This window comes from Brachionichthys hirsutus, unplaced genomic scaffold (genome assembly GCF_040956055.1).
Source record: "Brachionichthys hirsutus isolate HB-005 unplaced genomic scaffold, CSIRO-AGI_Bhir_v1 contig_1378, whole genome shotgun sequence".
NCBI classification, from domain to species: domain Eukaryota; kingdom Metazoa; phylum Chordata; class Actinopteri; order Lophiiformes; family Brachionichthyidae; genus Brachionichthys; species Brachionichthys hirsutus.
Window position 1 is genome coordinate 26479 of NW_027180474.1, and position 69579 is coordinate 96057.

General features: G+C 44.7%; 7 protein-coding genes across 7 annotated transcripts; 4 read left to right on the plus strand and 3 right to left on the minus strand.

The window, feature by feature from the left end:
• Positions 1-607: 607 nt before the first annotated feature.
• LOC137915194 (glycogen synthase kinase-3 beta) lies at positions 608-15590 on the plus strand. Its single transcript, XM_068758635.1, has 11 exons — positions 608-715; positions 5274-5467; positions 8745-8828; positions 11980-12090; positions 12489-12619; positions 12920-13026; positions 13144-13241; positions 13368-13463; positions 14687-14873; positions 15078-15176; positions 15520-15590. Exons 1-11 carry the CDS (start codon positions 628-630, stop codon positions 15588-15590), a joined length of 1266 nt encoding a protein of 421 aa, XP_068614736.1. The 5' UTR covers positions 608-627.
• A 4023-nt stretch (positions 15591-19613) lies between these two features.
• LOC137915199 (cilia- and flagella-associated protein 91-like) lies at positions 19614-23944 on the minus strand. Its single transcript, XM_068758640.1, has 16 exons — positions 23930-23944; positions 23528-23643; positions 23325-23405; positions 23121-23177; positions 22874-23052; positions 22402-22579; positions 21870-22027; positions 21616-21783; positions 21393-21526; positions 21217-21315; positions 21066-21137; positions 20747-20893; positions 20446-20667; positions 20172-20320; positions 19992-20083; positions 19614-19822 (listed from the first exon to the last, which is right to left on the minus strand). Exons 1-16 carry the CDS (start codon positions 23942-23944, stop codon positions 19614-19616), a joined length of 2076 nt encoding a protein of 691 aa, XP_068614741.1.
• A 1830-nt stretch (positions 23945-25774) lies between these two features.
• LOC137915200 (cell surface glycoprotein CD200 receptor 1-A-like) lies at positions 25775-28693 on the plus strand. Its single transcript, XM_068758641.1, has 6 exons — positions 25775-25859; positions 26718-27023; positions 27825-28097; positions 28213-28315; positions 28419-28464; positions 28559-28693. Exons 1-6 carry the CDS (start codon positions 25775-25777, stop codon positions 28691-28693), a joined length of 948 nt encoding a protein of 315 aa, XP_068614742.1.
• Positions 28694-30233: 1540 nt separating this feature from the next.
• Positions 30234-40924, minus strand: LOC137915201 (OX-2 membrane glycoprotein-like). The gene is made up of 5 exons (XM_068758642.1): positions 40906-40924; positions 34050-34370; positions 33012-33338; positions 30915-31199; positions 30234-30373 (listed from the first exon to the last, which is right to left on the minus strand). Exons 1-5 carry the CDS (start codon positions 40922-40924, stop codon positions 30234-30236), a joined length of 1092 nt encoding a protein of 363 aa, XP_068614743.1.
• On the plus strand, positions 35966-40154 carry LOC137915197 (Golgi pH regulator). The gene is made up of 14 exons (XM_068758637.1): positions 35966-36007; positions 36081-36140; positions 36248-36351; positions 36421-36527; positions 36617-36718; positions 36802-36922; positions 37770-37850; positions 37930-38039; positions 38131-38219; positions 38401-38493; positions 38985-39080; positions 39230-39319; positions 39384-39449; positions 39523-40154. Exons 1-14 carry the CDS (start codon positions 35966-35968, stop codon positions 39727-39729), a joined length of 1368 nt encoding a protein of 455 aa, XP_068614738.1. The 3' UTR covers positions 39730-40154.
• A 365-nt stretch (positions 40925-41289) lies between the features above and the next one.
• LOC137915202 (Na(+)/H(+) exchange regulatory cofactor NHE-RF3-like) lies at positions 41290-44016 on the minus strand. The gene is made up of 7 exons (XM_068758644.1): positions 43810-44016; positions 43370-43583; positions 42711-43043; positions 42432-42628; positions 42135-42359; positions 41752-42063; positions 41290-41334 (listed from the first exon to the last, which is right to left on the minus strand). Exons 1-7 carry the CDS (start codon positions 44014-44016, stop codon positions 41290-41292), a joined length of 1533 nt encoding a protein of 510 aa, XP_068614745.1.
• A 4996-nt stretch (positions 44017-49012) lies between these two features.
• LOC137915198 (cholecystokinin receptor-like) lies at positions 49013-60697 on the plus strand. The gene is made up of 5 exons (XM_068758638.1): positions 49013-49163; positions 54280-54531; positions 57264-57525; positions 58394-58521; positions 60156-60697. The coding sequence occupies exons 1-5, from the start codon at positions 49013-49015 to the stop codon at positions 60695-60697; spliced, it is 1335 nt and encodes a 444-aa protein (XP_068614739.1).
• The last annotated feature ends 8882 nt before the right edge of the window (positions 60698-69579 follow it).

Consider the following 69579-nt stretch of genomic DNA (forward strand, 5'->3'; position numbering starts at 1 on the left):
CAGTCCCGTCGCACGCCGTACGCAAGAGTCCGCCGCCCCGGGCCTTCGGTAACGACGCCGACGTTCCACGGCGAAGAGCGTGGATTCAGTCACCCCGTAACCGCTGAGTTCGCCGAAGAAGACTGCTTGCTTTCGGGTCTGAAGGTTAGGGTATAGCGAGGGAGCCGCCATGGCAGCCGGATCGTTGAGCCTCCACATCGGGATATGAAGAGGAGCCGCCCCGTTTATTCTTCGCCCCGTTCTGGTTCGACGCTCTGAACGTCCGAGCTTTTACCTTCTTCATCTGCGTGAAAATAAATCGCAATTGATTTTAATCAGGGGAGGGGGGGCCCACGGGGAGAGGCCAGATTCATGAGCGTTTTAGCCAAAGACGCGTCTTCAAAGGCCCGCTGAAGAGAACCTGGACTATAATGAATTAACGAGGCTGCGAGCGACTATTGTTGGGGAAAGAGGGGCTCACAAGACTGTACGAAGTCAGGGGGGGGTGAAGGATCGCTTTTCGCTTGGCTTCCCAACAATATCGTATCCGGCCATCCCTTTTTGGATGAGAAGGTCCGGCTGATCGATCAGCCCAGCCGTTCAGCGAGTCAGTCCCGCTCATCGAGAGAGCCTCGCCGGGATCGGATCATGTCCGGTCGGCCCAGGACCACCTCCTTCGCGGAGAGCTGCAAGCCGGTGCCGCAGCCCTCTGCGTTCGGCAGCCTGAAAGTCAGCCGTAAGTACTAGACTGCCCCCCCCCCTCATCACCGGTACACAGCGTGATGTTAGCTCCCGCTAGCCTAGCCTAGCCCTGTCATATAAACGTGTCGGGTGGTACGTGTGGAGCACGGGAGGCCGCGCCAGGCAGGGCCGGTGCAAGGGGGGGGGGGGAACTGGGGCCCCGGTTTACAGGCTGTCAGAATCGGACGACGAGACGGCCCCCGTCTCCGAAGCGTCCCTCTCCCTTCTCCTGAGGGTCCCGTCTCCTGAGCGTCCCGTCTCTTGAGGGTCCCGTCTCCTGAGGGTCCCGTCTCTTGAGGGTCCCGTCTCTTGAGGGTCCCTCTCCCTTCTCCTGAGCGTCCCGTCTCCTGAGCGTCCCTCTCCCTTCTCTTGAGGGTCCCGTCTCTTGAGGGTCCCATCTCCTGAGGGTCCCTCTCCCTTCTCCTGAGGGTCCCGTCTCCTGAGCGTCCCTTCTCCTGAGGGTCCCGTCTCCTGAGCGTCCCGTCTCCTGAGGGTCCCGTCTCTTGAGGGTCCCGTCTCTTGAGGGTCCCGTCTCCTGAGGGTCCCCCTCCCTTCTCCTGAGGGTCCCGTCTCCTGAGCGTCCCGTCTCCTGAGGGTCCCCCTCCCTTCTCCTGAGGGTCCCGTCTCCTGAGCGTCCCGTCTCCTGAGCGTCCTCCTCCCGAAGGGGCCCGCTGGCAGCCGGACCCGAGCACACTAGCCGGGTCTCGAGTTCCCTTCAGACGGGAGTCTGCCGTAGATCGGTGCTACTTCCCGTCGCGTCGCCCCCTGCAGCCGGTTACCGCTCGTAATCGTCATGTGATCGATTTCAGACCACCTGCTCAGGTATTCAAGTCTTCCTGTACAGATCGTTATTGCCTCCTGCCCAGGAGACTTCCAGCTACGTCCACTTTTCTCTTTCGGTTGTGCATAATTGGGGGTGTGAGGGGACCCCCCCCCCCCACCCCAGTCTGGTGATGTGGGCATGATGTGTGTTGGTGGCGTGAGGCCTGATGCTGAACCGCTCTGGGCCGTGGAGCTGGAGGCATGCAATTTATGATGCCTTGCAATGGCAAGAAACGTGGCAAAATATCCGCGCCAGATGTAATACTTCCCCTTTAATATTCTTTAGGTATCGGTTTGCTACTAAATTGGCACCAGATATGAGGATGACCATAAAAACGTCTCTGTAGTCGAGTTTTACGATGGCGTTCTGGCTGGGACTTCTCCGCCTGAAACTACTGCTTTTACCAAAAGACTCATCTCTAAAGTCAATATATTATTATTATTATTATTATTATATATCATGATGGCCTGGAACTTCTGCCACCCAGTTAAATGATTTTTTTCAGCCCATTGAGGAACACGCTAGTCCAGATTGTAATAATCAGGTAGTGCACAAACACAACGATATCTGCAGTGTATTTTTAACATGGTTGGGTTGAACGTGCTACAGGTATCGGCCTCTGCTCAGCTGTTTAATTTGTGTCTGTGAGGGTTGCAAGTTCTAAACTGGTTTATATCAAGCGTTTTAATTAGATAATCATGAACGAGAAAATCGGGTCAAATCTTGTCTGCAGAGCGAATCTTCATCATTTTGAATGATCGCAGCCCAAATCGTTTTTACTAGAGGTCTCAAAGCAAACCTGTAAAGTAAACCGGACGGGGTATCCCCTTGATGTAATAATATCTGATCAAATAGGACGTGGGCGGTTTGTTGGATTCTTGACGCGGTGGATTCGATGTCAAATTGGGTCAACGATGACTTTGCTTTCTTGTAATGTCGATGGGAATTCAGACTTTGAGTCATACGGCTTAAAGTGAAAGCAATAATCAGAAAACTCAAATTATTAAATCAATCCCTTTCTGGTGTTAAATGTTGAGTAACATTTGTGCAGACCAAGCAGAAAACGGAGCTGCGGTGGGTTTTGTTCTGAAGCATAGGAAGCCACGTAGCCGCATCGCGCCGGTAAACCTCGCCTGGACGGGGAAATGGTCGCGTTAAAGTTTGCTGCCGTGAGTTTGGGATGAATCACCTTTCCTGTGGTGAACTTCGCGTAAGCTTTATCAATAGTGTGATAGACATTGTCAATAAAGATTGACGATGTTCCGTGTTTCTTGCCCCACCTCGTCCGCTGCAGTGATGACGCACACTCCCGAGCTACGTCCTGGTTCGGTTTGTCAGCCTGCCGGTTATCCAGCTGGATAAAAGCTGCCGCCTGGCTTCGGTTCTCGATGCCGTCGCTCGGATCTTGACTTCTTGTCTCGGTCCATAGCTATTCTTGATCGAGCCGTCGTTTCTGCTGGATTCATAGAAATGGAAGCTGCGTAGCGATCGCTGTCATTTAATTTCATTTTTTTTTAAATTTCATATCGCAATAGGAAGACCAAGTTTAAATATAAATCTGAGGACATGGTTTTGTGAACGAGGTTCCGGTTCTGAGTGACATCGCACTGATTGTCTTCTACCCTGTTGGCGTTCGAAGGCTGTGCTGCAGGAGGTTTTTGTGGAGATACTATCACCCACTGTTGGTGTTGTCCAAATGCACACGGAAGCACGGGAAGTCACAATCCTGCAAATGTTGTCTTGAAATTTAATTTCAAATATTGTGAGACCTCCTGGTTTTCTGTAAAGGAAGTTTGTACGTAACGTTTTCAGTTAATCTGAATATAGATTTTGTCAGTAAATTAATAATTGCTTGGCATCTAAAATGTAAAAAAAAAACTGATTAATGTTACAAACTTGAACGATAAACTCGTCAAAGATGTCGGAACATATTTTTGGAAATGTTTTTTATCCAATGGACTTGTCAATGAACCAATTAATTGTGCTTCAGACCAAATTAGACACACACACGTATTCACACGTGTGTGTGTGTGTGTGTGAGAATACATTGGCTGATTATCCCCAGCAGCTGTAGCCACTATGGATGATCCTGAGGAGGCACTAACCCCTCCTATACAGGCGAACAGGGACACACACACATTGACACACCCACATGGGCGCTCTTTGGTTGTATTTTTTTTGGGTGAGGCAGCTGGCCAAGAACAACGAGAGGCCTGCTTAGCATTTCAAAGGTGCAGCTCTTTCTCCCCCCCCCCCTCCTCTCTGTCTTCCTCGCTCATTTAACAAGTGACGATGAGAACAAAGTGAAATATTCCAACCTTGATTCCGAACGAAAAGGACGCGACTGGGAGAAAACTCCAGCCATCAGAGTCACTCTGGGTTTCTGACGGCGATCCATGATGTTGGACGAGACGGTTGATCTCTGGACAGTCCTTTGGGGGGGGGGTTGGCGTTCTTTGATGGAGCTTGACATGACGTTTTAGGCGGCACGCCTTTGTGATATCTAAAACCATTTGATATAAGCATATGGCCGTGTTTGCCCAGTTTCAGAAAGCGAGCACGAGGACCGTTTGTGACTTTCAGTCATGGTGATTCATGAATGATCAGGCGAGGATTTCTCGTCTGGCAGTGAATACGTGTTTTCACTTCAACTGGATATTTTCTCATTGACTAGCCTGAGAGAATGTTGAAAGCAGCCGGCTGTTGTCACGGTAATGTGGGGAAAGTCTTTGATGGATAAAGGGAGAGCGCTTCACTGCGATAAATGGTTCTCTTCTGCAGAACCTTCTAATGCAAGTATGACATGGAGGCAAAAGTATTAATAATGATGGCTTATTTGGCCTCTTTGTGCACATGCTAGCCACATCCAGCCGTGGCCTGGACTCGCCTGGTGACCTGAATTGACTATCGATGCTTCTGGATAAAAAATGGCAGCGTCCCTCTCTTCTGTTGTAGCTGAGTATTTTGGCTTTACTAGATTAGATAAGTATGTGAAGGCCATGCTGGGCACACGTGTCCAAAAGTTCACTCAAAAAAAAAAAAAAAATTCAATTCCAGGTGCAATCTGCTTGAATGGCCTCTTGATGCTTACGGAAGACGAGGCAGTAGGACGAGGACACCTGTTCACTGACCTGAGAGAGGCATGCTAGCAGACCCAGGCCGGTCCTGCAGCATCACACATAGTCTTATCATTGTCTGACTCTTCAGTGACGGGTATTTTATTGGTCAGCTGATCACAGATCTGTCCCGAGAGCTCGCTGTTGCATCACCTCTTATTGCCCATGTCTGGACCGAAAGGTTGCCCTTGAACACACGGAGGAAGACCTTGGACTGCTGATATGCGAGCTGTTGGCATGATAAGCGGAGCTCGCCTACCAGTTATACATGACTCGTGTTCACCACGTAGGCCGTTCTGGTTGGTCTTTAGTTGCTCGTTTCCTGATGTCACTGTAAAACCGCTTTTGCATTCTAATGATGGGCTTCCTTGCATTCAATTGTTAGCTTGCTGTCCTCGCTTCCATTTCTGTTCATTCAGCTGTACAACTATTTGCCTGCAGGCTTTGCAGAGACGACGTGCGTAATTGGCCAAAAACTTGCTGACAACAGTCGATGAACGATGCGGAGAAAAAAAGAGCTGGTTGCCCTGCCGACGGTCGACCACCTTGCCTTACATGACTGTTGTTGTTTGTTCTTAGTGTCCTCTTTCGTACTTCTCTTTGTCTTGCTTTAGGGGATAAAGATGGCAGCAAGGTTACAACAGTTGTGGCCACTCCAGGCCAAGGTCCCGATCGGCCACAGGAAGTAAGCTACATGGACACCAGGGTCATCGGCAACGGCTCGTTCGGCGTCGTCTACCAGGCAAAGCTCTGCGACTCGGGAGAGCTGGTTGCCATCAAGAAAGTCCTGCAAGACAAACGGTTTAAGGTAAAATGCACACGCAAGTACCTTTTTAGATCAGTTCACAAAGTACAAGAAACAAAAAGAGGAGTCGCGGGAGTTGGAGGATAATACGCCGGCACGCTGATCAACTGGATGAAGTGATCTTTCACAAGAACGTTGAGATCAGTGAAGCTGCGAAGCAAGAGAAGACGAAGGCAGAGATCCTTCCTGCTCCTGGCGGGAGGTTTGTGTGGCCTTAGCGAGATCCTTTCCACCACAAACGGACTCACTGATACTCGGTTAAGTTTAGTTCAGTCGCGTCCTTAGGAAAGCCATTTCCTTCCAAGCAAAGTTCTGCTGGTATCCTCCCTTTGTGTTTTGAATAGATTTGACTTGTGGTTTGTTTGGGGGGGGGGGGGGTTGGCGGCTCACGGATGAAAGACTTCAGGCCTCCAGGCTGGCAGGACGGCTGTTAGGATTCTCATGAAGGCTTTAGGCTTGATGGTAATGGCTGCACATTGTTATAGTGTTTGTACATTGTTATAGTATTTGTACTGGGTAATACAATTTAACAATCAGCTTGATATTTTGGCGATGTCGACTGTTAGGGTTGAAGTTGAGCCTGCCGCGTTTCCCTTCAGGGACCATCGGATGGTTTTACCGATCCAACTGGTCCGGCTGAATAGTTGAGCAGCTTTGCGGCTCTGGTTTAACCTTTTGGAGGTTCAGCCCAAATCTTCAGTAGGTGTAATCATGCTACTGTACAAAACCAGATGAGCTCTATGATGGCCAGCTGCCAGAAATCACATCTGCAAGTGTTCGGTCCTTCTGCTTGATTGTGATGAAGTCCTGCTCTTTCCTGCTATCCTGCGGTTAGCTTGCGGCTAGCGCAGCATGCCAGCAGGTGCTGCGTTTTAAACAGCGGTCAGCTAACGATCACAGATGCAACGATGTCGGTGATCTGAGACTCTTCACCAACTTCTCAGCCTTTTTTTTTTTGTCCCACCGTTTTTCACTTGGCCTGGCCGGTCCTTCCTCGTGAACGGCTCCTTCTGAAAAGTGCAGCACATTAGTGCTAATACGCTGCACATGACCCCCCAAGCGGACCCAGAAAGCGTTTCCACTGCCACGGGCAAACGCGTCGGAACACCTGCGTTCCGTTTTCTCGTTTTTCATTCTCCTCTGTGCCTTTTCTCCACACTTCTGTTCTTCTTCTGTCTGACTGGGCCTTTGTCTGGGAAGTGATTCTCCATCGGCAGAACCCTTCTGGTCCAACGTGTGAAGGCTTTGTCACCGTCTCAGACACGCGCAAGTCAAAAAGGTTACCATGTGAATAGTGTTAGATTTGTAGCTGACAAGTGCATGATGTAAACTTGATGAACTTACAATCTACCCCTGGTGCATTATGGGATAAATCCTACCCCACTCCCATCAGAGGGATCGTATATCTCCTCATTGGAAAATGGATCCTTGCATTAAAACCAATGAGCAGGCCCGGAGTGAGAGCATGAAACCGGCTTAATAATTTATCTGCTAATCAAATCTCTTTAGTTCAAATTGTGGCTTTCTTTGTTATAGTTTGGCCCTAAAGCTATTAAAAGCTTCAATGAGTACGATCATTTTAGTGGACACTATAGGGCTGCAGAGATAAACTGACATCTTGTCTTCTCAATGTCTATGATATGAGTGAAGTCAGGAATTTAAGGAAAGGACTTTGTTGCTGTGGGTTGGACAGTTCTGCATGCAGAGCAACGCCTGTCGACGAACGCTAACAAAAAGGAATAAAAAGGCTCCATTAATCCATTCAAAACTTGAAAGCAAATATTAAGTTGTATGATCCCGTGGATGCGTTTGTGAATGTGTCTGTTTAAGAGGCCTCCTCCCACAGCGCCAGATTTCACTTTAGCCAGTTTTGTTGTCCCCACGAACCCAAAGTAGTTCCGTTTCTATCCGGTCCACAACCGCAAAAAGACAACTCAAAAGCCAGATGTGGCGTTTGTCGCTGGTCCCGACCGAGCAGCGAGTCGGGAGACATTCCGATGGCGAAGTAAATACATGTGTCCACCGGATTATTCCTCCTCCTGACAAAAGAGGTCTGAGACCAGGCTTGGGTCTCGCGACTGGCACGCCAGAAGGCCTCGGGTTGAGCACCATGAACAGAACCCAGTCACGGCTCCAGCACAAAAACACGCTTGACAGACTTTGGTGGACGAGTTGGGCAAAGACTTCTTATGACGAGAGACACGGCAGATTTAAGACTTCTTGCAGGCTCTCTCTCTCTCTCTCTCGCTCGCTCGCTCCATCCCTCCGTCTCTGCTGGTCTGGCTATCGACACACTCGCAGATGACAGGTCAGCAGGAAGGACTGCAGCATAACCGGGGCAGGGCATGTATTGAACAGCCCGTCTGCTCCTCCTCCACATGGCCCATCTTCCACACACACACACACACACACAAACGCACAAAGAGACACGCCCTCAGACACTCCCACTGAGCCCCTGCAAGAGAGCGAGGGCGTTGCCTGCGGCGCATGATGGTTCGATGGCCGATCCGTGACCCGCACGCCATGACGTGTGCGCTTGCAGTTGCAGGAAGGGTGGGGGGGGGGGGGGGACCGTTTAGCATTAGCTTGTCAGTGAATTACCGGTAGCTGTGGAGCTACTATCTGCTGCAGGGAGGATGGGCTCTTGTTTCGTTGATGTACGCCTCGCTCTGTTGCGTTAAAAATGATTGCGAGGGGATTATTTATCCTCCGTAATGTGGCCATCGGCTTTAGTCGGACTGACCCACATAGCAGCAGGTCTCATTTGTCGCCTCGGCAGCTCGATACGAATGGTGACGTGTCCTCAGACCTTTTATGTCTTTCTTTGTCTTACGATCGATCCTCTTCTTCTGGATTCTCCGCTAACTTCCTGTGTGAACTTTATACGAGCGTTTCAGATGAAGTCAACAAACACGCAGCGCTGCGATAAAGAAGGGCAGAGAGTATCAGCCCTAGCGGTTGCTCCATGAATTGCTGCTCAGTATTGCATAGCTAATGGCGAACCAGTTTCTGCGTTGACGCGCCGTGACGCCGGTTCTGTTCACACCGCAGACGAATCCTGCTTTACCACATTTAGTGTTTTGGCTGAAGGTTTGTTCTGTGAACTCTTTTAGTTTCCCAGATGTCTTTTATCCCTACTTTAATCCGTGCATGGTAACGGACGGCGTGCCATCTATCGGCGCCGGCGTTCTGTGAAATAATACATTTCTGATTGTTTAATTAATTAACGCGAGCCGCAACGCAGGACTGGTGTTCTATCTTTTGCCTCTTTGTGTTTCAGAACCGGGAGCTGCAGATCATGAGGAAGTTGGATCACTGCAACATCGTCCGCCTGCGCTACTTCTTCTACTCCAGCGGAGACAAGGTCAGCGGCTCGGCCCGACGCCGGCCTGTCTGCACTTTGTCACGTTGAATTGAGTTTTTAATTTCTTCATAAAAACATTTAACAACAACAGTAATTGATTCTTCTGACGCTTTAATTGACACTTTTAGCTGAATGAGAAATGGGCAGACTTTAAGATGATGACTAAAACTAGAATTAGCATGTTGTCATGTCTTAGCTGTTAGCTGACTGACTGCATTGTGTGGATTTCTAATAGGTTGGAGACTCTGACAGGATGCCTTTACATCCAAAGGGCCGGACGCTTGCTCTTTATAGTGAGGGCCGGTGCTGTTCTGTATACCAGGTGCTGACCTGCTGGTCATCTCGGGTTCATTGCCCTGGAAATGTCCATGTGTGGGCAGGAGGAGCGATTCAAAATGTCTCCTCTGTTTGTAAAGATTAGCGTGAATCTCTTCCTTAATTCATTAGTACGTACAGAACATGTGACGGGGAGGTTCTTCTCTGAGCGCGTAGCCTGGGTGTCTGGAGACTACAGCGAGGGGGGGGGGCAGGGCAGTGACTCAGGTTAATAATAGACTAGCCCCGCCCCCCCCCTCGCTGTAAACTCCACCCTGTCGCCGCCTCGTGTCATGTGCTTGCTGGCCTCTGAGAATCGCGGCTGATTCTTGGTACTCTGGCACAGCGATGACAAAGACGAGCCCACGTTGTTCACTCGTTTATTTATTTGTTGTGTTTCTGTCCCCGCTCTTACCTTCACACCTCCTAAATCCCCCTTCATGTGTTGCCTTTCATGTATTAATGGCCTCCTTCCTCCTCGCCGGTCACATTCTCTCACCCAAGGCTAATTATGGCGGCTGGCTGAACGTAGACGGGGTGGGGGGGGGCAGCAGAGAGCTGCAGACAGGTTGATGGCTAGATAGAGGCGAGAGGTCAGGTCGGGCGTTTGGGGGCGTTTCCTGTGGGGAGGAGCCATCGACGTGTCGACAGGTATTCTTATGCAACTGCTGTCGTGTGGCGTTCTGTCTCGACACACACTGCTTTTGCTCGTACCCTTTGGCCGCTTGTATAATACTGTTCAAACAGACGGCCGCGGGTTCAGGCGGCGCAGGCAGGAAGGCAAAGAGCAGCTTGACTGCTACCTTTTCAAAATAAGATCTCGGGGAAAACGCACCATTGGTGTAAATTAAACATTCTGTCTCACCGCGACATAAACCAGTAAGTTGAGACACAAAGTTCCTCGACTCTCACCCTATCGGAGGGCCTCCGAGGGCCTGTTTGCGTTGGCTGCTTGATTATCTCCTGACTGACTTGGAGTGGTGATTTGTGCAAATACAACTTCATTTGATAATTTGCAACGATTAATATTCTGTATATTGAATGATAAATTAAATTCTGCTGTAACTGAAGCCGAAGCACTAAATCCAGAACACAAACGGAGTCTCTAAAAACCTCAAACCTGGTCTGAATCATCGACTCTGCTTAAATGGTGCGTTTCTAAATAAATGCACGTTACCAAAGTACCTCCATTAATTCCGTGCTGGTTGGTTTGTAGGTGAAAGTACTGCGGTTTCCATGTATAGTCTGCTTGTTGGACTTTGTGTAACGGTCACTTGAACATTTCTGGATACATTCGGGCCGCAGAGAGCGAGAGAAAGAGCAGTGGGCCGGCCAACAGCTCATTTTTATCAGGGACCCAGTAGCAGTTTTACCTGCCCCTCTCCGCACCAGTGCCGCCCTGCAGTGGCCGGTATCTCAGCATAAACACAGAGACACTCTTGTATACACAGACGTTCCAGTAAGAAGGTCTGGTGGTGGCGCTGCAGAATCTGTGATGAACCAAAGACATCGGGCGGCGCCCCCTGTCCCCTCGCTCTGCAGTTATTACAAACATCCACTGCTGCGCATGTCTCGGGTCATATGGATGCGTTACGTCGAGTCCCGACTCGTGCAATATGCCAAGTATGATTAAATGAGCTTCACAAAGTCGCCGTACCAGGAAGCGCCAAATGCAAGTTCTATTATAAGCCACACTCGTGGAAAGTGGCGTGCATGCCGTCTTTTACGCGCGGCGCAGATCCCATCAAGCCCCTCCTCGTGCACGGCGTAGCCCGGGGATTGGTCGAGAGCTCGGCCAGTTGTTCAGGTGCAAGCCCAGCAAATCAGAGGCCGAACGATTTGGCTGTGTGGAGCCAAGGAAGTGGCTTTATAGTGAGGCAGGAAGTGAGTCATCACTGTTGCTAGGCTAAATATAGCTTAAGTGGCGGCAACAGGAGGGGGGGGGGGCTGTAGTCGTCACGAATGTTATCAGTGGGAGGAAGGAAGGGGGTGCACAGGCACAGAACGAGTTTGGGCGATGCTAATGATGGAATGCTGTCGCCACGCTACCGGCGTCTGAAAGCTGTTCATTGTGGCCGACGGCTGCACCAGTTCATGGGAGCCGGCCTCCCAGTACTCCCGCCCAGTATGTAGGCGCCCTGATGGAGTGGGAGGGAGCGGTCGCACAAAGCAGGCCTTTGAGCTGCCGGAGGCCGACGGCGCAATCTGTTGGAGGAGACTGCAGTGCATCAGGAGTAGCGGGGATAAAGTTATAACACCCGACGGGCCACCGACGGACCACCGACGGGCCGCCGACGGGCCGCCGACGGGCACACAGGCGAGCAGCGAGCGCAGACATGAGCTCCGGCGTGCCCCAGAGCGGAACGTGCGCACGCCCGCCGCTCGCCAAAGGCCTTGTCCAGCCAGGGAAGAAGCCGATGATATCGCTGTCTGCGGCTGCTGCTGAGTATCGGCCATTATGATGCGTGGCGATGCGTTTCCTGCTGTCGGGGGTGGGGGGGGTTCTAAACGATGGATTCCGAGTTGGACTCGGGAGAAAAACTTAAGTTACATCCGCCTGCCGCACCTCGGGAAGGGGCGGCGACTGGCCGCCGCTCGGGAGCTGGGAATGTTTGCCTTGTAATAGGCCTGCGCGTTGCCGTCCCGCTGGTAGCTTTGCCCCGGTGCCGGCTCGACCCCATGCGGGTCGAGAATGACCAACGATGACAAAACGTAATCATGAGCAAACAGCTGCCGTGATTTTCACACCTCCCAAACGACCGTCATTGTTTATTACGGGGACTTCCAGGTCATGCGAGGGTTAAATGTTGTCTTCGTTGTCGCTTCGCTCCGACAGAAGGATGAAGTGTATCTGAATTTGGTTCTGGATTACGTTCCTGAGACGGTCTACAGAGTGGCCCGACACTACAGCCGAGCCAAACAGACGCTGTCCATGGTGTACGTCAAGGTAGGAAGTGTGTGTGTGCGTGTGTGTGCGTGCGTGTGTGTGTGTGCGCGCGCACAAACACAGTTGCTGAGGGTAGCTTTATTAACGAACCCTATGAAAGGCCGTTTTTACTCAAACTCCCGTACAGTGTGCTTTATGTTTACGTCTTTGTCAGGAGAGCGTCTGAAAGATTTCAGGACATTTCTGTTCCGTTACTTTAAATATAAATCTGAAATCTTTCCAATAATTAAAAACATTTTGATTGTACATGTGGAATGTTTGTTCACACAAATGTAACTCGTGTCAGGAGATATTTTATTTACTGGAGCCTTACAAAGAGAAGAATGTCTATGAAATTCTGTTTTAAATGTTATTGTTGTCTATTTATGCCCTGTGTGTGTGTGCGCGTGCGCGTGCAGCTGTACATGTACCAGCTGTTCAGGAGTCTGGCCTACATCCACTCCTTCGGGATCTGTCACCGGGACATCAAGCCCCAGAATCTGCTGCTGGACCCAGAGATGGCCGTTCTCAAGCTCTGCGACTTCGGCAGGTGAGTGAGTTTGTCGGTGCGAGTTGTGACGGCACTGATCTGTGTGCTCTGGAATAGTTTTACATTTTCGGAGATGGTGTCGGATGAACAGATCAATACCACTCTGGTGTCTGCATGGTGCATCTAAATATGCCTTTAAAGCGTTGGCTGAAAATGTTTGCTCAGTTCCGTTTAAGTCTTTGACTGCGGGCTCGGCGTGCTGCCGCAGCTAGCTGGAGATGATGATGAGCCTGTGTGTGTGTGTGTGTGTGTGTGTGTGTGTGTGTGTGTGTGTGTGCGTGTGTGTGTGTGTGTGTGCAGCGCTAAACAGCTGGTCCGCGGGGAGCCCAACGTGTCCTACATCTGCTCTCGCTACTATCGAGCCCCCGAGCTCATCTTCGGCGCGACCGACTACACCTCCAGCATCGGTGAGCTGATCGCAGCTGCAGTCACGTTTAACCCTTAAGCCGCTGCACGATTGCGAGGGCGTCTCTCTCTCTGTTGGTTTTATCGGACCCCCTTTGTGGTTCACCTTCCGTTTTCAGACGTGTGGTCAGCCGGCTGCGTGCTGGCAGAGCTTCTGCTAGGACAGCCAATCTTCCCAGGAGACAGTGGAGTGGATCAGTTGGTGGAAATCATCAAGGTAATGGCTGGAGTGACCTGCCAGGGGTAAAAGTCTTCATGTGTGATGCAGCGGTGTCCCGTGTCCCCCCGGAGATGAGTCAAGATGGCGTTTTGCGTCCTGTGCTTTTCATCTTGCGCTGTCCAGGTTCTCGGCACCCCGACCCGAGAGCAGATCCGCGAGATGAACCCCAACTACTCTGAGTTCAAGTTTCCCCAGATCAAGGCACACCCTTGGACTAAGGTGAGTCAACAGGTACAAGAGTCTTTTTACTTTTCTACGATCCACCCTGCATTATCTCTTGTCTCCATGCTTGTGTTGTTAAAGTGTTGCTCCCACCTCCTCACATCACGTCACAGCAGCATGAGACTTTCCATGCTTTGAGCTAAGAATGACCGATAAGGGAGAAGAAAATGCAACGTATCAATACTTATTGATTTGGTCCCAAATATTAAGACATTAATACACAGTACAAACCATCAGATGTGCAAAAATGAATTACCCCCAAGCCTTCGAACCTCCTGTCGCCGTCCAGTTTGGCTATCCGAGACGGACGTTGGCTTGATAAGTCCCGTAAATATCCGAGGACATTAAGCTAAGTGCAGCAGAGACTTTCATATAGTCGTCAAACGCTTTCAGATTAACGGATGACCGTTTCGTTTTCAAAGTCTTTTGAAATCTTCTTTGTCTGTAACGTGACCGTCCGTATTTGTTTACTATCAGATAATCTGAAAAATGTTGATTTATCTAATCTGGCTGCTTCGTATTCCTCTCAAGCATGTTCTCCTTTGAGCAGCCTTGATAATGTCGCCATAGCGACGGTATTCCCAAAATGCTTAGCTCGCTAGAGCATAAATAAGATGCTCTGAAATCATCTTCTACTTTTCTCAGTTGGGTAACCCCTTGGTTAACCTTACATACTCTGATGCACAACATTTCTTAACCGTTAAGAAAAGTCAAAGTGAAGTAAGTAAATGATATATGTCCAATAAAAGCACCGTAAAACGATACTTTTGTTTGGGCCGTTGACTGTGTAGAATTTAATCTCGGTTACAAGCCGGTGCCAAACGGCTTCGTGTCAGTCTGGCTTTAATTGACTGTCACATTGTCTCATCTTAAAGTTATAGTGAACCTAAAATGGGTTGGAAACAGAAAAGGAACGTTCTGTCCTGCTGGCCCGAGCCAAGCTCTTCCACTGAATAACAGATTCATCCAATCAGCAGGCAGCAACAGGTCATCCTGTTGGCCCTTAAACGCCCTGCTGTGCTCGCTCTCTTTGAGCAAAGCCATTCATTCATTCATTCATTCATTCATTCATCATATTGCAGTGAATTTAGACGTCTCAGGTTCTGTTTATGTCTGCGTGCAGAAATTAACGCCGTTTCTTCTCTCTTCCAGCGGCAGCGGCGACGAGGCTGCACGCTACCCCCACTTACCATCTGTCTCTGTGTCTGACTGGCGCTCAGGTGTTCCGGCCGCGCACCCCTCCCGAGGCCATCGCCCTGTGCTCTCGCCTGCTGGAGTACACGCCCACGGCCCGTTTCACCCCGCTGGAGGCCTGCGCGCACTCCTTTTTTGACGAGCTGCGCGACCCCAACGTCAAGTTGCCCAACGGGAGGGAGAAGCCGTCGCTCTTCAATTTCACCACCCAGGGTATCTGTCACCCAGAACACAAAGCAGGGTTCCAGAGGGCAGATCCAACAGTGCCCCCTTTCAAACGATCACCAGTGTAGCGTCATTGCACTTACACATCAGTATTATAGTAAAGTATTATTACCTCATTATGTACTTCAGGCAGTATTGCTGTCGCTGGTGCCTGCCATGCAGTCTGATCTTTGGCTCCCATCTATCTTTCAGAGTTATCCAGTAACCCCGCCCTGGCTTCCATACTCATCCCCGCCCACGCCCGCAGCCAGGCTGCCGCCTCCACCCCGGCCAACACCTCTGCCACCACAGGTCAGAGCCACGCTTCCTCCAAACACTTGTGTCGAGGCGTGCGGGGCGTGGGTTGTGTAACTGGCGACTGGAAAAAGAGTGTGAATCTCTAATAGCCAATAAAGCGATGAAGTGGTTTCAGAGGCAGCGACGTGTTTATTGGCTTTCGCTTTATCAACATGTTAACTTTCGGCTAAATGTCCTGATTGAATCAATAAAATCAATAAAATAAATGGCACCAACTGGAGCACACATTTATACTGAAAAATAATTAGTGCATCTCCATCAGAATAGATTTTTAGTAGTAATACATTCGTAAAAGTCATGTGTGACCAAACTGTTAATTAGCGCCTTGCTTCCACAGATGGGAGCAGCACAGAGCGAGGTCCCTGCACCACCACCGCCTCCGCCTCCACCTCCAACTCCGCCTCCTGAGCCCCCAGAACACCCGCCCCGCCCCGCCCCGCCCCGGTCTCAGCCCCAGCTCACCGCCTCGCCACTGCCCCGGCCCGGGGGGGGGGGGGGGTGAGCGCCGCTTAGCTCTGCTCCGTCCTGCTCTCTTCCTCGACAGCAGCAGAGCGATGCTGACGCAGCCCGGGTTCAGCAGCCCAACGCCACGATCCCCTCTCTGACCCCCCCGACTGACCCGTCATCCAGCTGTTTGAACTGTCCGCCATCCTTCATCAAAGACATCTGTCTGTGCCCTTTCAACAGGGGACGTGAACAGAGCTGTTACTCTTGAAGTACACGGTCCGTGTAGACACAACGCTAGCCTGCTATTGTTTGTAAGAGAAGCTGCTCCTCGTGCCCCCCCCCGGTTCCTCCTGTAGTGCATGGCCTGAGTATGGTTAGGATCACCCGGGGTACCCCTCCTCACGTTTCATCTCCAAGGCATGACGCTCATGCACGGGTAAACGCACATGCACACTCATACTCACACACACACACGGATGCATGATGTACCTGATGTATGCGGAAAGAAGCAGTCCTCTCGTGGGGGGGGTAATATTTGGATGGGCTGTTTTTTCCTTGCCTGGGGTTGTTTTTAAATGGTTAGCAAGTTTTTTTTTAAAGGTCCCATATTGTACCCTTTTCCACAAGTTAACGCACACCTTGTGCACGTGCCCCCGCTTGACGTCAAGCTGGGGGGAGATTTCTTCCAGACGCGTTTCAGGAGGTGATTACAGACCTACCCAAACTACGAAGGATCGACTGGATGGTTTATTTCTCTGTTTTTGGGGCTGATAAGGACCCGAATGCACCATATTAGTGTAGAAACATGGGGAAAGTGAGTTTTTAATAATATGGGAACTTTAATCAACCTTGTTTTTAATTTTTGGTTCTGTTCTCCCGGGCTTTTTGAATTGCCTTGTGCGATGGATGCGACGCGTATCTGATCCTGTGTGCTTGTATAATATATACATAGAGTACAAAACGAACACGCATACATACACAGTTTATATATTACTTTTCCTTATGTATAAAACGTATATATAGATGTATATTAACTAAAATGGTTCAGACATCGTTTATGGCGAGCCCATATCTGGCGGCGCAGCGGCAATATTTGCTGCTGCCTAAAGACGATGGATGTAGATCAGGTGGCGTTCGGGTTTCTGTTCTTCTCCGCTGGAGTGTTGTCCCATTCCGGCGGCCACTTCCCGGTTCTCTCGGGCCGTCTGCATTGAGACTGTAGATGGGTCCGGGGCGCCGCTCTCTTCTCTGTGGTTGTACCCGTCTGTGACTGTTTCTGTGGCAGTGCAGTGTCTAGACGAGCGCCTTTCGTTGTCCAGCTCTGTGAAGAATTTGAGATGTTTCTTGACACCTTTCCTCTCCTCGACTCCCCGAAAAGTCGCGGCGGCGGCGGCCTGCGTTTCGGCGCCGTGTCTTGTGTCTGTGACCACTGACTGAAGTGTTGGCCTCGTGCCCCCCCGCCCCCCACCCGCCACGCATAGAGCCACCGGTACAGTCTTATTTACAGAGAATACTCATTACATAATAAAAGAAAAGAAAAAGGCGGATTTGTATATACAGTATAAATGCTCCTCACCAAAATTCTGACATGTATGTTGTTGTTTTTATGTTGATCATTTTTTTCCATGTTGTGTTCAAGGTATGTTTGTATATATGCAGACCCGTGTACTGTTTATGAACAAGAACAACGAAGACAAAGGGTAGGGAAAGAAATATGATTAAAAAAAAAAGAAATCGAATCGGGGGCAAATCTGATGTTAATGGATGATGAGGATGATCAGCTTTATCAGCCATATGTTCAATCTCACCTGTACAGTACAGTAGATGACAGCTGTATTATTGTAACAAGAACTAGTCATGTATAGTGTAACTATAGTTTGGAGTGCCTTTGCTTTCATACACCTTTGCCTTGTTCCCCCTTATCAACAGGCCCTCACCATTTAGCGCACACACACACACACATCTGATATTGTGACTCTCCCTTTGGTGCTGTTGAATGTTCTGCAACACTCTCACAGATACAGTGCGTACTTGATTTTACCGCCCCCGTCACGCACAAGGCTTTCCCCTCTTCGTTGCACCCTCAGCCTGTTCTGCAGGCGTGAATTATGAGGACAAGCTTCCTCGTCTAAAGATGCAGCAGACACATGCAGGCACAAGCATGTACACTACCGTCCTGGCACAGACTCCGGGGCATGAAGTCGGGGGGGGGGGTAGTTGTGGATGCAGCAGGGGCTGCAAAGGCCTCATCTACTGTATATATACAGTACAGTACAGTTTCTGTATTACTCAGTGTTGGTTCTGTTACCAAAGCCAGACGATGTAGTTGTGATGAGCCATCCTCAGACGCAGTCGTGTGTTCTCTAACTCTCATGCTGAATAATTCGTCTCCTTGTCCTCCTGCCTGTTCTCTCCCTTCTTGCATATCCGGGGGGGGGGGGGGAATTCAGTAGCACCTAAGGGTTCGAGTCATGTAGCGTCTCCCCCATCTCTCGCTTGCTGTAATTTTGCGTTCACAGATATGATGCTACCACACAATAATTTGATCTCCTCACCGTACCCATAACTCCAGTTCAATAAAAACACCAAAGGACCCGAGCAGGTGTTTCTGCTAGCGTATAAACGAGTAACTGGGGTTAAAGAAAAGAAGAATCATAGAAAATGCTACAAACACCTTGTATAACAGTACTACTACTTGAATGCCTCTGTTTGTGACTGATGTTTCTTTCTTTTTTTTGTCTTGTGAAGGTATGCTAAATGTGCACCTCTGTAAATATTCCCTCTGCGTGCTCTGAGGAATAGTTCCCTGGTACTGTAATTTGCATTAAATAAAGAGTAGGATAGCCTGGAAATGATCAATCAACTGTGTCTGCTCCATCTTTTAATTCTTCATACGAAGCCAAATGATGCACTTAAAGGCACCGTGATGACACAATAACCCACATACTTGCAATGCTAACATGCTAATGTAGCGCAGGCATAATGTGTAGCATGTTTACTGTTGCATTTTGGCATGTTGGCATGCTAATGTTTGATAAATGGAAGTACTGTACACTCTTTCTAACAAGATCTGTGCATCATTACGAATGCCCTCTGAGTTCTCTGTGATGAACACGGCACGGATTCCACAGCCACTCAAAATGTGGAACATACTCCACTCCAAGTTTCATTAAAATCTAAAAATCCATGTTTCAAAATCACACTGAAAAGTCTGATTTCAACAATCTGTAAATATTCATGTTTTACTCCAGAATTGTTTCTTCTGCGGTACATGGCCGAAACCTTCCACATACTTTCATGAGAAAAACATCTTGCAACGTTATAAGAACGCACGTCTTCACTCCAACTTTTATGAGATGGTTCTTTCTACATGTGTAGCCGATCAAGTTTAATAAGTCAATTTTGCATTGTCTTGAAAAGAAAACAAATCAACAAACAGTCTTTTTGTTTTGAGTAATTAGCATAACTGAAACAACAAAGCGCATCACATTGGAATGTCATGAGCTCAGGGATCGCTGAAGTTATTCCGACACGGCCGGTTACAAAGCGTGAGATCTGGTGTCAATCGAGCGTTAGAAAGTCATCAAAGATTGAGCTTCACAAACTGGGCTGTGAACGGCTTGTGAATTTCATTGTGGAGAATAGAACGCCCTCCGACATCCATCCCATTACTCGTGCGTGTCCACAGGTATTTATTTCTCACCTTTTATATTTTACTAATGTAAAGTCCATATCTGAGGTTTTACCCAAAACGCTCTTTTGCAGCACAGCCCAGACCCGTCTGTCCATTCGTGCTGTATCTTTGTCTCGCCACAGGGGAGCAGTGTTTGTCTTTTTTTCTGAAGTCATTTCCTCCCCAAACATGGAGGCGCTTGTTCTTGAGCCCTGCCAAAAACAGTGTCATAATAATTTAAATACTTATTATGACGCTTTAATGCTGTAAATATATATACTTGATCAGGTGAGAGGACACATTTACACACATTAATCCTCTTCTTGGGTTGAGTGCAGCTCTGCTCTGCTCCTTTCCTTTTCTCCACTGGATTCCACCTCCTCGAGTATTTGCTTGGCAGCACCGTCATCAGGACAGGTTGACACGGAGACCCCCACGATAGGAGCGGCCCCCGGATGCTCTGCAGCCCCCTGAAGAATACTCTGAGCTGCCTCCAAGTGTCTCTGCTGCCTCTGGTGAACTGGAAGAGCAAAATAAAAAGGTTTGGCTGGTGAGCTCAGTGCCCTCCATTAATGTCATTATTATTAAGCTTGTATTATCATCATGTCTTACTTTTCTTTTTTCTTTTAGAAAGCTCACGGATCTTTTACCTTTTTAAACTTTATTCTATGATAATACATTTTTTGGACCTTTTTGTCGGGCGCTGATCTTCTGAATCTCCGGGATGAGGAAACTGTAAACCAACTCTGACACGATCTCCTCTGACTGAAGGTTGTTCCGGCTGCTCGGACACACGAAAAGAACTCGTTCATTTTCTTAGGCTTTGAATTGCTAAATAAAAGCATCAGACACGACGAGGAATCCGATACCTTTCCTCCATTGCTTCAGCGACGCTGTTGACCTCTTTTGCCCTCCGGTGGATCTCCTCTCTGGCTTGCTGGTCAGCTGTCTGCTCCAAGGTCTCGAGGATGATGTCCTCTAAATACAAATCCACCGTTTCTTGTTGTACCTGCACCACCTGTGAGACAAGGATAAGGGCATAGAAATATGTCAAGACTGAAAACACGTCCACCACACAGACACATTTTAATGTTCTTGTAACTCTTTGCACACTAATGAATATAAATGCATACAAATACACACTTGTCTGAAGATTTCATCTTCTTCTCTGCGCCTGCGCTCCTCCACCTGTCTCCTCCCGCTCTCCTCAGCCTCTCGGAGGCGACGATCTCTCTCAGCCAATAGTGTAAAAGCATGGATCCTTCGCTCTTCCTGGAGACGAATCAGGTCCTTGGACAAGGTGTCGAAAAGGTTTTCGAGCTCTGCGCCGACCAGTCCGGCCCGAGACGCCTCCCGTAGAGACATCTGGGTGAGAAGAGAAAAGCAGTGTTGAGAACATCTGAAGTCTGTGCATGTTGCAGGTGAACGTGGTTGTGGGTCTAACCTTGTGTCTGAATTTGTCTCTCTGTTGTTTCAGGCTCAGGACGAACTCTTCGTCAGCTTTCTGAAGGATCTGCTCCTCCCCCTGCAGGGCGTGGACAGTCCTCAGTTCCTGAATGAGCTCCATGTGGTTATTCTTGCCCACGAACATCTGCAGGAGACGTCAGAGCACAAACATTTCTGGAAGCATAACAGAATCCAACATTCAGGTAAACACACAATCAAAAGTACTCTTTCTGTCTTTCTCCTTTAAAGCCAAAACTTCTATCCAGAACACACACACACGCACACGCACACACACACACACGTAGACGTGCTCAGACCTCGTATTGGACACGTCTTCCCCTCAGTAGTTTTTGTAAGTGGATGACTGCCAGCTCTTTGTCCTCTTCCCCCTAGTGAGTGACGGACACCGTTTGTAACAAACAACACGTCTACGCGGGGTGTCCATTAGAGCGAGCGACATCAGCTGACCTCCGGCGGCGCCTCCACTCTGGGAGAGACGGGACGAGGGACAGGCTTCTCTTTCTTGACAAGACAACGGATTGGCTTCTCTCTCACTTTCTCACTGACCTGTGGAGCCACGATTGGTGATCAATTTAGGCCTGGAATCTAAAAGATACGGAACGGAGGGTTTCCTTCTGCTTTACCTCGTATTTGTTCATCACTTTTAGCGCCGCGCTGGGAGGAGGCCTGATCACTTCTCTGCTGACTTTGGGTTGGGGCTTTTTAACTTGTGGCTCACGGATGGAGTCAGAGAGTCCTGCTTCTAGTTTTAGTAAGCCTATGCGTGACCAAAGTTCAAAGTTACCTCCACAAGAAGAGACACTCGATCGTTAAATGTAATTAGCCACACGTGGTTTTGATTCAGACCTTCATATGTGTCCAAATAGTAGCTTTTAAGGCCAAAGTTTTGGGGGTTCCTGTTGGTGGAGATGTCCCGAGGGGCGTACGTCTTTGGATCTGTGTTGTATCTGACTCTTCCTAGTTGCTCTATCTTCGCTTTTTCATTTCTCCTCTTAGCTTCCAGTTTTCTCAGTGCTACAGAAAGAAAAAAAAAAGAAACAATCTGCGCTGAAATGAAACTAAACTAAATTGATCTGAATATTTGCTCGTGGATGTCTTACCTCTGCTGCAGTCGTTGCAAATCTTCTGCTGCCTCCTCCCCTTCTCCTTTAAGTGCTGAGAATATACCTGGTCCAGTCTCTTTCTCGTTACTTCTTTCTGGGCCTCATCTCTCCGATTCAAAAGATCCTTCCACGCAGCGAGACGAGCCTCTTGCAGCCTGGCCAGCAGCCACAGAAACGGGGCAACAGGGCAAGTTTTTACGGGTTAAACACGGCGGGAACACCGAGAGGGAGCATCACCAACTGGATATGACTTACGGACGAGCGTTTAGATTAAATTAGATGAAGTACTGCCGATTGTACTCTTGGGGGCAGTAGAAAGGAGCTACCATCATGACACTACATGGGGCACAGTAACCGGGCCGTACAGAAAGAACAACTAATTTATACGTTGGGCTCTCTCTTTCCCTGCTCCTCCTGTTAAGTGCCTTGAGATGACTTTCTGCTTTGATCTGGTGCTATAGAAATAAAAATGAATAGAATTGTATTGTAGAACACTGAATAATCGCTGTTCCCGTGCAGCGCCACTCACTTTTGGATCTCCCCCTCCCTGAAAGCCCACTCTGCGGCCTCCATCTCCTCCATCATACTTCTCCTTTTGTCACGCTGGCTAAGGTCATTTAATGGAGGAAGGGTGGCTTCCCAAGCTCGTTTGGCACGTGCCCGTTGTATCAGCTCCACTTCCGCCAGGCCTGCAGGCAGGCCGTGACCTGAACCGGAGACGGTGCCAATGTAATACGCAGAGATGACAAGAGGTATTGGCTAACGAATTATACCTTTCTAGAAGCTTTCCATCCTGCTCACCTTAAATACAGACAAATACTTGCCCCATGCAAGTATTTGTTTGTCAGTCTGCTATTACCACCACTACTGCTGGCCCCACAGATGAACCTCAATTATACTTCGCTAGTATCAGAGTACACGCTAAGCATCCGGCACATACATGTCTCCTGGAGTTGTCTAGTGAGATGTACTATAAATGGTGAAGTTATGTGATCACACACCCCAAGTCAAAGCTGCCAGCTGCAGGAGTTCTGAGGGCGTCGTCCCGGGTTGTGCCGCGTACTCGGGGCTGTATGGGTCTGTCTGCGTCTCGCTCTCTCTGTAGTCCGTCTGGACGCCCACGGTGAAGTGGGTCGGCTGTTGTTCCGCATTGTCTTTGAAGGTGGATAAATAATCTTCTCTGAGGAGACAAAGTAATAATAATGCCTGGCAAATAAAGAAACGCGAGGAGAAACATGTTCAACCTACCTTGGCAAGGCAAAAATCACATCTGGGGGCAGCTGGTGCGAATATGGAATCAGAGGTCTAAAGGAAGAAGAAACGTTATCGGATACAGTGACCCACTGATGTAGACAGTATTACTATCTTATTTAGCTGTTATACTATCAGGTGAAGATTTACAGGGATTCAAAAGTATCAAAAACTTTGGCGTGGCACGCTGACTAATCAAACCGATTAAAGTATTTCCAGCGATCAGCTCCGGTCACGTGGCACTCCTCCCTTTTCATCCACGACCGAGTGTTTGGATTGAATCTGTCAAGAATCACAGTTATTACAGGATCAACATTTCAAAGCATTTAATAAAGAATGGAGCTGATCTGGAGTTATGCAGACTACGTCACTACTAGTAGTAAAGTGGTACTAATCCGTGTTACCCCTGGCCTGTGGGGCCCCCAGAGGCCGGTACTGGGTCAGCAGGGTCCACATGTAGGGTGCACGCTGGATGGGGGGCCAGGTTAGTGAACGTCAGCCCGAACTTAGGCAGGCCCCTCTGGGGAGGGTTAGGAATAATATTATAATTATTATAATTATATTACAACTCTCTGGTGCCCTAAACGTCACGAACACAATGGATAGTTTGTGTCAGGAGGATAAACGCGGCCACAACTCACAACTCGGTCCTCAGACGCATGTGCCCTGAGCCTGGATCGGACGAGGTCCGCCTCCGAGGACACCGTAAAAACGGGATCTGTGACGAACCGATCGGGTGACGTCAAACAAGCGAGCTAGCGGCTGGCCCGAGTTAGCCCTGCCGGCCGATAATCGCGTTTACTCACCATAAAAGCAGTCATAACGTCTTTGCCGCTGAACTACTTTATGACAGTCTCTTTTCGAAGTTGTCATGCTCACAGATAAGCTCATGTTTCTTCACTTATATTATCATTTAAAACGCGTATTTCTTCCTCAGACGACGAAATGTCCTCTGAAGCCTTTGAGTGTACGGTAACCATGGAAACGATAAACGGAGCCTCTGGAAGAGGGAGGGCGCTCACAAAACTAAAATATGGGAGGGCCCTTCAAAAACACGCCGAGAAACAATCTAGAAATTATGTAAGTTTTAAAATGACTTTATTTTACATGCCAAAAATGTTTTGTTTTCGTTTTATGAACAAGAGTAGCAACCAATAAAGTTTTTTTGCGTGTGTGTGCGTGCGTGCGTGTGTGTGTGCGTGTGTGTGTGTGCTTAGATACGGGAACAGAAAAGGACAAACTGAGGCCTGTAATAATGTTTTAATGAACCACAGATCAAATCAAATCATTTATTTTCTGCCTCTTGTTCATTTTGAGATGACGAGTCACTTTATGAAGTTCGTGTTTATTTCTGGGCGGTCAATACAGCTAATTTTGACATAAACAGGAAGTCTGCATTATCAAAGGGAAACAGTGCACACACACACACACACACACACACACACACACACACAATGTGTCAGACCTTTTTCATCAGCCTAATGTTTCAACTTTTTGAGGAACACGGCTGAGCAACATTACTTCATGACTAGAGCTTTTTTGCAATTATGTGGAAAAATAAGTTCCTTTGTGTCCAGCACACAGTCAGCTGAACTGCTGCCTGCGTGCCCGATAACTAATATTAGACGTCAGAAAAAGCAGAACACACACAGCTAGTTTTACCTAGTTTTAATGCAATAATGACTTTTTCATACTTTCAAATGCGATATAGCTGCATTGAGGGTTTTTTGAAGTAGCAGAGAAAAGGAAACGCCGAGTTTCCGTTCTCCATCAGCCTTAAATGACCGTTATTAACCAGATGTCTCGTTACTCAAGAGCCACAACCTCCGCATGACCACATCAATGTGATAACAGAATAATGCGATGTCTCTGACCTGCAAACTGGGACTTGCATCAGTTATGACGCCTGCGCCCACACATTCTAATGTGCATGTGAGCCACTTTGCATTGTGCAACCGCTAAACGACAAGATGTGCTTACAGCAGCATGCACAAGGCCACAAGCAAACGATTGTGGCAAACTCAGCATGAAAGATTTCTTTTGAAGTTTGTGATCAGTGGTGAATTCATTACTCAAAACCCCAAACTGCGTAATAAAACAAGAACTCTTACCTCCATGAATGAATGTTTTCACTAAGAAAATGTATTGATTGAACTGTAGAATAAGTTTGAACTCTATATGCGCTGCTATATATATATATTGCAACATATTTATGACACCATAGACTGCGTTAAATAAACACCTCTCACATTTTTGCTAAATGTATTTAATAAAAACGAAACTGCCGCTGTCTAACTCAGAGCATTCACGTATTCTGCTTTTAAGAGCACAAAAGGAAATCGGTGCCTTGACATAGCCAGACGTCATTCTGCGTGGGAGGAAAAAATAGACGTTTCAGTGGAACGCAGTTGGAGAAGGGGAAGAGCGAGAATATCTACCTCATGAGGGGTGTTATGGATTTTCAGTTTGTCTGTATGAGGAGGAGAACCTGCTTCACCCTGACCTTGTGAAATACTTCAACTTCATTATAGACCATGACAGCAAGAGCAAAGTTACTTAAATGAGTTTCCTGTCAAGACGCTGTTCAGGACTGTGTCTTTAGAGAGAGGCTCTTCCCACCAGTGTACGGAGAACGTTAACGGTGACTGGAGATGAGGGAGACGATGTGGATTTATGCCGCGTTCATCAGCTCATTGTCTGGAGCATGGAGCCAAGGGTCAGGACTGAAGCCTGGGGGTATGTTTTAGAAATTATTCTCATTATTTTATCATTACAGTATGTTTTTTTGACAGAGAAGCCCAAACAGGTGGTCTTCGTAGGATGTATTCACATTGTGTACCGCTGTATTTGTTACTGCTGCCAATTAAAATAACAATTTAATACCATGAAAGTGTCATTTTGGACACGCTACTTTATCTGTGACGCTGGGCAGAGTCATGATCTGTAAAGGCAACCGCTTAGCATCTTCCTGCTGTGGTTTGTCTCATAGGAGTCAGTGGAAACAGCATGGCTGGAGCCTGGAGGCGGGGGTAGAGCACACGCTGGCAAGGGAGGAAATAATCATACTGAGCATCGATTTCTGAATGAGTGGAATGAGTGGAAATCACGATTTCAGATGGGGGGTAGCACCATGATGCGTTATTCTCTCTCTGTTGTGGGGAAAGGTGTAGGCGTGGGTTTGTCATCCCAAGTCGTGCAACTCGAGCTGGTGTCTCATCCGGGGTGTACGCCCTCCCTCTGGCCCGTATTCAGCTGGGACAGACTCCAGCAGAACCCGTGACCCACAGCTTCCGATAAAAGCAGCTGCAGACGAGGCGATTACGGTCGTCTCGTCTTCAAGAAGATGAATTGATATTAAAGTCGTATTAAAGTACTGTAAATTAAAGTATTAAAGTATGACCCAACTAAGCTAAAAAAAGGTTTCAACCACATCCTTTATTTCATAGCTGCAACTGTATAACCTTTTATTTATCTTGCGCATCATACCTAAAATTACAGATGTGCAACATTTTCTTTTGAGTTTATTTATGTTGTTAGGCCATATTTTCCCATATGTATCCTGAAATAATAAAATTGTTCTTTGCTTGTTTCCAGTTGTCAGACATTCAGCTTTCAACTTGGGGAGTGATGCCAACTTGACATGCAGCAATAAGACCCGGGCAGAGACATTTTATGTTATCTGGAACTTAAATTTGACAGACAAATTCTGTAAGATTGCCTTTAGTAATGATGGACGGCATGAAAACTCCTGCAATGATGGCAAGACACTCCGAGACACGGCCAGCGCTCAGTCGTTCCTGCACATCTCAAACTTCTCGAGCGATGACGTGGGGACTTACACGTGCCAGTCGGCCTACAAAGGAGGAGGTGACCGTCATGAGTTCAAAGTTTCTATCACAGGTAGGAATTTTCTAATTGGAAAAATACATTTAATGGTGCATTTTCCAAAAAAATGACCACAGATTCTACTTGCTTCTAGCGGGATGTTATAGTCGACGCTTTATTTAAAACATGTGGTGAAAATTATTCTTTGCTTGTAATTATTTAGATTTTTGTAATATTTGCCTACATTTTAAAGTGTCTGCTACTGAATTCTTTCTTTCCTTCCGGATTGCGATTGTGATTTTCTGCTCCTCCCTTGTTAGACGCGCTTTCACTGTTAAATACACGACGTTGCTCTCATCAAATGTCTCCTGCAAATGTTTAATGCTCACAAATATTTATGCTCATTTTCAAACTGAAAAGCAATTTATTGTAATTTATGTAATTTATTGTCATTCAGTGGGGTAATTTATTTTAGATTAATTGTTAGTTTGCATCGGCGGTGTAAAATCATTTTATTTTTATTTTTGTTTTTCTAATGTTACGTTGCATCAATTGAGTTATTGAATATTGGTTTTATTTTTATTTGTATTGTTAAATTTGTATTGTTAAATTTGTATTGTTAATCGTGGAGGATTTATGTACGAAGGACTTTCAACGGAAACAAGACCGCAAGGGCTTTTTTGAAATGCTCCTCTTAGACAGGATGTTTGACTTTATTTGTACTGTAATACATGCTACTGTGTGACTATACTTGTACTCTAACATTCTATCTAATAAATATATTCATCATCATCATTTAAAACTACTTGTAAACTACTATCAGGTAGGAGAGAACATCCAATGTTGATTCTAATGTCTCTTGTTGAATCTTGTCAGTCCCTCCCAGTATATCGTCCTGGTTAGAGCGAAGAGACAACAAGCTGGTGGCCGTGTGTAAAGCTGAAAGAGGAAAACCTGCAGCCAACATCACCTGGAGTCACATGTTAAACTCAACCACTGTGGAAACAACACTGCCTGATTCAAACGGGTTATTTACGGTGGAAAGTCATCTTAAACTCCCCGAGGGAGTGGATATAGAAAAGCTGAGCTGTGCCATCCGCCACCCGTACTGGCCAGAGGAAAAGATTTTGTTACCAAAACTGAGAAAAGGTCAGAATGGAGATTTTCTTAAGTGTTTTCTATTGTTTTGGTATTTTTGCACATACTTTATACTCGTGTCTAACAGATTATTTCTATGTTTTAAATGTTCATTCTTTCACGGCAGGTTATGTCCCTTGGCTGTGTGTCATTATTGTGGTGGTGGTGGTGGCGGTCTTTGTGGTCTTGATAGGAATTATATTTATTGTACGAAAGAAACAGACTTTGAGGTAAGGATTATTATTTGATGAAAATGAGCTGCTCAATTGCAGATTGCAAAGATCTTTTTTTTTTCTGATAATTGAATGAATTCGTTCATCCACGTTTTCCCAGGCGAGGCCAACAGTCCAACAATCCAGCATCATCCAAATCTTCCCCGGTAGGCATCTTCCTGCACCCCGCGCTTTAAACGAAGCCGTTTTTCCACATTATTAGGTTTCGCTAATGAATTGTGTGTTGTTTGTTTTTTCCAGAGTGACAATGTAGAGGAAGTGGAACCCTATGCCAGCTATGTTCAACGTGTAAACTCTATCTATAACTCATCTGCGGAGTTGTTCACACAGCATCCTGCACATGCTTCAGGATCACACCTTAGTGCACATACGTGAGAAACCGAGGAATATGAAACTCAGACATGGTGAGGAAGCAGAGAGATATGACGTCTGAGAAGGAAGGGAAACCTCGTGTCACACACTGACTCTATACCTGTGTGGGTCTCATGGAGAACATGAAGAAAACTGCAGCTGAAATGAGCAGAACGCCCTCCTCAGACAGACGCAGCAACCCAAATCTACGATAAGAGTTCTTTTTGATGTTGTTCTGAAAGCATTGTATAATGATAAGTAAATACTTAGTACTATTTATTATATTACAGACTTGCTGACTTTTTTTTTTTTGCTTTTGCTGTGGCCAACCATATAAACATGTCTATTAGAGAAGGTAAGTGTGATTTACCTCAATGTGGACAATATGCTTATGGTGAGCACTGTATGTGTGTGTCTCTGCTGCCCCGTGTGGTGAACGTGAATATAGCTTGGGAGTCTGAAGCATTATCTATGGACTTTGTCCATCTCTAGTACTGCCGTACGTTGGTGTCAAATAAATACACACATGAGGACGCATCTTGGATCCAGCGTCTCTGTATAGGCCTTATAGGTTTGGGCAATATAAAGTAAGACTAATTTATAACTATTTCTGTTGTCATTCACATACCTGTAAAAAAAAAAGCAGCCAAACACAGAAGGAATGATCGATCATCATTTCAATATTTCTCACTCAAAACATACGAGGACAACGAACGGCGATTCACCTTTATCGCTTGTATCAATGAATTAACATACAACGTAGGAACGATCATGAACCATCTTATAAATCAAATCTTTCAATGGATTTTTACTTTAAGACATGAAATCCTTGGTCTATTTATCACACTCAACATTATCATATGAAATGTCTTGACTCTGACATGCAGAGGCAACAGGACACACATTTCACACAGAGACACAGAAGAGGTTTCTATAAATCCGCTGCGGTTGGGTGAGTAGAGGCGAATATCGTTGAACAGTTGCAGCTCATCCATAGGATCGCATTCAACATCCTACTGAGGTGCATCCGATCAGTTCCCCTTCCTGCAAAGACGCTGCTGCTGCTGATGATGATTCAGGGACACAATTCATCATCTTCTATTTAACTTCAGGTTTCATCCAAGCGACTGCTCATCTGAAAATAAACACACAACAATAACAGCGGCTCTGAGCCCCAGCATCATCCACACAACCCGTGTTCATTAAGGCCGAACCTTAAGGGTAAACCTCCTCCCATCCTTGCTTCTGAATGCCTGAGCCTCTTACGGATTTGCTTTCATAACCGGTAAACCTTGTACCTGTGGAATGTTCCTCATCTTTCCCATCTGTCTACATCCAGTGTTGCTGGAACCAAGATCAGAATGATCTGAATTATTATTATTTATTTTTTTTACAGATTTTATGCTTTGTTAAAATACTTATGCAAAACATAAGGAGGTTTTTTCTCTCTCTCCAGTGACCCGTTGACTTTAATCAATCGCAGATTGTTCTCCTCACAGGGAATTCTAAAACCACCCAGCCTCTTCGAGCGTAGCGATGTAGATGGGTGCGACACTGGTTTCTTCTACTGCCTGATATAAACCTTGAGAATGCTAGTCTCACCTTCTTTGCGCAGGAAACACTTCCAAAGGCAAAAACAAAGGGACATGACCAGCAGCGCTGCTACGGTCGTTACTGAGATCAGGATTGTAAGAGCCGTCCCAACTGGGGAGAGAAAGGACACATTCCAAAAACATTAATATATTACTGGGGTTAAACCTGTTCTTTGCAGATCTAGATTAAATATTATTAGAAGCTAAGTGTATATCAGTGTCTGTAGCTATGCTAGTCTGATCACAACTTCCTTTTTATGCACCGTTATCGTTGAAAGATGCAGACACAGAAAAGTCCCAGGACTTCAGGAAGGCGTGAAGAATTTTGAGACCGTTGTCAGCTAAGAAGGATTTTGTGCTACGTTTGGGGAAAATATGTTGCATTGAGGCTTTCATGCTGTTCTTGTGTGATTTGTTTACTACAAACAGCAAGTAAATAATATATCAGACCATTCATGATTTGTTTTAAATATATAAATGAAATGAAATATATTACGTTTTTTCTTTCTTTCTTTTTTTAAATGTGACATTCTCATACAAATAAAGGTCATTTGAGTTTGAAACATTGCTTTGCAGGAGGATAAAAACAACAACAACAACAGAATTTCTGTCAGAAATGGGGCGTAAGCAAGAGTCGAGCGATGTCACCTCACTTTTTGTGTTCATGGATACAGCGATCGGGGACTCGAGCCCTTTGTGGTGCACCAGGCATTTGACGGACACGTCTTTCAGCAGCCCAGATTGGACAGACAGTGTGCTGATGACCAGAGTGGTCCCGTCGTCCTGGGGGAGATGTGTGGTCACGGGGGGCCCAAGAGTGCGGTTATCTCGCTCTACGTTCCACACGATCTCTGCTGGGGGGCGCGACGCCGAGGTGCAGTTGGCTTCGATCACACCCGGAGAGGTAGTCTTGTAGCTCACCTGAGGTTTGGGCAGCACTGGGAGAAAACAGAAGCAGCATAGGAAGGCTCAGGAACGTGTTTATGCACAACCAAGGACGAGTGGAGAGGATTTAAACCCTGAAAAAATAACCCCAAACCTAAATCTAACTCTAACGGCAACATGAATGACCGGCTCACTGGAACACGCTCTGCCAAGCAACACATTATTTGATATAGTGCATTTTATTACATTCATTCTTCTTCACTTGATCCATTTTGCCGTGTTTAATGCACAAGTCAAAAACCTCTGAGGCTTTTGCTGCGTTGGCTTAGCCTCTGCGTGTTCAGGCTGTCTTCGGTTAAATCACGGTGATGATCCTGGAGAATATCCTCAAAGCTTCTGGATCAGTTCAGGGTTCAGGTATGTGGATTCCTGAACTTTTAAGTTACTGTTCTCGGGGCCGAGCGAGGAATGCGACGCACTGGAACCGGCAACGTTTATGTTGGCGAGAACGCGTGGAGTCAAAGATATTTTATAGTTCGAATGTCTCCTTGGGAAAACCCTGTCTGGACTGCAGCGTAGCAGATTTAATGGTGGGTCATAAAATATAAATATCTAATACCCAATACCAACAGGTACCAGCAGGGACAAGACACAAACATGAAAGTGGTTTATCACCAAATCAGTCACCTGAATTGTGTTTTTGTCCCCCCTCAGAATCCACTATTCGCAGTGCTTATTTACAATATGTTTAATACGTCACATCTTTTATGTAACGACGCTTTGCTGCCCTGTAATGCATTTTAATTCCATTGGTTGTAGAAGATTTATTATGATTTGCCTCACTTACATCCGTTCTTTTCAAGCGCATTTGGATTTCCTTTAACCATCGCTGCCACTGTCTGCGGAGTAGAAATGGGGGTAAAGCTGACACGAATTGTACCTGAGGAACACCTGGCGTGCAGCACGGATCAACTTAAAACAAAAGCGCATCTGTTTGTGGGTATAACTGACAGAAAGGGGAAAATCAAGGGAACACAAATGAGCAAAAAGAGAGAAAGACAAAGCACAGAGGGAATCAGTGTCTGCTGCAGACACTAACCCAGTCATGCACCCCCTCCCTCGCTCCCTGCCGCCGTCATTCCGTCTAATGCTCCATTCTTTCTTATGGACACACCCTTCTGTGTTTGTGTGGTAACAGATCAGCCACCAGTATAGCATAGTCTGTCAAAGGAAAGCATGCAGCAGAGCCATTCAGGAAGCAAAGATCAGCATTCCTGTCTAAACCCCAGGGGTACCTCCCTCTCCCAACATTTGCGTTGAATCTTTGCATGATCCAGTCCTCTCAGCTCGTGGACCTGATGCAGGATAGATTCCCTCACGGCTGTCCAGCTGGTTCACACGAGTGGGACACGAGTGGGACACCAGTGGGAAGCGAAGCAGCGTAACTCACCGGCAACAGCTTCCCTGGAGCTCTTTGTTCAGACTGTTTTAATGATGCATTCAGCTTGTGTCTGAGAACACAAATGAGCGCCTGACTTTGGTCCAGAGTGAAACATGTCATCTCGATGGATCATCACGGTCTCCGGGCTTTGATTCCAAATCACACGATTTGTTCTCCAAACACATTTGGTGCAAAAGGTCAAACGTTCCAGTTGTCTCATACTCAATCAAAGGAGATTTCAAAAAAACAAGTCTCCGATTTATTTTCAAAGAACGGTGCCTGATCAGATACAGATGACCTTCTATATGGAGACATTTTATTATCATTATTCACCCTACAAAAGTCTATTTTCCTTCGTTTGTGAGCCCTTCTATGAATGCATTCTGAAACAATCACTAATGGCTAATTAGAAAAATATGTTTACCGTAAGTGGTGAGGCAAACCCTGGCGCTCTTTTCCCGGTCGGGGAGCGTGTACAGGCAGGTGTAGCATCCCTCGTCCTGGATAGCGACGGGCTGGATGGCGAGCTGGCTGTCAGACAGGGAGGCGCTGAGCCAAACTCTCCCCTGGTACGGCGGCTCTATCATGGCGTCGCTACGCTTTGCAAAGGAGGCCACCTCTGTGGAATCTCCCCGTGCAGACGAATGTCTCCACAGGATCTGCTGCACCTTTTCAGGCAAACCGTAGAAGCAGGACAGGAGGGCCTTCTTGCCTCGCACCGCAGTCACGTTGCTGCCGCCAGTGACTTGCGCTAGGAGAATAAAGAGGCCATGATCCGATTAAAGGGTGAGGAATGAAGGGAAGAGGCAAGAAAAAACATTACAAGGAGACAGAGGGTGAAAAATAGCACAAAGCTAAACATTAAGAACACGAAGCTCCCTGAACAGAAACCATGCAGACTGGAATCTGCAGCGGATGTTTCTGCTTCGGAGAAAAGTCCTTCTTGACCTGCTGCAGCTCAGCGCTTTATTAACATGACTACATCCAAGTCTCTACGGGATCATCAACTTAAGGATGTCTTGATTTTTTGGGAATCACCACTGCTGATATCCAGGCTGCATAGAGCAGTATCCATCCCTGAGAATAGTAACGTCTCAGGGTAGTTCGATTGTAAAGGGGCAAATATCCAAAATCAATCACAGCATGTTGTTTTAACTGAAATTATAATCAGATGTTCTAAAACAGCAGACTCGGGTCAATTCACCAAATAAACTTAAGTCAGATTTAGTGAGAACGCATCTCTTTGCATATTAGACCAAATAAATGTCTAACATGCAAATAGATGTGGTCTCACTCATTCATCAAAAAACGGATCATAAGACAATAAAGCAGATATAAATGCAGATCAAATTACTCAGCAGAAGAAAATAGGTCGATTTAAAACTGATTGAACTGAATATATCATCATAGAGACAACCCAGAGTGATGCTGTGGGCTGCCTGTCCTCAATGGCCTTACTCACAGGTAACAGCGAGGCAGGTCTGTCCCTGCTTTGAACCGGGCGGATGCATGTCAAAGATGCAGGTGTAGCAGCCCTCGTCCCGGAAGCCCACCCTGCGGATGGTGATCGCCGAGCTGTCCTTCGGAGAGGACGCGAGCTCCACGTGCTGCTGTCCACTCACGCTGCCTTTCAGCCCGGGTTGGTGGGTCAGCAGTGTCTGGTTGTGGACGTCCAGCCAGCGCACCTGCCTCAGAGACTCACCGCGATCCCGTGAAACACTGCAGGTCAGAGTGAAAGGCTTCTCCACTGGAGCTTCCAGACGCGCCGGCGCTGTCACCCTGCCTGAAACGTCCACCCAATGACAAACATTGTTCAAATCCTTGCTTAGAGTTTGCGCAGATCTTTTATTATGAGCATGGCGTACTTACCGTGAAGACATCTCACCACCAGTAAGAGTACGCACAGCGGCAGAGCGTTCCTCGTAGCCTTCATCGCTCATTCAACAATGAGGGCGAAGGGTGAGCACTGAGACGGGAATGTTTCGGTGCCTGATTCAGCACAATTTGAACTCCAGGACTCCCAAAGGACTGTTGATCCAGCCGTGATCCAGACATACGTTTGACGTTATGGTGGAATTTGGAGCATCTTCTCGTGATCCTTAGATGCTGCCAGCAATTCAGTTATTCCCTGGGAGGCAACGCAAATTTAAGTCAATCCCGAATCAGCGGGGTTAAAAGTGATCAGATATTTTATAACATTTAAGTCTGAAACAACTTGCAACGACTTAATTAACTACTTAAAACAATTTATACACCAAATACAACAATTAAAAAATACCCTTTTCCCCTCTGCTCTTTTACTCTACGCACATAAACTGTACAAACACGATATTTAGACACTCACCTCTACTTTTTCTAATTCCTAAAAGACATCCGTTGAGGACGGTCTACCCCAGTAACATTTTATCCGTCCTTATGACCCGGGCCAGCAGTCTATTCGGGCATCACTGCAGAAAAGCGCACCAGCAGCACAATGAACAAAACCGGCAGCGGCTCAGAACTCCGGTTGGCTTCTGAAGCCAAACGCCAGCGTCACACTCACAGCGACCTCCAGTGCATTTCAGAGAGTAGCGCTGCATTGTTTCAGGAGAAAGCCGGAACCATTCATAAACATATTAATAATACAACTGAAGAGAAATGCAATTTGTGATATAAAACCTGTAAACGTTCAAAACATTTAGAAAATGTTGTATTGACATTTAAATGTTAAAGCACGACAAGGACAAGAGTTACACATAATTGTTTATAAAAAGAGTAGAAGAATACAGAATATAATTGTTCCCACTCTATTATGACGATGATGATGATGATTATTATTAGTAGTCGTATTATTATTATTTTCCATTAGTAGTCGTATTATTATTATTATTATTATTAGTTGCAGTAAGTAGTCAGCGTAGTAGTCATGGCAGCAGCAGAATTACGTAGTAGCATTATCATCTCTACTAAAGCAGCGATCGGCAATTGTGTTGTTTTGTCGCCCCCTGTAGGTAAATGTTACAATTATAAATAGATAGAAGAGCTACAGAACATAACATCGTTGAATAAGATTATCAAGTTTGTGTTTTAGCATGAATAAAAATAATTTACAGAGCGATTCCGGTTTTGTCTAATTTTGTAATACTGTATTGTAATTGGGTTTTGTCGCGTCATAATTCTTCGACGGAAGTGTGGTGGTCGGAAGCTTATTGGCGACGTACCCGCTGAGCGATAACGTTGAGCAGCCGAACAACAAATGCTTCCAAAATGAGCTCAATGGCATCATAACAGACATTTCCTAGTTTTCCGGTCTGTCGGTGATTTCATGTCGACGCGGAGGGAAACTTCTCTCGACGGCTACGCCTTCAGGATCAGCTGAATAAAGGCTGCTTTCGAGACATGTCGTTTCTCGTGGACTCGGTCATCATGTTCACCTCACAGGTAATTACGAGCTGGCCAAGTGAGACAAATACGAATATCTTCCCTCAAGTAATGCCCGTTTAATCCCCTTTAGGCGCTGTTCTTCGGCTTTGGCTGGTTATTCTCGATGCGGCAGCTTTTCAAAGACTACGAGGTCTGCCCTTATTCGAGGAATTTATTTCAGACGTGATTCTGATGAGAAAACAAATGCACGTTTGTATCTGTATCGACGGCTGTCATTGTTTTGGTGTTTGTTGACAGGTGCGACAGTACATCGTCCAGGTGGTGTTCTCTGTCACCTTTGCTTTTTCATGCACCATGTTTGAGCTCATCATCTTTGAGATTCTGGGGGCCTTAAGCAGCAGGTGAGCGCGTTCTCTGCGGGATCTGACCCGCGGTTTTACTGCGACAGCTTTTAATCGTCTTTGCCTCAGCTCCAGGTATTTCCACTGGAAGCTGAACCTCCATGTGATCCTGCTGGTTCTCATCTTTGTGGTGCCTTTCTACATCGGTTACTTCGTCGTCAGCAACATCCGCCTGTGTAAGTACGGCCGGCTGCTCAGCAGTGAGAATAAACGCTTGAAATAACCGATGAATCCTGTGTCACAGAAAGCCTTTTGCTTTGTGCAGTGCACAGGCAGAGGCTTCTATTTGCTTGCATGGTGTGGTTCACCTTCATGTATTTCTTCTGGAAGTTGGGAGACCCGTTTCCCATCCTCAGTCCGAAGCACGGTGAGTGCGTGTCCCTTTCTCGCTCCCACAGCGAGTGAAGCGGTAGCCGAGCCGTTTTCAGCCTGTCGCCTGTTTTTCTCCAGGCATCCTGTCGATTGAGCAGCTCATCAGTCGGGTCGGTGTGATCGGGGTCACTCTCATGGCTCTGCTGTCTGGCTTTGGTGCTGTCAACTGTCCCTACACATATATGTCATATTTCCTTCGGTAAGCTCAGCTACGGCTTTACTCCGACCGTCACCAGTCATGTCAAACATCCTCTTAAACCAGGTCTGCCTATGAGACGTCCTGATCCACGCCCCTGTTTGGGCGCCATGCTGCCGGTGCGATGATGATGATGAATATATTTATTAGATGGGAATGTTAGAGTACAGTTACAGTCAGACAGTAGCATGTATTACAGCACAAGTACAGTCAGGCAGTAGCATGTATTACAGTACAAATAGTCAGACGGTAGCATGTATTACAGTACAAATAGTCAGACAGTAGCATGTATTACAGTACAAATACAGTCAGACAGTAGCATGTATTACAGTACAAATAGTCAGACAGTAGCATGTATTACAGTACAAATAGTCAGACAGTAGCATGTATTACAGTACAAATAGTCAGACAGTAGCATGTATTACAGTACAAATAGTCAGACAGTAGCATGTATTACAGTACAAATAGTCAGACAGTAGCATGTATTACAGTACAAATACAGTCAAACATCCTGTCTAAGAGGAGCATTTCAAAAAAGCCCTTGCGGTCTTGTTTCCGTTGAAAGTCCTTAGTACATAAATCATCGACATTTAACAATACAAATAAAACGAATATTAGATTCCTAACTTGATGCAAAATAACAATACATTAAAAATAAATTACACCACAGATGCAAAATAACAATAAATTAAAAAGACACATAATATGTACAACGTAGGTGGACAAAAAAAGGGGGTGGGGGGTTGATCCGGAGAGAGTCGTGATGACTATCTCCGTTTCTGCCCCCCCTGAAAGGTGAATTTTTAGGGCCGTTTTGAATGACGCTGCCTGCTCTGGCGTTTTTCCACAGAAATGTAACAGACAGCGACATTCTCGCTCTGGAGAGGCGACTGCTTCAAACGATGGACATGATTGTCAGCAAGAAGAAACGGTGGGTGAAAACGAGGATGAATCTAATGATGCAATTCTAATGGAAGAAAATGATTGAGCCTCAGATACGTTGTGTCTAGGATCGCCATGACGCGGAGGCAGATGTACCAGCGTGGCGAAGATCAGAACAAACAGACCGGATTCTGGGGCATGATCAAGAGCGTCACCTCGCCTCAAGCAGGCAGCGAAAGTATCCTCACACTTATATGTTATGTTTGCGAAGGGTGTTCATTTTTATCATTTTATTGTAACTCATGTCAACTGTAACATCTTTCCTTCAGACCTATCTTTGATCCAGCAGGAGGTTGATGCTCTGGAAGAGTTGAGTCGGCAACTCTTTCTGGAGACTGTGGATCTGCAAGCCACGAAGGTAGCACAAACGCACACACACACGCACGCACACACACACACACACACACACACACACACGTCTATAGGGACAACAAGGCGAGACATGGAGGCTGGAATCTGGAATAAAGTTATTGTTGGATATTAACCTGCTGGTCATTTTCCCTTACTGTAATCTGACCCGCCTCCTCTCCTTGTTTTAGGAACGAATTGAGTACTCAAAGACATTCCAGGGGAAATACTTCAACTTCCTTGGCTACTTCTTTTCCATTTATTGTGTTTGGAAAATCTTCATGGTAAGAACATTCCCGGCGGCGTCTTACCCCTGCTAGTGTCTTCCGTCACTGACCGGTCGGTACAGGGCGTGCTGCGGCCCTGTTTTGTAATCACCTTTATTACTGAGGATGTGCTTTACGTAGTACACGGCTACACCTTTCAATGCGGTAGAGTGAGGGACGACCAGAAGAGTCACGAAGGAACTCTCAGTTATTCATTAATGACCGATTGGACTCCAGAATAGAGTTTCTGGAGACTCAAGCTTAGTAAATCGTTATTTAAGGATTAGTTGATTGATATCTTCCTATAAACATGTTGACCTTCGTCTTTATAAGTCATTCCTGATTAACTCCCTGCTCAACTGCACACTTTTCAGAATGTAACTCACTTTTGCACCACTGCTGTGTCGAGGTGATTCACAATGGTTCCAACCAGAACTCTGATCTGAACCTGTAATCGATTACCAAGTACTTTTATATTTCTGTTAAAGCGCCTCTCATCTCTACCGTAGGCCACAATAAACATTGTGTTTGATCGAGTTGGAAAAACGGATCCAGTGACGAGGGGCATCGAAATTACCGTGAACTACTTGGGTATCCAGTTTGATGTAAGAAGTACACACACACACACACACACACACCTGTAATGGGAATCGCATGTCAGATTGCACAGCTGTAAGGATAATGCTGCGCCCTCCTCTGTTCCCGTTCCTTCCCGTCTCGCTGCTGTTCTCATTCTTCTCTTCCTCCCCGTCAGGTGAAGTTTTGGTCCCAACACATCTCTTTCATTTTGGTGGGAATCATAATCGTTACATCCATTCGGGGTTTACTCATCACCCTGACTAAGGTAACATCATCTCATGATATAAGCTAAACTGGCTTACAGACCATGGATTAACACTTGTTTCTAGTTCTTCTATGCAATATCGAGCAGCAAGTCCTCCAATGTCATTGTGCTGGTCTTTGCTCAGATCATGGTGAGTCGGTCTCTTGACAGTTTTAACACAACCTGCAACCAATTGCTGAAGCAAACTGTTGTCTTGGTCTCAGGGGATGTATTTTGTCTCCTCTGTGCTGCTGATGCGTATGAGCATGCCGCTGGAGTATCGCTCCATCGTGACCGAGGTCCTCGGAGAGCTGCAGTTCAACTTCTACCACCGCTGGTTTGACGTCATCTTCCTGGTTAGCGCCCTGTCGAGCATTCTCTTCCTGTATCTGGCCCACAAGCAGGCGCCGGAGAAACACATGGCTCTCTGATTTACGTCGCCTGGATGCCATTCCCCGCCTCTGGAGTACATCCAGTAATCGCGTTCTTTTTGTGCTGGACTTGATTATATAGACTGTCTGTTCCTGAATCAGGAACAACTGATTGTTGGATGGAAATAGTGTAAAGAAAAAAGCTTTTAAAGGGGCCTCTCTTCTGTGACAAAACACTGTTAGAACTTTATTTCTTACCACTAATGCAAAGGTCTTGTTGTCTGTTCTCTTTAATTTTCCTGACTTTTGTCCAGAAAGGTCTTTGTTTGTTTTTTCTGCGAACACTGGAGCTGGACTGTTTGCAGCAAACTCCTGCTGCTGCTTTTTGTTTAAGGTGTAAATGGACTTTATCAAGAAAGGTGATGATGGTCACTCATACTATCATTTAACAAATGTCATTTACAGATGCTTATAAAGCAAGTTTAACCCGGGATTGTATGACTTCATTTGTCTGCGTTCATGGAAGCTCCTTGGTTTTACAAACACAGGATATGGTGTTATTACCCAAAGTGCACTGACTGCATACCGGAATGGGACTGGATGTTACAATCCTTTATTACCTTGATAAATGGGTAGGGATTATAGTCATCACAGGGCAGGATAGAAGGGGCTAAGGGTTTCATTGGGGTCATCAGGTGGGCACCCTCCATCATAGGTGTTTCACTGAACAGGCCCACGACACCTCAAGAGGGTTCAGCAGCAACACCTGGCGTCCCGGGTGTGCCCCCCTCTGCCTTACCCCCTTCTATACCCCCTGCTGTTGTCTCTCCTCCTGATCCAGAGCCACTGGCTTGCTCGTTCAGAAGCACTGGACAGGGCTTTGATGATTTGCCGTTGGGCCTGGCCCCGGATTCCCATGCCCCTGAGGAGACTAGTAGCAGTCCTGCCCACAAAGCCTCTGCAGCCCACTTCTACAGGGAGGGCTGTGGTCTTCCAGCCCCGTTGTTCAGCATCCGCTGCCAGCTCGGCATACCGAAGCTTCTTCCGCTCAAAGGCCTCGCCTATATTATCCTCCCATGGCACTGTGAGCTCTATGATGTAAACACTTCGAATTGAGGTAGACCACAACACAAGATCTGTCCTGAGGTTGGTCGTGGCGATCTCCACTGGGAAGCAGAGTCTCTGCTCCAGATCAACAAGGAGCCTCCAGTCCTGTGCTGCTCCCATCTGTCCTACCTCTGATTTTGGAATACATCTCTTTAATTACTAGTGTCTTAAAAAGAGAGCAGAAACATTTCATTCTTAGAGCAGCAAATAAAGGCTGCAGTGGTGGACAGTTTATTTTCAGCATGCATGCACACACATGCTCAGATCATTACACATGCCCGCAGGTAGAGGTTCCCTCTTATATGCAACACTCATCTGCTATGGTGGAGATGTTATATTGTCAATTTCAGAAGTCTTTAACTGCGCTCGGTCTGTCTTTTCTTCCTCTCTTTGTCAGAATGATTGGACGTGTGAAAACCTTGGTGCCGATTGTAGAGAAAAATGTGACGGATTGAAAGAAGCGACTTTAGATGGACACGGGTCAAATCAGAAAACGATGATGGCGATGGCTTCTCAGAGTTTCACGTCAATGCTGCCTTCAGATGACGAAGAAGAGGTCTAGAGGGGAGGAAAGATAAAAGATCGTCGTTTAAAATAGTTAACATTCATTTATCACTTCTTTTTAAAACAGATGCTAAAAAGAGGATTAATAAAAAAGGTCCATTAGATCCATCTAATGCTATCTGAACGCTTCAGGGTTTACTGTAGATCTGTAATATCAGCTTGTTTGTTGTTGTTTGTTATTGGTCCGGTGAGAGAATGCATTCTGGTTGAACTCTTCGCTGTATCCTGCTCCACTTTGGTCCGTTAATGCACCACCGGCTACATTTTCCTACAGCCATCTCTCCAGCGGTGCTTCAGCAGGGATCACGTTGGACTTGCTGAACTCTCTCGAATAAATCGTTGACCTTGTCCGTCGTAGTTTATATCAATCTGCTCACTAGATGCTTCAGGTTGGACCACGCTGCTACTCACCCTCTCTCTCACTGCTTCTCTGGCACCTGCAGCTTTTAGATTGTCCTCCAAACTGGTCCCGGGAGATTCTTCAGAATGAACCTGGGCGTAAGACGTTTTCCCGAGGAGCCGGCGTGTGATGGCCACTCCTTTAGCCGTGAGCTGGTCGTAGGCGCTCCTGTCGGCCACGAGCATCTCCAGCGTGCTTTCACTGCGTTTGATCATTGCCACCACTTCCTCGTGGCTGTTCTTCTCCACGTTCACCCCGTTGATCTCAACCACGATGTCCTCGTCCTCCAGACCCGCCCTGTCAGCCGCTCCGCCCTTCACCACCTGAAACCGGCTTGTGCTTCACCACTGATTTGAAATGGTTCTGTGAAAATGGTGGCGTGGATGATCCTTACCTCCATAATATACTGCCCACACACCCCCTGGATGCTGTTCAGGTGAAAGCCAAAGCCACCTGAGGTCTTCTCCATTGTGCACAGCTTCGGCTTGAGCCCCTCCTTCGTTACCTGGGGCGCTAAGGACGAGCTGCTGGGAGTCGGTAAATTGAGGGCCTCGCTGTAACTGGGTGGTGAGCTGGAAGTCTTCGCGTCTTCACAGAAAACCACAGGAGACACTTTCCCCTGTGAGGGACAGAGCCGCGGCGTCATGGAGATGTCTCAGCTACGGTGTTGGAGCGTGGAAACGTTCCTCACCAGCTTGAACATCTGGTCTGTCTCTTTGTCGACCACGAGGAAGCTGCATGTCCTGCCGCTCTGTCTGATCATGTCCACCACCTGCTCATGGCTGCACTTCTCCACATCCTTGCCATCGACAGCGACTAGTCTGTCTGCCTCCTTCATGCCTGCTCTGTCTGCTGGACCCCCCTTGTCTATAGCCTTCATGAAATGGCCTGCAGATAATGAGCACACAGTCGAAACACAAGAGTCTTCTCAGCATTGCCGTGTTATTTATTAGAGCAATGCGGATCTTGCCTGTCTGCCTGGGATCCTCCCGGAGCAGGAAGCCGTAGCCGTCGGATCCGTTGATGATGCTGATGGAGCGCGGCTTGTGTGGAAGGTACTTGATGGTGGCCAACCACGATCCGATCTTCACGGGCTTGTTCTTGTAGTATTCTTGTGCTTCCTCATCAGCCAGCAGGATCATCAGGCCGTCGCCGGACAACTTGATCTTTTCCACGATTTGATTGTGTGAGGATTCTTCCACGGTCTCCCCGTTGATCTCCAGCACACGGTCTTTGCCTTTAACCCCCGCCATGTGAGCCACTTTTCCCGGCACCACCTCTGTCATGAAAAACCCCGGTTCATCTAGAGAGGATGCCGCGAAAAATAGAAAACAAAGCACAAATGTATTTAAAGATGGCGATATTTCAGCGGAAATAAATGTTTCACTGCGATTAAAAACATCAGGAGATTTTTAGAAGCAGAAATATATTCGCTATCAATCAGGGAGGTCATAAATAAGTCAACAGTACTGGCAAAACTAACTGTTGGTGATTTGCATTGTGGGTAATCTTGGGTTTAAACTAGATCATCTTTTCTCTACACACTCACTGTGTATGTTAAACGGCTGTATTTGTATGTTATCTCTCTTTATTCGTTATTCTAAAGTTCACAAATCAAACTCTGCTCACCTTTGCCTGAGCGAAGAGAAAACCCGTAACCCAGTTTGGACTTGATCAGGTAGCAGAGTTTCGGTTTCGGCGCCTGTTCGGCCGCGCCGTTAGCAGCGAGTGGGCTCTGCGGGTTGGACAGGTCCACTCCCTGCGTTTTGAGATGCTTATAGGAAGCTTCGTCCAGGATGTGGAATGTGACCGACACGCCGCTGTTTCTCACCAGGTCCACCACCTGTCCGGGGGAACACAGTCACAGCAGGAGGTCTTAAATAATGTCTTCTGGGGTCAAAGGAAAAAACCAGCTGTCTTTCTTTTCTTGCTAAATGATGTTGGATGAAAGCAAAGGTGTTTGTCATTGACGTGTTTTTGTCTGATAAACGTCTCCTAAATAAGTCATTCCCGCGCCACCATGCTGTCCTGTCTCACTTAATTCATGCCCCGCATTAATATCCCATCACCTCTGAGTGGAGCAGCCCATCAACAAACTTTCCGTTAACCCGCAGGATGCGGTCTCCGTCCTTCATGCCAGCCAGCTCAGCTTGACCGCCCATATCCAGGGAGCGGATCAGATGGCCGTCCTCGCCCTGCTCCAGCCTCAAGAAAAAGCCGAAAGTGCTACCCGGCCTCTTGGTCAAGGAAATCAACCTGGGCTTGTACCCGGACATGTCCTAATGTGGACAAGAGGGACAAAACCGTCATGTCAGTTCTACTTTCATCTGCTCCTCACTCAGTTTGGATGTAAACAAGTCAAACTGGCTTTCTGCACTCGGCACATTTATCTCCAGATGTCACCAATTAATATCAATTGTGAAATAGTCTACGTGGAATAAATCGTGATTTTGTTTTTAGACCATAGTGAACACAGCTGTAAAGATAAATTATTAAAAAAAGACAGAGAGAAGGGTTAGGTCTGAAATAAAATACAAATAAAAATCCTTTACGAATGCAGGAAACCCAACCAGAGAGGAGAATGTGGATCAGTGCTTCATTTAAGGGCTGGGGTTCGAACCACCAACCTTCTGCCTGCGCCGCCTCCTGAGCCAGAGCGTACAGCCTTTTAAAACCTCAGAGGTGCTAATAGATTCCAATTAAAAGTTGATTTCACGGCATGGCTTGAGTGTTAAGGTTAATGGTTGATGGAGCAGCTGAGTGGGAAGGGTTACCTGCAGAAGACGTGGACTTTGTCATCGGAAGCACCTGTTACTGATACATCGCCATGCGAAGGTCATAAAGGGTGTGTGTGTGTCGGTACGCTGACAGCTCGACATTAAGCGTGTGTGTGTGTCCAGTGTTCTCGTTGTGTAAGATGTGTGTGTGCTATTCCGTAAAAAGACAACACTTTATATGACGCCTGCAGAATTTGTTGATAAAATTCACCTTAAATTAATTCTGTTTATACTTTTTTTTTTTTTTTAGCACTGATGCAAATGTAACGTAATCAATACATATTAATAGTCAAAAATCAACTTGATAATTTTACACACATTTCTCTCATCAATAGATCCGCTTTCAGAATGAACAACTTGAGATGATATAAACATACTATGTGGTCTTATTCAAGGTTTGTTCAACACAAATCTCCATATTATATTCATAAAGCAAATGTATATTTTTGTGGGTTGGTTTCGTATCGCCCGAATGTTCCCAACAGTTTATTTTTAAAATCTCGTGTGACTCCTTAATTAAGTGACCCGGTACCACCATGTATGCCCAGTCTCACCAAAAAGTGAACTTTAACTTTATTTATGGAGAATTAGGATGAAATTACTCGATGGAAAATGTTGAAATAAAATAATAGATTTAATTTCTCTCTCATCATGCAACAACTAATCCTTTCTTTTCATGGAGCCCCTTGAAGGAGTTCTAACCCCCGTAAATATGCTCTGTTTTGCTCAATTTGTTAAATAATTAGATGACATAATTATCCATGCACGTTAAGTTGAAAGCAAGTTTTAGAAACTCACCAGCTTGTTCCTGCTCAGTGTCCAGATCCAAAAGGAGTTGCTCACCTGTCACTGCTTCGCCGCTGTCTGTTGAACCTGCCAGCCGCCCCCCCTCCCCCCAACGCCGTAGGAACTTTGATGGGTCAAAGGTGAGCCTAAAGGCTGAGTTATTTAACCGCCCCGTGCAATCGGTCTCTGAAAGGAAGATGGAACCATGAAGCCTTTCAGCAGTCATTCGGTGTTCAAATGTTCAGGACGCAGTTTGAAATGGCAGCTATGATTATAGTGCAGTAAGGACTATAATCATACATGCGGTTGAAGAAAACCAGCTATGCACAAAGAGACTGTTCATATAAATAAAGGTTTTGCACCATCAGTATATATTATTAACCCTTTAAAGCCAAATGTGTCACATTTGATAAACGAGGCGTTTTGGGATTTTGAGAGTTCTACATATTGAATAAGAGCAAATTTATGTGAATTATTATAAGGTTACACTAAGACTATTCCCCCCCAAAAAAAAGATTTCTGGCAACTATTTCTTAAGATGAAGAAACATCGACTAATAGTTACGGTGGCCCTGAAGTGCAAACCACTACAACAAATTAAAAAACACTATAACATTAACGTGAGCAATACAACATTACCCTTACGGAAATACTCAAAAAATGGTAACATAATTAAAAACAAAAACAAAAAAAACTTCAGGAAAAAGTGTTTTATTTACTTTTCCCTACATTCATATATCTTAATCCTCCTCATTTCAGACATATTTTGTGGCATGAATATCTACGATGTTGGCCCCTTTACAAGCAATTTGCAGTTGAGCTGTTTTAATGGGTGTGTTTTGTTGAATCGTACTGTGGCCCACTTTGTGTGTCGTTTCACCTGATTACATTATTGTTGTTCTCTGGGGACAATATACAGGCTGTGCTGCAATGCACTTTATCTTTTAACTTTCTTCCTCTTGACAGCGTCGCTCTTAAAACAGCGGAACTTGGGACATTTCTTAGGACATCGTGTCAAATCACCATTTTTGATTGGACACCAGATGTTAGATTATACTGTCGATGCCCACATGATGCAATAATAATACAAATCTGGGTGAACAAACATCTACTTGAGTGGACAAAATGCACGTTTATTTCCTGAACGTTCACCTGCAAGGTTCTAAAGGTTCGTGTTATGCTGGGGCGTAGTTTATCTCTATAGGTTTGGCTGCTATGGTCGATAGCTATGGGTGAGTCCTCTCGTTGTAAAAGGGTTATTATGATACGATCCTTGGGATGGGACAAAGGTGGCAGCCGACCAAAGACAAGCAAAACAAATCTGCAAACGCACGTTAATTCATGACTTTGCATGCAGTTCTGTTTCAAAGCTGTATGTATTATTCCACCAGGGAGGCTGTTGTGCTCAGTTAAATTCATTGTTAGTTAAATAACACAATATTACGATGAGTTATCGCTTGTTACATCTTATTCATTTCTAAGGGTTTACAATCTATGCAGCTTTGTCTGATTTACTTATTTCTTCCTCGTTTTCGTTGATCCATTGTCTTATCACATCATCAACAGAACCATCTGACTGAATCAAATGTCCTTTTGTAAGCATCATAATTATACATGTTCCTAGAAAGTCATCTATCTATCTATCCATTTTAAAAAGGAGCAAATTGTGAAAATTCCTGATTGTTCAGTGAATGTTAGTTTTTCCCACTCAGCACTGATGAATAACAGGATGGCGCTTGACTGTCTGCCAGAAATTGAGAACTGCAGGAAATGTCAAAATGCCAGCAGGATGTGGGGCGTCAGTCTTTGTGTTTGAACATGAGGACACTCAGTCACTGGCGTATGTACCTACATGAGCACTCACAGCCCCCCCACACACACACACACACTCGCTACCAGCCTGGAGCTATGTTTGAACAATCGATTTGGGAGGTCCAGGAGCCCCAACCGGAGAACAGATGATGGGACTGGAAGGAGACAGCAATTGTCTTCAGCTTGGCTCAGCGCTGATGAATTCGCCACCCATTCCCCTCAGTCATCACCATCTGTTTACCTGGAATAAAATGAAATCTGTTGTATTTCTGCGACGCGATACCTTTCTGGATTGCTAAATCTGTCAAAGCTGCTGTTTTATTCTCTTTTATTTCATCATCGTATGCATTAATGATGTTTCACCCCTCCCAAGTTGCAGAAATGAGCTGAGTCAACCCCAGGAGAGATGACCTGGAACCTGCTTTCTTATGGAGCGGAGCATCAGCGATCAACACGTAATGCCAGTTTGTGATTACTGCACTGGTTCTCTCCTCATCTTGATTGGCATCCTCACACGAACCGTTCACGTGGGGTAAGTGGATCTTGCACATGACCTGCTTGAGACAGTTAATTAGACCACAAAAAATATTTGATGTAGGCCGATTGAAATAATGCCCTTCCCTTTTTTATTTTCTGGGAGTCATTTGAGCATTCGGCGGCCTGGCAGACAGTCCCTGCTCTCCATAGCAATAACACGCCTCAGAAAGCAGCAGCATTTTAGCCTCCCAAATGTACAGGTGGTACAGAAGAGGCAGTCGCTCGCTGCTTTCAGGAAAAACAAGCATGCACCCGGTCCATTCTCAAGGCACACATCACATGCATTGCTCGGGTTCAGATCGACAAAAACGTATTATCCCAAGATTTTAAACATTCTAGAAACAGATGACGGCTCTACAAAACCGGCCATTAATCCGTTTACATTCTCATAATATTTACAGATTGATTGTCGTGTTCTTCACTCACCACACAGAGTGAGATTTATCATTGCCACATCTCATCAAACGAGTTCAGTGAGGAAAGGACAGGTTTCCTTTTGTGCATGTCAGGTTATTTCTATTTTCCACACATAAACTTAGTAAAAAAAATACAAATACTTCAACAAACTATGATAAACATGACCATGATTATGTTAAATAAATGAGATTTAACAAGTTTCCACTGCACTGTGCGACCGGAGGTGCACTCACACACCACAAGAGGGCAGCAGCGCACATGGAAAATAATTATTACGAGCTCGGGAAACGTTCAAGGCATGAGATCACTAACTTCACATTTACGTGCAAGTTCGAGTCGACAATTATCCAGACCTGCATGTTGAACACGAAACGTTCACACTCCATCACCCTCCAGACATGCGCCTTGATCCACCGTTCTGGATTGTTCAGCGTAAATCTCGTTGGGAAAAGTGTTCTATGAATGGAATTCGGCATGAAAGGCTTATTATATACAGTAAAAAAAATAAAAAAAATAATCCTGTTTCTATTTAGGGGGGGGCTATGATAATTTATATCTGAGCGAGGAAAATAGCAAAAAAGATTATCAATAAACAGTTCAAGAATTTAAAAGCCCGATATAGTCCACAGCAAAGTCGCCGCACACACACACACACACACACACACACACACACACACACACACCACCCTATATAGCGTTAGTCGACCACTTTCCTTTGCGCGCACTCGCCCTCCTCATGCGCACCGGTCCTGAGCCGACCATTGACTGACGCGCTCACAGAGCAGGAGACAAAAACAGGTCAAAGGCAGCAGCAGCGGTTTAGGGGAGATCAAGGTGAAGCTCAGTGGATGCGGAGTCCTGTCATTTCACCATGTTTGAGGCGCACGCGGAAATATACAGGTCAAAATCGAACTTTTTGTAGCCGCGCGCAACAGAGCAAAAACATGGACCTGTGTGCGCGCAATGAGACACCGACGTACCCAGAGTGCGTCGGACAGACTGACGCGCTGCTGAACGGATCTGGGAACTTGGAGACAAACGACACCGACGGCAACGTCTCCACATTCCTCACACCGCATCGCGTGGCGCAGAAAGGTGAGCGGACACGCAAGTTCTACCACGCGAAGGTTCATCAAATGCTGCCACGGCCGTGTCATCCAAGAGTTCACGCAGTGGCAAGTGATTAGAGTTTGATTGACATGGTGGAGCTGAAGATCTCTGGAGATTAAGGAGGCTAAAACTCAATTTGTGCAAATGTGTCCATTAAAGAAAGAGGCTTGTTGGACATTTTAGTCATGAATGAAAATCACAGGTCTAAAGTGAACAGCTGTGCGCTGTATAAACAGCTCCTCTATACACTTGGCAGGCTTACAAGAAAAAGCTAAATTAAATTGAAGCTATGTTGTTTTGTTAGTATTTACCTTTATGTTAAGCGGAAATCTACAGAAATACAAACAAATAAAATACAATAAAAAAAATAAGGATCAGAGAGAAAATGTGTCACAGCAAGGACTCAAATCCTGCCCACACGGAGGATTTAAAAAGTCCAATGGCGTCATATCTGGTCTGTGCTGCACGGACCGGCTGCTGCTTCCTGCTTCTATTTCATAGCCTTTTCTGTTTTCTAGCATTTCCTAGTCCTTGATTCAAAGTGAGGGTATAAAGATGTTGATTGCAAAGCCTGCAGGAAAGTTTCTGATTTAGGTTTCTATCGATAAAACAAAATTGATTTGAGCTTGTAAAGAAGAAAGAACATTTAATCACTCTCTTTACTTGGTTTTTATCCATCTCCATCCTTCACCGTCTGTTAGGGTCCCCATGTTGATGAGGTGTGTGTGTGTGCGTGTGTGTGTGTGTGTCTTTGCATCGGCTACTTGAAGGGGAAATACACTCCATTTATCACAAATGAACGATATTCACAGTATTTCCCTGTTCACTCAGTCATTCTCACATCTTCTCCACCTGCCAGTGTGAGCAGTGATGGGATTATTATATTTTCACTAGTATTTTATTAGTCAATAATTGCACTATTCTACAGCTCAACCCCCCCCCTCCCCCCACACACAATTCAAAATTTTACACACGAAGCATATCAAATTCTTCAAAACATTACGGTTTTCTTTAATATTTAAAATCATATACAAAGTTTTAGATTAAACAACTTTGTTAAGCTGTTATACACATTTTTTATATATATTATTAGCTGTTTTTGTAGGTCACTGAAAACCAAATCATTTTGAGGTTTGACTTCTCGCTCACCGAAAGCTGCAGGCTGTTGTTATTCATACTCTACATGCATCTCTCTCTTTTATTAACCAAACAATGAATACTAATCAAGTAAAGAGCCACAGATGAATCTTTAATGACATAGAGTATACGAAACAGCTGGAATTGACCTTCTTAAACATTCATTATATGACTAATATGTGAATAATTTACTCCCAGGGACATTTTTCTGCACTTTACCTTTTCCTCGTGATCGTCCATAAATGGACTTTTCTTTGTAGTGCAGTATTATTACATTGTGATATCCCTCACTGGTACTTTTGAGTACTCACCCATTATAGAGCTGCTGAGCTAAATCAGAAGTCTGCAAATCACAAACTTATTGCCCAAATAGGTCTATTTGATGAGTTCAGGAAGAGTCGGTTGCGTCTCGTGTCTGATGAGAATGACAGAATTATACATAAAGCGTGATTTATGTATACGTAATTGCACCTTCAGACCACCACTCAGATGGTCACTTCTCTTCAGTTGGATTTCTTTTTTAACCCATTTATCATTCCTGCCGTGTTTCGCTACTGTGGTCAAACAGCCATGCTGTCTGCAGGTTTTCATCCTCACCAATGGCGCTTTGCTGGATCTGGATCGGAATATTTTGTAATCTGTCAAAAATAAATGAGCTGGAAGCCCCAACATCCTCCAAACGTGACCACAAGATTTGTTAGTAATTACTATTTATACTGTTTTCCATGGGCCCTCCACACTTTTGATAATTGAGAGAGACATTTATTTGACCAGCATGTGGTGTCATCATGTGTTTTTATTGGAATCTAAAACACAACCTGTTACTTAAAGTGTGATGTATGAGTTACCATGACGATGCACCCTGGCAAGAAGTTCCTTTGCTCATTACAAACGCTGCTTCGTAGCATAGGCAACTGGTTTAAAGTTGTTAACAGTGCTGCTTCTGATGCTATATTAGTGAGATGGCTGCAGAGCAAACAGCCTTTTCTGAAGTGTTGTGTAGTTGATCAAGAAGACAGCAGTGGGGGGAGTCCTTTTGTGAGCAGACAAATATAATGGCAGGCTGCTGACCGGACTGGATCAGCAGTCATCCATCGTACACTCTGGAAGATACAATTGCATCGTAAAAGTGACCCATCAGGGGAACCGGTCTAAATGCTCACGGCGTCACTGTTTTAAAGCCGCTCGATTGCCAAGCTTTTTTCGAAGATGGACATCTGTCTCCGTCACTAAAGTCTAATGTCCTGTTGACCCATCCTGCCCTCCTCCCCACAGACATGATATCGCTCTTTAAAAACACCCCATGACTTCCTCCTTTGCTCCCAAAAAGGTAGATTTAGCATCAAGACATTTCTGCATCAAACTGAAAACAGAAAAGCATTAATGCCTCCTGATTCTTTACATTTTTAGCAAAGTTTATTTGTTACTGCGAGTGTTTTCCCAACATCTGAACTAAATCGTTGGGTTAGAGGAGCTTTTTTTTAACAGGATTTGATCAGACTTTTGCGCTAATATTACATTTTGTTAAAGGAATAATTGTATTAGAAACTGATGATGTAAAGTCTGAGATACGTTTACTCCTGGTCTGTTAAAGGTCAAAGTGAATCAGACTGATTTTTGAATCCATAAATGGAGTTTCAATGTTAAAATGTAATTTTTTTTCCTGACCTCATTCTGGATCAGATCCAGAAGACATTTTTCTTGATGGTGTATATCGGACCCCTTTATGACTTTATGAGGTTGGAAGCCTTGTCTTTGGACTGCCTAACAGTGACTGTTTGGTTTTCATTTTACTCTCGCCCATTGACTGCTGAGATGGGCTCCAGCATGGCCCGCCACCCGGTATGGACAAAGCGGTTGGAAAATTAATGAATGACTGGTTTTTGACTGTTCTCTACTTCCTTCTTCGCTCAGTGCGCCACCGCTGCCATTTCTGGGTATAACCTCATCCTTCACACCTTCCCGTCTCACTTCTCCTTGAACGCCTGCAGTCTGTGCTAAGCAACCTGCATGTAGTTTAACCACCATTACCGCGGCTTCTGTGGCTACTGTGGTGTTGTTAACAGAAAGTGGTTTCATTCTGTGACTATCAGTAATTCTGGGTTGCAGCTGGTTTACGGATTTAGCCTGAGGTGACTTTTACCATATTGGATTAGCACTGCAGCTGCAACATTTACCAATAGCCTGGTCTGACAAACTGATCATAAAATTAGCATTTCAATCAATGTGGTAATTTTCAATTGAGTGCGAATTTGCACAATTTAACTAAACTTTGTAAAATACAGAACACACACATCAAGGTCTCAACACAACATATGTTGAACAATACAGAGAAGCAGATAGAGACACATCACACAGATAGTACGTGGAGGTTATGGACAAAAAGAAAGAAACATTCAGTGTCAAAAAGAAGCCACCAACCTCTGCCAAGGCTGATCCTTCCCTCCAGAGGACCCCTTCTCTAGCGTCTGTATTTAGATCCTTTGCCCATGAAAACACACACCAAGAACTTGGGTCCATCCATAATCTTAGTGTATGGGAAAAAACGGCAGTGAAAGAGTCAACCTTTCCCGTTCTGCCTGGCGAGTTGTTTTTCCGAAAATCACACGTCCCATCCACCTGCGCGCTGTTAAAGGTTTCGTGCAAATGTGTGTCTAATTTCTTTAATTTAGATGGCTGCCCTCAGGGTTAGAAAAACAACAACTAAACACGGATCCACCTCTTTATGCAAATCTACTTCTGCAGGGTTTAAAACAATGATCATGCCAACAGACAGACGGACAGACAGGCGGAAACATGACCTTCTTGCTGGAGGTAATAAAACAAACTAATCATGTAGCCTCCTTGAAAGAAGCAGTTTGACCGTCGACCTACGCTGAAAACCAAAGTCAAGTGCCCGGCCAACGACTCAGCTCCTCACAGCACTTCTAGTACACAAAGAGCAGTCTGTGTAGTATTACTATACGTATCACCCAGCTGGGTCGGGCCAGATACTCGTTGAATACAGTATTTGCATCAGCATGAACGGACCCAGCCAGGCTACAGAACTTAAGCAACAGCAAGACCTGCAAGGTGGAACATTGTTGAGAGAAGGTGAGTGATAATGCTCTCAACACACACACACTACCAGGAGCAGCTGTTGGAAGTGTGTGTGAATTCCTGCACAGCCAGAGTGCACAGAGGAAGAGTCATTGACTTTGATTAGGCAACATATTTCACGAGACGAGGGAGAGAAAGTAATAAAGGAGTGTTGGCTCTTATTCTCCCAATCGTCAGTCTGGATGTTTTCATCATGCTCGTGTGATGCTTGCACAAAATGCAACACTTTTACTTGCTCTAATGAAGGAATCCTGATGCACTGTCAGCAGAAAGCCACTCTATTAGATTGTTCTATATTTGCATAGAGGTGAGTGAGAGAGACGGCGAAGGAAAGGACATATAATGGGACAATCCAACGGAGGAAGACTGACTTACTGACTGAGGCTAAATTCATTGCTCATCCTGCGAGTTGTCGGAGTGGAGGGGAATTAATACTCTATATAGTGTTAGACTATTAACATTCAGGATGCTGAGAGTCAGTGAGTTGAGAGTGATGATCAGCCAGAAAATATGAATCAGCAATGGTGGGATTAACCTCTGTTTCAGAGTAAATAAAAGCTTTCAGGTTGCCCATGTTCAAAACACAACCTTTCCTGCTGACATGATGTAAAATGTCCCCAGATACCAGTCGTTCAGGTCTGCAGTAGCTTTGCCACATTTTTCATAAATTGGAAGGAGGAAATGGACATAGAAAAAAAAATGCAAACTTGAAATACAATCATTATGTTTTTTTTCAGATTCTCAGCCAGTTTGAATAAACCCTTCCGCTCCGTTTACCACAAGGAGTATAACATTATTGTCTGAATGCTGCCAGGATTCATGAAGACAGAGTCATTGTATTGATATTGCTCCTTTTCTGTGCTAGATGGGGACCACACTCTGCGGATCCTGCTCTACTCGCTCATCTTCTTCCTGAGTGTAATTGGCAACCTGCTCATCATTGTGGTGCTGACGGCCAATAAACGAATGCGCACCGTCACCAACACCTTCCTGCTGTCGCTGGCTGTCAGTGACCTCATGATGGCGCTCTTCTGCATGCCCTTCACCCTCATCCCCAACATCCTCAAGGACTTCATCTTTGGAGCTGCCATGTGCAAGATAGTGTCCTACCTTATGGGTGAGAGAATGAGAGAACGGGGGGGGGGGGGGGGGGGGGTTGAAGGTCACATATTATACACTTTTTACACAAGTTATTGCAGTTCCCAAATACTTACATGAAATATCTGTGACAGTCTTTGGTCAAAATAGCAAACAGATGCTGCAGGACAGCGTCCGTCATTTCTGTCTCAAACAGCTGTCAGAAACGCCTCTGAAAATGAAACCGAAAAAACCGAAATTCATAGAGGACACGCGAGTAGCTGCACGCTACCATGGCAATATACTTTTAGCACATACTAAAAACATTTTTTGCCGTAACATTACCACCAAAAAAGCAAACTACGGAGGATTGACTGGATGGTTTGATTCAGTAGTTTTTGGGTTGGTAATGACCCGAAACCACCAAAATAATCGTGTAGAAACATGGGAAAAGTGATTTTCTTCATAATATGTCCCCTTTAAGTTAGGAGAATATAAAAATACACTTAATACTCCATGCAAATAGAGATGCGAGTGAATACAATTTGTGAAACGGAGAACAACAACAAAATGATTGCGGTAATGTGAAATTTAGAGACAAACATGAGCGAGGACAGGAACACTGTGCGTACCCCGAGGGCATGAACCTCCGGGAACTGAATAGAAAAGGTGGATTAAATTAAGCACACGGCACTGAATAAAGCAGAGCCATCATCATGATGCACTGAGTGAAGGGCCTGCTGGCTGATTGGTATTTGCTTCAATGAGATCTGCTCTAAAGCTGCTCCCATCGGTACCAAAAAGACAGCGCATCCCTGAGTCACACACACACACACACACACACACACACTCATCGAATCATCTGGAATGGATTGTGGAGGAGGTTTAATCAATTTTTACCTCGACCAAGAAGGTTATGTTTTTGATGGCATTTATTTATAAATTTATAAATTCGGATACAATTTTGATCCCATTAAATATTGAGAGTAATCCTGATACCCGTCTGGATACAAAAAAAATCTGGATTTTCCCATTTACTTACAATGGAGGCATTTAACAAAAATTTGCGGAAATGATTAACCCTGTAACAATGTCATAATTAGACACTTGGTATGTTGACACTGGAAGGTTCTAACAGATAAATAAACATCCAGAAGAAGACATACCTTAAACACAATTTGAATAGCCCCATTAAAATGGACCCACTGACGGACAGAATCCACTCTGACATTGAGAAGGACGATCTGTTTCGCTTCCTCGGCGTGCAAACGCAGAATACAATGCAGGCTAAGAAACGTCTCAGACGTGAGCTGGATGACGACTCTGAGCCTCTCCCAGAGCAAACGTGTGGGGAGGTTCAACATCCAGCTCGAGGAGAAGCTGCTGATGGTATTCCATGAGAAGCTTCAGGCAAAGAAAGATGGCCACCCGTGGAGCACAGCGAAGGAGCTTCTGAAGGAGGAGATTCCCCATTTAAAAACAGAGCTGCATGAAGCCAAACAGGAGAACACAGCAGATCAAGTCCGGTATCTGGAGGCACAAGTAACGGCCCCCTGTGAGGTGCAGCAGTCGGTCGACCCCAACGCCCTTCAGAGAAGGAGTGAAGGAGACGCATGCTGAGATGAAGCTGCTGGAGTGGGAGCAGGAGCACGAAAGGGCGGCACTCCTCAGATGAGAGACGGGCAGTGGAAGGCGCTGATGGAGAGAATGCAGGATGACCATGAAGCCCAACTTCAGGTGGGGCGTACAGAGAATCGCCAGCTACAACATGTAGTGCCGTCAACTGAGCCTCCAACTCCAACAGGAGAACGCCTCCCTGCTACAGGAGGTCCAGATTGCAGTACGTCAAGACCATTGTGGAACAAATTCTGGAAACCAACACCACTAAGATGGCTCTGAAGGAGCTGGAGCGTCGCTGGGATGAGCAGGAGGAGTAGTCATATCCTCCTGAAGAGACAAACGTTCAGTTGGGGAAGGAGGAGGAGCTACAGGAGAAAGACGTGGCCTCCACATCCCAGAAAAATGGCAAAGAGAGAACCTCAGGTTCTAATGAGGCTCGCCTTCTGGAGGAGGAGCTTGATTCGGAGAAAGACAAAGAGGAGCTGGAAGAGGAAGACAATACCAGCAGGACCCTGTATTCTAAAAATCAATAAATAGTTTAAAAGGTAACTGTGGTCAGGATTTGTTGTTGACCTTCCGTTGCGTGGTGTGAAGAAGAGGAGATTTTTGTTCCCATTGACTTCCATTGGAATCACATACTGTTCTTCATACTGTAATCCTGACGCATAAAAATGCTTTCCCCATGAACACCTAATAAATCTAAGACTCTACCCCCCCCCCCCCCCCCGCCCCAGCAAAAAAAAACTACAACAAAACACACACACACACGCACACATGAAAACAGAGGTAAAGAGAAAAGAGTAATTTCCCGTCGTGCCCTGTCAGGAGGGAGATGCCAGATCACATCAGTGGCCTGGACCAAAATGATTTCTCCTACCAACACCCAGATATCATCAAAGCCCCCCCCCCCTGCATTATATTATTTCATTCACAAGCACATCTCCACAGAGCACCACATATTGGTCTCGGTTATTACTGTGGATATTAAGCGCACATCAGCCATCGTGTTTTTACCTTTTATTATCCTAACTCTATTCTGATGGCAGCGCTGTAATAACTTTCCATTCATAAAGACACAATAACATCTGAGAACACAAAGAAGCGCCACATGTTTACTGACTTTTAAAACAATCTGTTGTTGTTTTGCTACAGGTATATCAGTGAGCATCTCCACATTTAGCCTGGTTGCCATAGCGATTGAGCGTTACAGCGCAATCTGTAATCCTCTGAAGTCTCGGGTGTGGCAGACCCGGTCTCATGCCTATCGAGTGATTGCTGCTACATGGGTGCTGGCCTTCCTCATCATGATTCCATATCCAATCATCAGTCACTTGGACTCTTTTAAGCGCGCTGACAACACCACTGCTCACCAGTGTCGCCACATGTGGCCCCTCGCAACGGCAGAGCAAACGTGGTGAGTGTTTCATTTTGAAATCTTCAGGCAACTCTTTTGCACTGCTTTGTGAAAATGTAGCGGCGCCTAAGGGCAACCAGAAGAATTAAATAATCGTCAGTCATTTGCTTGAAAGAGGTTATTGTCTTGCACCGAACAACAGCGGCCATAAAGTCACTTAAGTTTCACGGCTTCTGTCTAAAGTTTCACGGGTAAGCCAATACTTAGCTAACAGAACTGAATAAAACTGTATTAAGTTATATTTCACGTTAGTTGGGAGTGTAATATGCAGATAAACAGACTCACGCAAAGGTCATCCACGCAATCATTATTTATAACCTACAAGTGGGTTTCATCCCTTATTTTGGATGGGTATAATCAATTATCACTCGTGGAGCAAATAAACGCCTGCCACACACACAACTCCTTCAACTGTCATTTCCCACTAAGCAATAAGCTCTAAAAAAAGAATCAGTGGTTCACATTGGAGAGCAAGATAACTACACAAAAACACAAACATGCGCTTTCATCTTCACACACATTATCTCGGCAGACTTTATTATTATTTTATATTTGTTCTATTAAAAATAGCAATCAGCTATTCTTAGGACTTTCCACTCTATGATAATCCAGCTCAAGGAGAACGTATTGCCTTAAAAGGTTTTTAAACAAAATATTAAGTTAAGGGCATCATCATTATGATTCTGTTGACGCACAATTCTAAAGCAATGTGGGTTAAATGTCTTTAATTTTGTCAGTTTCAAGTTATTTGATTAATCCTTGTGGGGTTTTCCTTCATTAACAGAGGTGTGTAAACAACGTTGTCCCCGTATGGATATAATATCTTCATGGAAGCTGGATCTCAACCTCTCCATTCTGTCTTTTTCAGGTATATTCTGCTTCTTCTTGTGCTGTTTGCGATCCCAGGGTTGGTGATGATTGTGGCTTATGGACTAATTTCCAGGGAACTTTATAGAGGCATCCACTTTGAGATAGGCCACAGAAAGGACTGTCCTGGTGAGACAACGCACACCACATGTTGGAGAGATGAATAATAGACAGATAATGCTTTGATTAATGATTCATGGCCACGAGCAAAAGCAACAAGTTTATTTATGTGTTTGAGTACCGGTATTTCCAATAGATATTCCAACATTGGACTTTTTGAGCTGCATCAAACTTATAACTTATAATACGTAATATTTCCACATTCAAGTGCATTTAAACAGCATTTGTATTTTTTTTTTGCCTATTATTATAATTTGCTGGTAACATTGCATTTAATTAGGCTGTCTGTCTCTGTTTTCGTTAGTAATGTTGGTTGTTAAAAAAAAAGAGAATGAATTTAGTGAAAATAAAAGCTCGTCTAACCACTAATCAGAAAGACTTTATCTATGCATCACAAAATAAATGCATCACTGACGAGAGGTTGTGCACCTAAAACAGTCAGTAATGAGATCTTGTTATTCAACACAAAATTTAAATAGATAGAACATCAACAAAGGAAAGGCCATGAAACAGAAATGCGTTTTCACTCTTCTGATTCTTTTCTCAAAGTCATTTTCGAAGAAACATTTTAAATATGATCTGATTTTACTTTTTAATTTTCATAATTCGGGAATATTGTAAATTCATCAATCTATCTGTATCTGGAATTTTCTATTGTGACTTTTTGATTGACATTAGATAACTGGATGGTGTAAAGTTAACCACCAATGATGTGAAACGTCATGACTTAATTTCATTAGCACGGCAATAATTGTAATGTGTGCAGGTTAAGTGAAGCATAATCTCTTGTGGGCATATGACAGTGAATCTGGATGAGAGCATGATGCTGTGTGATTCCTGGTCCTCCATTAGAGGAGGGAATTGGCAGGCAGCCGCGGGCCTGGACGTCGCATTCTGTTCAGAGAGAGATGTCCTTAAAAAAAAAAGCTTGAAAAACAGAGTTTGATGCAAAAATAACTCGGCAAATTAAAAAAAAAAACATCAGGAAGCAAAGCATAAAAAAATTACCTCTTTGAAAATGTGCATGATTTAATAATCCAGCGGTGGTTTAGAAAAGCACATAAAATGTCTGCACGGCATCAGTTCCTGTTAGGATTGGCTTGGCTTAGTGCTCTAATTACTACAATCAATGTGAATTGTACTTTGTAGAATTAGATTTTATGACTAAATTGCAGTATCCCTGGATGGTTGCTGAGGTTCAGCAAGAACTCCTTGTCCTTCTTTTCATTAAGGTGAGCTGCAGGTCTTTAGGAGCTCTGATTCACTCTGCATAATTAGCACAGCGCCTCGGCACTTTGCCTCATTTGTTAATTCCTTTTTTTTTTATGGACCAGCTGCAGCCAATTTCACTGATAAAATATTTTTTTTTTATCCAGTTGCTGAAATATTAGTCAAAAATAAGGGGAATAAAAACTGTTACAACAAGATGAAGCTCCACAGCTTTTAAATCGTGGCTGTTTTCCAGCCGCCAGATTTACTCATTTGAAAGCAAAAGCTTGTTAATGTTAAGGATTTATTTCAAGTTTTTCTATTAAATTATGAAAATTATATACTATATACATACACACACAGGTCAAATAATGCAGGATTTAAATCCATTACATTTATTATACGAGTCTCTTTCGCTCTGCTCTCCCAATCAGATGTGAAGAATGGACTTACCTCAGCAGTGTCCACCGGCAGCGATGATGGAGATGGATGTTACGTTAATGTTGCCCAGCGGCCGCGATCAATGGAGATGTCCACCATGACTTCATCCACCAGGAAGGCCAAGGTAGAAGGACCACGCAGTAACACATCCGAAGCGAAGCTGGAGGCCAAGAAGCGCGTTATCCGCATGCTGGTGGTCATTGTTGTTCTGTTCTTTCTGTGCTGGATGCCACTTTACTGTGCCAACACCTGGCGGGCTTTTGATGACGTCTCTGCCAAACAGGCCCTCTCTGGGACGCCAATGGCTTACATCCATTTGCTGAGCTATATATCTGCCTGCGTCAACCCAATTATTTACTGCTTCATGAACACACGTTTTCGCAAAGCTCTGCTTGCTACGTTCTCATGCTGCGCCGCGCTTTGCCGTCGCTGCCGTCATCGCGGTCTTCAGGATAACGATGAGGATGTCATGGCAACGGGAGCATCCTTGTCCAAGTTCAGCTATACCACCGTCAGCACCATGGGAACCTGCTGAGGCAGACTGATGGAATCACGATGCAGAAGAAACAGATATCCTGCAGGTAGCACAGCAGCCCACACGCATGTTCATAGTGGCGGTGACGTTGACAGGACGTAGTGTCAGCGTACCACGGTAGAAACTCCATCAACAGCTGTGAGGAAATGTGTATAAGGAATAGCGAAAAGGTGATGTTTTTAAGAATTGGTCACCTGTCAAATTAATCACCAGAGTTGTTGAGCTGCCCCCCCCCCCCCCCACAAGGAAAAGTACACTGCCCTCCATGTCATTTTAGTCAGTTAACTTAATTTCAGCAACATTGTATGAGCTCTTGCTAAATAGCTATTAGCAGCTGTCCATGGCAAACTTCTCCTGCAGGAGACAATAAAGTCAGCTGAACCGAAATACTATTATAGAAGGAATGTTTCCGGTTTAGTATAATCCCTTTATTTACCTTGCAGTTGTGGAAAACAATGCCAATGAAAATTGTTTTTTTTTATTATCCTGTTTTCCTTGCCCATTAGCTGCAACATTTTTGACATAATATCAACACTTTCATTATTTAACATTATGTAGGTATTTTTTTTTTTTTATGTTTCAAAAAATAAGATTTAAGGCTTTCAGGAAGCAACAATTCAGAATGTAAATACATTCATGGTTTTATATATAAGAAACATGTACAGTTATTTCTTTCACAGTGGATGAAGACATGTTATTTGCTCAGGCCAGGACATATGTGCTGTCTTTGTGTGAGTAGTGCAATAGGAGTATCCGGTGTCTGTATGATATATAAGGGATTAGTTGCGTTATCCCTTGTGTAGCTAATTAATGTTCCTTTTCTTTTAAAAATGTTTATTGTCACTTGTTTTTATTTATTTAGGTTGATGGTGATGCAGTTGCCTTCTGGACTAAGTGCCTGTGTCTAAATACTGTTTTATGTACCGGTATGTCAGTTCGACATGGCTCAGTGTTTTTAAGTTTGAAGATGTAAGTTTTTCTGTGTATGCTGCTATAGCTTAAGTTGTGTTCTTACAGAGAAACACGAATGTGACACTTTGAATTGTAGTTTGCAGCTGTAGAAAATATTGTGGAGAAGAAATACACAATATTCTTATTACAGATATCATAAAAACTACAAGACACAATATATAAATCATTGTACGTGGGTCTTACAGGAAAACCATTTAACCAATTTTTTTATGTGATTTTATACAATAGGAGGATATGGTATGGTTATTACAGGTTTATTTGACTGATATAAATGTAATATAATGGTGATAAAATGTAATACAATGTTATCCATAGGTACTAGTTGAGATTTTTCACAGTAGTCAAAGGGCAGTTTATTACTACTGTATCGTTTGTTGAGCCCAATTTAAATTACGCTTACCACTCTAAAACCACCGGCCTTATTTGTAAAAGCTCAGTTATGACCCTGGACCACATCCAAGACCACCTGAACTGCTTCTAAGTAAAGATCAGGATAAGAGCAAGTTTAGTTTTCTTCAATAAAACAGCATTCAACTGATCATTTAAGCAAAACAAATTCCTTATATTGCATTACTTACTTGTGCTAAACCTTTGTGTTGAATAAAGTCACCTTGACTTGTTGTAAAAGCTTGAAGACATCCGTAGTATTCGAGGTCTTTAACTCACAAGGAGAGTCGTTGACACGCAGCCACTCACCCACTACTCGTTAATATAGTAGTACACAGCGTGGGATACCTGCGCTACACGTGTCGGCAAGGCCAAGCGGAGTTAATGCTGATCAAATGCTGCTGTTTGACACGTCCCCATACATACTGACCATGACAATATTCTTACATAAATGTATACTTAATGACGTAAATATAATTCTACGTTTTAAATGGCTTCTACCACAAACTAATCAAATTGCTGAACAATCACGACCAGGGTCCATTCTCACGTAAATGCAGCCAATCGATGAAGACAATGAGTCGACCGTTACACAGTGACCCCTGAGTCTTATTATGCCCCTAGTGCTGGTTAAACTACCCCCCCCCCCCACAATGAGAACTCAAAGCTTTTACTGGGACTGCCGATTGATTTCACCTTCCACCACCTCGGTCTTGCTCTGTTCTAAGCCTATTATTGCCATGCGCGATCATGACATTGCTCACATTTGCTGTGTCGCATGCCAATATCTGCTTCTTGGACACATTTTGAAGTAGATTCAGGTGCAGCTTGGACAGACGTTGTTCCTCCGAATAGAAGAGCAGCCATTTCTTACAATAAATACCGTTATAATCGTGTCACTTACAAATGGTGCAGCTGTGCTTGGGGGGGGGGGGGGGGGGGCAAACTTCCAGCTCAAGTTTGAACAGGGTCAAAATTGCTTGATGTGAATAGAGCTGGTATTTGAGGTGCCAAATTGCCTGACAGGAATGCAAGGGTGCATTAATGGAAAATACACAGAGCAGTGGCAGGAGGACAAGAAAGAGTGAATAAATGGCAAATAAAACTGAATGACCAGCAATGCAGATGTAATTGAAATAGCTGGTAACTGATGGTCAAGCATTATACTTTTAAAGGGAATTGTAACAAAACCCACAAATTAATTGGCAAAATACATACATGCAACAAACAACAACTAATTGCCTATTCCGTAGTCTTCAAAAAGATCACGGTTTGTATTAAAATTGCATTTTGTTCAGATTAATTTCACCTTCCAAATTTTGCTTAAAATAATACATATTGCAAAAAAGAAAAAAGCCCCAACAAATAACTGTTTGCTTGAAACCGCTGTCAATCTCCCAATTTAAACTCTGCCCTTCTGTGGAGCCGTCTTACCTGCCGCAATCTCCTTATGATGCGGAACGTGTCCTCTTCTCCTCTGCCTCATTAGAACGACCCCAGCCAAAAGAGGTCATCGCCAGTTTAAACGTGCGTCATTCGGAGCGCTCTCCGAAAAGACTCTTCATCTTCAAAAAAAAAAAAATTCCTGATGGCAGATCATTTGCTGTTCAGCCTTTAATGACCCTCCACATATTGCCTCAATCTTTGCCTGCAGTAAATGTCCTTATGCGATTATTTGAACACAATGAAATATTATTATTAATAATAATGATATTATTAGAATCTCATGGTTTAATTTCTGGCACAAGAAAGGCTTCACTTTCCCTTGAGAGCCAGTAAAAAAAAAAAAAAAAGAAATCCACAGTTCAATCTTTTAATGGCTGTCATCTTTGCAGTTTGTCATGTGCAGCAGATTGGACAGCTCTCATGCATATTCACATCAAGTTGAAGCTCGCGTTGTGTTTTAATATCATTATAAGGCTATCAATTGTTAGATATATGCATTATTCATTTCAGTCTTCATGTGAAGTTAGTGCAGAAAGAATGTTGTGAAGCTTAATGCAAAAGATGAAAGATGATGCCGTCTGAGAAATATGTATAGCAAACATCTGGGAATTATTTTATTAGTGCTGATGTTTGGTATCTCTGGGACAGATTTGGGATTAGTGCAGCCATCTTTCTGTGAATAGCAGCATCGGCGCATGGAGACACGAGTCGTCTTAAACAGGATGAAAATATAAACTGCATCTGCACCCATATTTACCCACTGAAATCAGGTACAAACACCGTGAAACTATACTCTTATTCGTATATTTGCTTTGTGATGTCCTTTGAAAGCACTGATTCAACAGTGTGTCATGTCTCTAAGCATCTTACTGAGGCTTGAGATGTATGTGGGTGAGCAGGGATGAATTAATAGAGAAGCATGCAAGGGCACAATTAGATCTACTTCAACGGTCACAGTTGCCAGGCCACCATTGCCTTAAGTGTGTATCAAATGTACAGTATTTGTGTGTGTGTGTGTGTGTGTGTGTGTGTGTGTGCATCACTCGCTGTGTTTATACACAAGTCAGTCTTGTTCAAGGCTAAATAAGAGCAGGAGACGAAAGCAATGGCCTCGGTTGTTTCCCCAACCACGAAACACAAATATGGGCAATGGCAACACTTTTGGATCTGACATGTCGGAGATTGGCCTCGTCAACAAAAAACGCCCGTGGGGATGATTGTCCTTTCTCAAAGAGCGACAAGTTTGAGAAAACAACCTGTGAAAAATGGCTGACAGGATTCTCTGATCTGCTCTCTGTTTTTGACGCATCCGTTTTTGCTGCTCTGACGCCAAAAGGCCTTAGAAGATGACTTGTACTTTGGAATGTGCAGTTTTCCATTCTGGTTTATTAGGAGGAATGAGGTTTCGCAGGCCTGCCTCTCTTATGACAGCACCGATTCATTATCATTACAGCCACTGTGACTTGGCCAACAAGAGAGATATGCTCCCTGTCACACAAAGATCATCTGGATAGCATTTGTATATTCCTGGTATGGAACGTGTGTTCAGTGTGTGTGTGTGTGTCAGAGAAGAAGATTTGTTGCATGTGATCTTTGACTTTCCTGCTGTTCATTCATTGCTTTTGCTCTCCTGTTTGATGTTATCTAATTCTAATAAAGTCTCTATGTCAGATTATACCAAATCTCATTTATTTTGTGACATTCTTCTATAATTTCTGTGTGTGTGTGTGTGTGTGTGTGCATCACAGCTGGTACTCGGCTCCGACTGAAGCGCATAGCGGTGGAGGGATATTAATTGTGTCCCCCTTTAGCTTGATTATCAGAGGCCATGTGTTATGTCCTTACATTAAATTGCACAAAAGAGATTACTTTCGGAGGTCATACATAGAGTGAAACTGTGGCGGGGTTACCCTCATTATACTGGTACAAGCAAAGGGAGTCAAAACTTGTCAATGGGCCCACAAAAAAAGATCACATTGAGTATTTCAATTAAGCGTGGTAAATTTTGCTAATCTGCATTGTTGTGGGATTTGCAGGGTTTTCAACTGTCATATTTCAAATATGGTAATAATAGGGACTGAGGTTTCACTGTAAATACAGTTTGTGTCTGATTTAAGACCTCTTATGGAAGAGGCTCGAACCGGAAGTGGAAAGGATCTGATTCTAGGCGGTTTGTGCTGTTCTCCGTGTCACGGATAAGTCAAATAAGAACAAAGAAAAGGTAGGTAAAAGGTACCTGTAGTCTAAATAATAAAAAATCAAGTTCACAATAACTAATACAGGTGCGCTCTTTTACCGACCTTCAGTTGCTATTTGCTTTACGACTTTTAAAGTGTTATTGAAAACAGTCTGCCATGAGGAGGCAGTGACTGCAAATTGAATATACCTGAGACGACTAAGGTGCAGTGCAATACAGCGACGCTGAAGGATTAGCACTGTCTCATGAATGGATGCACATTCACTCAGCGGATCGATGTGCAGTTAGCAGTTAGCAAGATTCCATCTTTCCTACCTGCGAATAATGGCACAAATCCTTTAAGCCCAGGACAGCAGAATTACTTGTTGGCTGCTGTCATTGATATATAGCATAGCATGCATAAAACATGAATGCATACCACAGCTATCTTCTTCAATTAGAGGCCAGCACTGATGATGAAGTAAATGTTATTGTTAATCACATCAGATATGTGCTAATATGGAAAATACAGTTGTCTCGTCTACAAGAAAATGCATGGACAAAAGCTGAAAAAGATCAGCTTTTCAAACATAAGATGCTTCTTATGTTTGGTCTAAATAGGTGACTATAGTGTATTTTTCTTTTGCACAATGCTGTCGAGTGTTTAGTGCTGTCTGGAGCATTTTCAGGTCGTGTCACCGAGTTCTGACCTTTTTTTTGTATTGGAAAACACCAAGAGAATAAACTATCATAATAAAAACATGACGAAGCCATTTGAGTCTCTTGTTCATAAACGATCGTGTCAAGACTTCTCATTTTGATGACACTGGCAGTTTCATTGGCACAAAGACTTGCTTTTGAGGAATGGAATATCCATTTCGAGCAAGTGACTTGCTTTTGCAGGTTATCCACTAGATTCTGCAGTTTGCACTAATTGATTTGAGAAATGCACTAACTGCTGTGCAAATGTCAATAGTGATGTAACTGAGAAATGACATGCTTCACTTTAATTGATCCGAGCAGCAGCATTTAATAGTGAAAAAAGAGTAAGGCCAATAATCGAACCCCGTGACATCCTGCAAGACAGGGAAGAAAGAAGAAGACAGTACGCCCAGCATTCCAGAAAAACTACAGTACAGTTTTCAAAGAGGTATGTTCCTCACCAAATAAGTTCAAAAGATGAACAGTGATGAATGAAACTCTGACTCCTCAGCGTCAATCTTTGATTAGAGTGAATGCCATCCAATTAGATTGAAAAGGAATTACATTGTGCACAGTTAGGGGCATGCACATAGACACACACTCTCATCCTGGTAAGGAATTAAACCAATGAGAATTGCTAAAAGGTAATCATCAATGTCACCTGTGCCGTATTCCATAATGACTACTGATGCGGTCTGAGAGAGCGAAGGAAAGCAAGAAGAATAAGCAGCAACCAGCGAGTGCTGTGCACAGGATCGTCTGTCTGCAGGAGTGGGGCGGTAAATGGTAACAGCAGACCTGAATTCTAACATCTCAATCAGAGAAGGATGCTGCCTCTGCCCAAGGGGAAATCAGTATTTAATTCAGACCTGAGCAAGACATGCTCACATATCACAAATCAAGGTAACACACAATACTCATACTTTTTGCTTATTAACTAGCAAAATAAAACAATTATCTGAAACTCTATGTTGTCTTGGGTTATCCAGATAGGCTTAAGCAAGGTTTCATGCATGAATTATACATTAATGTGACTTTCTGCATCAGCCATGAAAGATCTCATAAACCTTCAATTAACCTTGTGGCTCTGCATCTCCTCTGCCCCTCACTTCAGCAGCTGCTGAAGACCAGAGGCTGTTTTAACACTCATACTGCAGGTTGACAACTCGCATAACAAAATCCATCAGAGATACTTGCTGGCATCCCTCAGTGATTCTCACCATAATTCGTGCTGGAAGAAAGCAGTAATTAGAAAGAGTACTCGTAAAGAGCATCATTGTGTGCCTCTGGACATGGACATGGATTACGGTGTACACCTCTCAGAAAAAGCAATGAGACAACTTTCATAAGATCTAAAGCTATACTAAAAATAAAAACTGATCTAATTAGAGCTCAGAACTCCTGCTTAATTTGACAATCTCTGTACAATCTTAAAAGCACATGGACTGATTAACGTCGAGACAAGCTTTTGAAATGATAGTTGTTGACTTCAATGTAGCTCACTCAGCTCTCGCTCTCCCTGCAATCACTTTCAATAGCCAAATAATCAGTAAAATAAAAAAAGGTATCTTTCATATTATTAGTTTGCATGTGTGCCAAAGAATTGGAGCATTTTTTTACACAATGCAGACCAAAAACCTGCATTATTGACAGCACACTGTTTTATCTTCAACAGCTTTAAAAAAAAGAATCTATGTGTGTTGTTACTAATAAATAATGAAGCGTCATAATGATCATGAATCACCGGCTGCCTTCCTCAGCCTACCAGTCAGTTTAGCTTTAAATATATGAAAACTGTCAAAGCAAGACAAATTGTATTAACGTCTATAATAAGAAAGCACAGTGAAAATGTACTTTGTCTCACTCACAATCAATAAAAGTCCCAGCACTGTGCCTGCATCAAAGGACAGCTTGGAATGAATTATAAATGAGTCTTACTTGAACATACACATTACCTTCTTGTAGTAAATTTGTATTATGTCAAAGGTGACTCCATTCCACTCACCCTTGTTGAGTACCGTAATATCGTCAGTACATTGCTGCTATATTCATATAATGGTTCTGTGATTCACCTGACAGGTGACACCTGTGCATTGCCTTGGCTGCTAATGATCTGAGCCAGTAATGATTCGCCACCAGTAAATCATGTCTCAGTAATTAATGGCTGCAAAAGATACAGGAAATTTCAGTAATATTACAAATATATTACAAAAAGTAACTAAATAAGGGTAATTAGAATTACTAAATGTTTGTTGTTGCAAAAAAGGCACAGTAGTTATAACATTCGATTGTTGATCACCAACAACATATTAATTTTAAAATTACATATGTCTTACAAATGTCCTACTAATGAAAGGTTTAATTGATTAATTAAATGTTATTTGAAGTACCATTGTTTGCTTTATGATCTCTGATCTGTATTATTATCTGCTAGTCAATGAAGCATTTATTTTTATCTTTATATGTATTATATTATATTATATATATTATGTTTGCATTTAAATTTCACCTTTCGGTTTCAAGGACAGGCTCATTGCGGGTGTCACAGGAGACAAAATCAAATGCAATGGAGACTTACTGTTACCCAACAGTATCTATCTAACAATAGACTGGCCTTGGAACACACACACACACACACACACACACACACACACACACAACAATCGCGTGGCCCTGAGACGTCTCACTGGTCTCCCCGATGGAAAACGCTGATAGCAACACTGCTGACTTAACAAGTGGACTAAACATGTGATAAAGTTTCAACTTCTGGGTGGAACAGTGTGTGGCAGACAACAATCAGCCTTGATTACTCGGCCTCCACCCACATGAGCTTAACCAACTGGAATCCCCTGTCGATGCACTGCTCTGACAGGGCTTAACTGGTGGCTAAATAAAGCAAGAAGAAGACAAAGCTCGCAATTACACACATCAGAGAGAGAGAGAGCGAGAGAGGGAGAGAGAGAGAAAACCTGCAACCTAACATCATCCAGCACGACTGTGCTGTCGAACGCCTGGGTATTTATGTTGACGTGCGGAGAGGCAAAAAATATTGTACCTCGTTTATTATATTGGGACTATTCTTCAAAAACACTAAATCTATGTATGAACAGTATTATTTCTAGCAGGTCATAGCATCATGGCGTTTTTAGAAAGCGTACATTTTAGATGTCATCTCAAATTATTTTTTGCAATTTGGTGT

Excerpts from the sequence above, each read along its gene's own strand:
- LOC137915197 (XM_068758637.1), top strand. The coding sequence starts at position 35,966 with ATGTCGTTTCTCGTGGACTCGGTCATCATGTTCACCTCACAG. Across the intron at positions 36,352-36,420 it reads CTGGGGGCCTTAAGCAGCAG|CTCCAGGTATTTCCACTGGA; the intron begins GTGAGCGCGTTC and ends TCTTTGCCTCAG. Across the intron at positions 39,450-39,522 it reads TGGTCTTTGCTCAGATCATG|GGGATGTATTTTGTCTCCTC; the intron begins GTGAGTCGGTCT and ends TCTTGGTCTCAG.
- LOC137915199 (XM_068758640.1), bottom strand. Across the intron at positions 23,053-23,120 it reads GTGATTTTTGCCTTGCCAAG|AGAAGATTATTTATCCACCT; the intron begins GTAGGTTGAACA and ends TTGTCTCCTCAG. Across the intron at positions 22,028-22,401 it reads AGGGAGGGGGAGATCCAAAA|GCTGCAAGAGGCTCGTCTCG; the intron begins GTGAGTGGCGCT and ends GCTGCTGGCCAG.
- LOC137915200 (XM_068758641.1), top strand. The coding sequence starts at position 25,775 with ATGAGGGAGACGATGTGGATTTATGCCGCGTTCATCAGCTCATTGTCT. Across the intron at positions 27,024-27,824 it reads GTTCAAAGTTTCTATCACAG|TCCCTCCCAGTATATCGTCC; the intron begins GTAGGAATTTTC and ends GAATCTTGTCAG. Across the intron at positions 28,465-28,558 it reads CATCATCCAAATCTTCCCCG|AGTGACAATGTAGAGGAAGT; the intron begins GTAGGCATCTTC and ends TGTTTTTTCCAG.
- LOC137915194 (XM_068758635.1), top strand. The coding sequence starts at position 628 with ATGTCCGGTCGGCCCAGGACCACCTCCTTCGCGGAGAGCTGCAAGCCG. Across the intron at positions 5,468-8,744 it reads TGCAAGACAAACGGTTTAAG|AACCGGGAGCTGCAGATCAT; the intron begins GTAAAATGCACA and ends TTTGTGTTTCAG. Across the intron at positions 13,027-13,143 it reads CGACTACACCTCCAGCATCG|ACGTGTGGTCAGCCGGCTGC; the intron begins GTGAGCTGATCG and ends TTCCGTTTTCAG.
- LOC137915198 (XM_068758638.1), top strand. The coding sequence starts at position 49,013 with ATGGACCTGTGTGCGCGCAATGAGACACCGACGTACCCAGAGTGCGTC. Across the intron at positions 49,164-54,279 it reads GCATCGCGTGGCGCAGAAAG|ATGGGGACCACACTCTGCGG; the intron begins GTGAGCGGACAC and ends TTTCTGTGCTAG. Across the intron at positions 54,532-57,263 it reads GATAGTGTCCTACCTTATGG|GTATATCAGTGAGCATCTCC; the intron begins GTGAGAGAATGA and ends GTTTTGCTACAG.
- LOC137915201 (XM_068758642.1), bottom strand. Across the intron at positions 33,339-34,049 it reads GACCTGCCTCGCTGTTACCT|CGCAAGTCACTGGCGGCAGC; the intron begins GTGAGTAAGGCC and ends TTATTCTCCTAG. Across the intron at positions 31,200-33,011 it reads GGTTTGCCTCACCACTTACG|TGCTGCCCAAACCTCAGGTG; the intron begins GTAAACATATTT and ends GTTTTCTCCCAG.
- LOC137915202 (XM_068758644.1), bottom strand. The coding sequence starts at position 44,016 with ATGTCCGGGTACAAGCCCAGGTTGATTTCCTTGACCAAGAGGCCGGGT. Across the intron at positions 43,044-43,369 it reads TTCTCTTCGCTCAGGCAAAG|ATGAACCGGGGTTTTTCATG; the intron begins GTGAGCAGAGTT and ends CATCCTCTCTAG. Across the intron at positions 42,360-42,431 it reads CAGACCAGATGTTCAAGCTG|GGGAAAGTGTCTCCTGTGGT; the intron begins GTGAGGAACGTT and ends TGTCCCTCACAG.